At 36.7% G+C, this 71,125-nt stretch overlaps 7 protein-coding genes across 8 annotated transcripts in view; 6 read left to right on the forward strand and 1 right to left on the reverse strand.

The window, feature by feature from the left end:
* Window positions 1-937: 937 nt before the first annotated feature.
* On the reverse strand, window positions 938-5,801 carry LOC137742252 (uncharacterized). The gene is made up of 4 exons (XM_068482070.1): window positions 5,364-5,801; window positions 3,962-4,113; window positions 2,702-3,514; window positions 938-2,440 (listed from the first exon to the last, which is right to left on the reverse strand). The coding sequence occupies exons 1-4, from the start codon at window positions 5,650-5,652 to the stop codon at window positions 1,013-1,015; spliced, it is 2,682 nt and encodes an 893-aa protein (XP_068338171.1). The 5' UTR covers window positions 5,653-5,801; the 3' UTR covers window positions 938-1,012.
* An 11,036-nt stretch (window positions 5,802-16,837) lies between these two features.
* LOC137741625 (stigma-specific STIG1-like protein 1) lies at window positions 16,838-17,326 on the forward strand. Its single transcript, XM_068481320.1, has one exon. It carries the CDS (start codon window positions 16,838-16,840, stop codon window positions 17,324-17,326), a length of 489 nt encoding a protein of 162 aa, XP_068337421.1.
* Window positions 17,327-38,304: 20,978 nt separating this feature from the next.
* On the forward strand, window positions 38,305-40,713 carry LOC137742902 (cytochrome b561 and DOMON domain-containing protein At4g12980-like). The gene is made up of 3 exons (XM_068482842.1): window positions 38,305-38,946; window positions 39,502-39,756; window positions 40,256-40,713. Exons 1-3 carry the CDS (start codon window positions 38,305-38,307, stop codon window positions 40,601-40,603), a joined length of 1,245 nt encoding a protein of 414 aa, XP_068338943.1. The 3' UTR covers window positions 40,604-40,713.
* Window positions 40,714-45,115: 4,402 nt separating this feature from the next.
* On the forward strand, window positions 45,116-54,015 carry LOC137742091 (1,4-alpha-glucan-branching enzyme 3, chloroplastic/amyloplastic). Of its 2 annotated transcripts, XM_068481837.1 has the most exons (21): window positions 45,116-45,525; window positions 45,720-45,791; window positions 46,120-46,184; window positions 46,351-47,028; window positions 47,482-47,654; window positions 47,748-47,837; window positions 48,039-48,114; window positions 48,883-48,990; window positions 49,597-49,687; window positions 49,884-49,985; window positions 50,553-50,655; window positions 50,972-51,109; window positions 51,236-51,307; window positions 51,430-51,534; window positions 51,809-51,886; window positions 51,964-52,074; window positions 52,377-52,457; window positions 52,542-52,646; window positions 52,934-53,019; window positions 53,163-53,217; window positions 53,413-54,015. In XM_068481837.1, exons 1-21 carry the CDS (start codon window positions 45,116-45,118, stop codon window positions 53,443-53,445), a joined length of 2,832 nt encoding a protein of 943 aa, XP_068337938.1. In that variant the 3' UTR covers window positions 53,446-54,015. The 2 variants fall into 2 exon arrangements, with proteins under 2 accessions (XP_068337938.1, XP_068337939.1); XM_068481838.1 differs by lacking the exon at window positions 46,120-46,184 and having other exon boundaries at window positions 45,385-45,525.
* Window positions 54,016-55,217: 1,202 nt separating this feature from the next.
* Window positions 55,218-60,297, forward strand: LOC137742438 (uncharacterized). Its single transcript, XM_068482303.1, has 9 exons — window positions 55,218-55,552; window positions 56,932-57,003; window positions 57,272-57,361; window positions 57,523-57,565; window positions 57,719-57,825; window positions 59,021-59,116; window positions 59,260-59,450; window positions 59,543-59,612; window positions 59,864-60,297. Exons 1-9 carry the CDS (start codon window positions 55,400-55,402, stop codon window positions 59,972-59,974), a joined length of 933 nt encoding a protein of 310 aa, XP_068338404.1. The 5' UTR covers window positions 55,218-55,399; the 3' UTR covers window positions 59,975-60,297.
* A 1,159-nt stretch (window positions 60,298-61,456) lies between these two features.
* Window positions 61,457-63,648, forward strand: LOC137743671 (ribonuclease 3-like protein 2). The gene is made up of 4 exons (XM_068483604.1): window positions 61,457-61,917; window positions 62,384-62,539; window positions 62,634-63,010; window positions 63,133-63,648. The coding sequence occupies exons 1-4, from the start codon at window positions 61,564-61,566 to the stop codon at window positions 63,305-63,307; spliced, it is 1,062 nt and encodes a 353-aa protein (XP_068339705.1). The 5' UTR covers window positions 61,457-61,563; the 3' UTR covers window positions 63,308-63,648.
* Window positions 63,649-64,616: 968 nt separating this feature from the next.
* The window catches only part of LOC137742510 (ribonuclease 3-like protein 2), an 8,848-nt gene continuing 2,339 nt past the window's right edge, over window positions 64,617-71,125 (forward strand). The window contains exons 1-2 of the mRNA XM_068482395.1: window positions 64,617-65,126; window positions 66,106-66,270. Coding sequence (XP_068338496.1) covers window positions 64,758-65,126; window positions 66,106-66,270 — 534 coding nt within the window. The 5' untranslated portion in view covers window positions 64,617-64,757. The remainder of the gene's footprint in view (window positions 65,127-66,105; window positions 66,271-71,125) is intronic.

The following is a 71,125-nucleotide window of genomic DNA, read 5'->3' on the forward strand; positions in this document are numbered from 1 at the left end:
TGGAACTTCGCTTTGAATTTACACTTGACAACATACGTACGTGCTTCAACTTCAATAGGACACAATTAATCAACTTTGGTTAGTGTTTAATCATATGGAATGACTAATTGAATTTCAATTATTTTAACACTAATCTTTTAACCTAGGGAATTGTTATTAGCACTCCAAGAATCTCATTCTACATTCCAATCTTTCTATATTTGGAAAGAAAAATACACTTGTGAGGAGTGTAGAATAAGATTTTTGGAATGCTAATAACACTTCCCTTAACCTATTGTGTTTCTAATATAAGTGAAAGAAAAAAGAGATAGAATCTACATTAATCAAGTTAAAGTCGACTAAGATTCCACACAAGGACAAAACAATACGAAGCAAAACACCCTTGATTCTGAATGTTTTTATAAGAAAGTAAATTGGGTTGTTATGGGCCATGGCAGTGTGCCCCCTGTGTTCCAAAGTTTGAATTCTCGTTTCTATAATTTAGATTAAATTTTAGAAATACAACTTCAAAGACAAAATGTTAGGAATGTTAGGAGTGTTCCTGCAATGAACTTGGTTAAAACCATGTGATGGAATACAAATTCCATCTATTTGCCTCACCACCGTGTCTACAGAAACGGCCTAACGACATGTCACCCACTTCATTTTTATGAGAAAGATCTCATATTCGAGGCCCAAACCGTTTTCTAGCATACGAAGTGATTTTTCTTCAACAGTTCAGGACTACTAACTAGTTAAGAAAATAAATGATAGAGATTGATTCTTATAAAATAAACTGTTATACCCTAGAAATCGAACAACGAAGAATGTTTAAAAAGTCAAAGTACTTGGTAGACTAGATTGATTCTTATAAAATAAATGATAAAGATTGATTCTTATAAAATAAACTGTTCGTCTTCTGCAGTTGGAACTTGGAAATAATTAACTGATACTAGCATTAAAGATAGAGATACAATCGTGACAAACTCGTAACTGTTCTTACAACAAAAGAAAAACTAGAACGGTGCCCCTTCTACAAAGTTGACATCAACATAGCACGGATTTTAGCTCTAAGTTCATCGGAAACCTCTGTTGGTTGCGAAGTCTGCGATGAAGCTCTTCCGTTTTGATTTGATTCCAAAATATCAACGGAAGCTTCCCTACTAGCATGAGCACCCTCGCTAGCTCTTGATTGATCTGACTTTGTATAGATCTCGCCTTCTTCTAACTCTGCTCCTTTTTCAGACACAGGTTTCCTGTGCTTTACAGATCTGCTGCGGTGGTGATGTTCATCTTCAGAAGAGTTGCTGTGCTTGTGCCGGCGCCTATAAAGCTGGTGCTCATCCTCAGAAGAGTCACTATGCCTATCCCTACGTCGAGAATTCCGATGCTCATTATCAGAGCGATCGTGATTGCGCCTTTTTTGAGGCTGAAGTTCATCATCAGAGCTATTTCTCTTATGCCTACGCCGTGAGTGCCGATGCTTCTCGTCATCAGAACTGTCATACTTATGACGTCTTTTATGCTTATGCCTGTCCCTACTGTGTTCTGAAGAATGATGAGACCGATGCTTCTTCCTAGAGTTCTTGTGACCCCTTTTATCTTCTTCCTCTTTCTCTTGTTGCAAATCATTGTCAAGTTCATCTTCTCCTTCATACCTTTTGGAACGGTAGCTCCTCTTTGAACGCCGCTCATTACATTCATCGGCAAAAAATTTCTTCTGCAACTCCTCAACCTTATCTGAAATATCAGCTTCTAATGGAACTGAACTGCCTTCTCTTTCTTTGACTGAAAGATTTACATTACCTGATGAGGAAAGCCCTGATTCTGGTGGTTCAACCGATAAGCCACGCAATGATTCATTTTTCAACGGTGCAGATCCACTTTTTATCATAGCTGCAAACATCTTTGCTCGTTTCAATCTCTCCGCTTTCAACTTCTGCTCTCTGGTCAAGGATGCTTCTGAGGAGTCTGCCTCATTTGCAGCTGCAAGAGCAGCCGTCTCAGCAATGGCCTTGGCAACAGGGACGGGAACGTGAGGCTCCCCAGAATAATTTGCCTTTTGAACAGAAGTGTGAAGTTGAGATGTATGTAGACTCCCGGAGCTCAAATTTTGCCCACCCTCACTGCTAGGAGGTTGACCTATACCACCTGATGACTTTGGGAACATCTCTAAACCTGGATTCTTATTGCCTCTTGTGGCTGCCTGGAGAATAGCTGCAACCGCATCCAGGCTGACGCCAGACTGACCCTCGTTAGCTTTGGGAGGTGGACCATTTCCATCCTTCTTTGAGCTGCCGATTACCATCTTAAATTTCTCTTTCCTGTCATAATCAAATGGCAAATCATGACCAGCAGATTCTGAAGAGACATTATCACCTTCTGCAGCAGCTTTACTGTCCACTACATGCCCCACGGACTCATGCTTCTCAGGAACCAAGCCCTTGCCAGATACCTTGGACTGCAGAGAAAGGGCCAGTCATAAATATCAGTAATGTGAAACATTGGACCATCATTCAGCCAGAGTCCATAAAACAAAGGACACAAAATTTCACAACGTAGATATAACCTTTATATGCATTTAAAAATATTAAAAAAAAAAGCATCATAAGGCAATATAAGAACAGGTAGAAAAAGGCACTCAAAACTCTTATATTCTTAACAAAGATAATCAAATAGCACAAAATCTTTAAAGAAATTACTAGTTTCTGCAGATACACACCTCCTGGGCTTTTTGAAGAACTTTTAAATAGTAAGGATGATACTGGTTAGATGGCTGAAGGAACAGAAACCTTCCCTGTTTACAGTTCTGCTCAATCAAAATAGCTTCAAATTCCCTACCATTTTTTAGTATGAACTCAACTATTTTATCAACCACTCTCTTTTGATCAGCTGGTGGCTCCAAAATGGGTAGTTCAACCTTGGATGTGCTAGGCATAGCAGGAGCTTGTGAGTCATTGGCAGCAGTAGATAGTGATCCCGTGGCACCATCTTCTTTCTTCATACCACTAATAGCTCCACCTTTAACTGTGGTAATGCTGCGATTATGTTTTATGACATTAACTTTCTCTTTCTTGGGAATACATGGACTCGTAGAAACAACATCAGTTTTCCCAGCTACATTTCCAGAAGATTCTAGGTGTTCTGATACACCAGGAACAGATGCACTGGCAGAATTAATAGCTTCATCAGACTTGAGTTTTCTCAATTCAGGTGCATCCTCAATTATACCATCGTCATCCTCTCCAGAACCATATACAGAACCAAGCAAAGATAACGCACCACCTGTTTGATCAAGTCCACTGTCAGCTCTCTTCTCTTCAAGTAGAGGCTTTCCATCAGAGTCACACTCCAATAGTTCTTGGTGATTGACGAGAAACCTAAAGTACGCATGAAGGTAATGGTCAGGCATCAAGAATCCGAACGTAGGATTGTCTCCCTGTTTCACCCTCAAAATAATTTCTGACTGCCCACCATGCTTGGCAACGAATAAAGCAGTTCTTGCAATGATCTGATGTACCTTTTCTGTTGGAGGCTGAGGGGAAAAACAGAAGGAAAGAAAAAAAATCAACACACAGCAATATTCCACAAATGTAGATATCACCTCAAGAGCAAAAAAGAAGTAAGTAGCATAGTAATAAACCCAAGATAAACCCTCAGAAACTCATATATACCAGATAACCATAAGGATCAAGAAACATAACTCGAACAAGATATATTTCTTCCAGTTTGTCAGTTTGTGAGAAGCAGTAAAGATTCAATACATTTCTACAATCCTAATCCCACCTGCACAGCCCCTTGTGTCACAAGAACTGCATGCCTTCTCCGAGTATCTGAAACTTAGACATGGTAAGCCTTAGAAGAACACATGCACCCTAGCAATTATCATCTGGCCACATTTGTTAACTATCAAACAAACAATAATATCCAGGTCATGTGAAATTGTACACTGACAAATAAGAAACACGAGAGGTATACTTACAAGGTTTTGACTTAAGATATCTGGCACTGGAAAGGCTGGGTGGAAAACAGGCTCAGGATCATTATTCTTCTGCACAGTGAATTCATCTAGGTTTCCATATGAGAATCCAACAGAATGATAGCGACCAGCCTCTGCCTGCTCTGGTTCTTTACCTATATCAAGACATAAAGATTTAATAATCAAAATCATTCTTACACACATCAATTTTACCCAAAGCTGACATTAATATACCACGCCGGGAAAATATAAATAAATGAGAGACTACAGTTAGAGAGGAATATTCTTACTTGTGTCTCTGATAAATGCAACTGTTGCAAACTATGTCCCATCCTACAAACTGAAAAAATAATGCAAAAAACAAAACATTGATAGAAGGAAGAGACCAAACATGTCTCTCGATAATAGTCTTAAACTATTGCTCCCTCCTTTCCCCCTCCCCCCAACCCAAGCAAACAAGGAATGAGATGAACACCCTCAGGGATCTGACCCAATTCCAACTTCCATAAAAAAACAAGAGTTCCATCGCATCGAGACCTTAAGGTCCAAGTGGATCATATTCCCAATTCTGGGGGGTTTATGCATTCCACAGTTTTCCATTAAAGAACCAACCCTCTCCATTTTCAGTACAAATGAAGAGGTCCTCTTTGTTCTACTCAAACAGATCATTTCAATAAATATCATCGATCTAACAAACATACAGTGCAGTACTCTAATGGTTACACAACCGACCACAAACTAACCTCCAAACCATTGAATGATAGCCAACCCAAAAGACGCCACTACCAAAATCTACATTTCCTTTAATCCTAAGTTTTGTAAATTTCATAACTCCATTTACTCTGCACTCATTTTCAAACACTGATACTTCTTCCTAATACAAAGTCCACACTTATTCAATCACCATTCATTGTTCCACCGTTTAGTAATTGTTTGCAAAATAATGAAATGTTTAACACTCATAACCTACACCACTTAACAACCCTTTCTTTGCTCTTCTTAGGCAGATCAATCTGCATGTATTCATGTCCCAAACAAGTACTTTGTAGGTATTCCTGAATTCGAGTTAAAACCAGATTACCAGGACACACATAAAAGCCTACTCCATTCAATCTTTTAATAAAAACCTTGTGAAACACAAATCAGGGCGACAATATGGAACCTTAATCTACTAAAGCCTACAACTAACGCAACAATTTCACTTCAGCTAATTTGACATCCCCTTGAAACAAAAGGTCATTATTTAATTCTTTTTCTTTCATTTTCCCATAAACCAAATAACAAATATATATATATATAGTAACAAATCCAGAAAACCAAATCTATTGATTTGCGAATCTATCAGAAATCATACTATATTCAATACAAAGTTTAACAAATTTTAACTGAGGGATTAACAATTTACCTTGTTCTTGTTCCTGTTCTTCGGACGGCAACGGCAAATCGAGGTAGCGCTCCTGATCGAGCTCCGACTCGAGCGAGGCATCGTGGTAAGGCGGCGGCGAAGAGGATGAGCGCGTGAGATGTCGCCGGCGCGTGCGAGGGGGCATAGGGTTGGGGAGGAGGTGGCGAACATCGTAGCGGTCGATGAAGAGCGAGTTCCACTCGACGAGGGCGTCGGGTGAGTTGACGAACGAGGCGTTGTTGTCGTCGTCGAAGAGAAGCGCGTGGCGGCCCACCACCTCCATGTCCATCTCGCTACGACCGTCCAATTTGAACGGAATTGTCACTAAAACAGAGAGAGAGAGAGCGGAGATGCGGATTAAGGATTTAGCAAACTGCGAGAAACCCTAATTGTGATTTTTTTCAAGGGCTGCGATTCGACAAAGAGAAAGCATAGAATGTCAGCAACCCGACCGGACTAGAATTGGGTTGCGGTTCAGTTTTATCGGGTATGAACCCAACCAACCCGACCGGACTCGAATTGGGTTCAAGATTGTTAATTTTTTTTTTTTGGGTGAGTTTTAAAGAAAATGGCTTCACAGTTCACACAATGAATCAAAAGTCACCTAATGAAACTTTATGAATAAGGACAAAAATAAGGGAGTAGTATTATAATTAAGTTAAAATTTGATGGTAGTGACAATTGTTTCCTCATAAAATTTAGCTATGAAAAAATAGTTGCTTGTTTTATGAAGAAATAGTTGTCGTTGTTACCAAACTTAATTACGATAGTGTCACTACCTCTTATCTTTATGATTAAATAATTTTATTAGTTGTTTAGGTTAAAAAAATTCTGAAGCCTTTTGATTAGATATCTAGCTAAAGAAAACAAGACTACCATAAATGTCCTCGATCTCATGCTTTTACTAGTTTGATCAAACCTCCACCTAATAAAATGGCTTCAACCCTTGTTTTCTTTTAACCAGATTTGGAAAATGATTTCAACAAACATGTTTTGCTCTCCATGTGACTCCATAAATTTAATTGTCGATTGTAGATATATGTGGTTAGTGCTCATACACGACTTCCTCGTCTCTATTAGATTGGAGCAAATTGATGATATTTCCCGACTTAGCTGCCAAATAGAGCAGACAAAGCAATTAAGATAATCAGTGGAGAAAATGAATCTTGTATATGATTTTATGTCCAAGAAACAAAAGACCTAGAGGGCAAACAGATGTTTAGCCCACTAGAGTTTCGTGTGCGGTCTGCTCATGACATTAAAAGGTAAATCTGTCATATTGAGTTAATAATTCATTGTCTTTCTCATATTCGATGTGGTTAATTTATATCCCCACATGACCCACCCAAACAATTCCAAAGCAGGTGGATTGGGTGGGTTCCACAGGATGGGATTAACAATCCAAAATTTATGTTATATTAGGCTCAAGTGAAGTGAACGTAGTATTGTAGAGTCACTACTTGTTTCTTAAATTTTATTATACTTAAGTATAAATAAACAAGTGTGTTTAATAATTATTAAATTTTATGTATAATTGTGACATCCCACATCGTCCAGGGGAGTGATCCTTATATGTATATTCCTATCCATACCTAGCACGAGGCCTTTTGGGAGCTCACTGGCTTCGGGTTCCACGGGAACTCCGAAGTTAAGCAAGTAGCGCGCGAGAGCATTCCCAGAATGGGTGACCCATCGGGAAGTTCTCGTGTGAGTTCCCAAAAACAAAACCGTGAGGGCGTGGTTGGAGCCCAAAGCAGACAATATCGTGGTATGGTAGAGTCAGGCCCGGGAAGTGGTTCCCCCCGGGCCGGGATGTGACAATTTGGTATCAGAGCCTAACCCTGGTCCTATGTGTGCCGACGAGGACGTCGGGCCCCTAAAAGGGGTGGATTGTGACATCCCACATCACCCAGGGAAGTGATCCTTATATGTATATTCCCATCCCTACCTAGCATGAGGCCTTTTGGGAGCTTACTGGCTTCGGGTTCCTTTGGAACTCCGAAGTTAAACGAGTAGTGCACGAAAGCAATCCCATGATGGGTGACCCACAGGAAAGTTGTTCGTGAGTTCCTAAAAACAAAACCGTGAGGGAATGGTAAGCTCAAAGCGGACAATATCGTGATACAGTGGTGGAGCGGGCACAAAAGCAATCCCATGATGGGTGACCCACTGGGAAGTTGCTTGTGAGTTCCCAAAAACAAAACCGTGAAGGAATGGTAAGCCCAAAGCGGACAATATCATGCTACGGTGGTGGAGCGGGCCCAGGAAGTGATCCACCCCGGGCCGGGATGTGACAATTGGTATCAGAGCCTAACCCTGGTTGCGTGTATGCCGACGAGGACGTCGGGCCCCTAAGGGAGGTGGATTGTGACATCCCACATCGCCCAGGGGAGTGGTCCTTATATGTATATTCTCATCCCTACCTAGCACAAGGCCTTTTGGAAGTCACTGGCTTTGGATTCCGTTGGAACTCCGAAGTTAAGCGAGTAATGCACAGAGCAATCCTATGATGGGTGACCCACTGGGAAGTTGCTCGTGAGTTCCCAAAAACAAAACCGTGAGGGAATGGTAAGCCCAAAGCGGACAATATCGTGCTACGATGGTAGAGCGGGCCTAGGAAGTGATCCGTCCCGGGCCGGGATGTGACAATAATTCTATGTAACATATATGCATGTTTAAGAATGATTGACATTCGGGTTGGTCAGTTTTAATCGGACTAATAATACTTCAATCCAATCCAATCGAATACAACTCACCTAGTAAGCGATTGGTCGGGTTTTTACCCGCAACTACATCTTCGAAGTTTACAACTCAACCCAAACCAACCAAATGTTTTCATGGTCTTTTTTATTGTGATGCATCATCACATGTGTACAAAGAAAACGAATGTGTGTGATTCATGTTGAATAATGTAATATATGTTGACACAAAAAAAAAAAAAAAAGTAATATTTGTGTGTGCGTGATTCGTATGGTTTTGGGATTTTAGCTTCTATACCGGGCAGCTTAATTCGTTGAGAAATTGAAGAAACATGTTTTCCGTACTTTAAAAGCCTGGGCCATGTACATAGCCAAATATGCAGCACAAGTATATGGGATTAATCAAGATTATATTTTGTGACTTCGAAGGTGATTAATCAAGATTTTAGGCCTCTAGAAGGAGATGGATCTTGACCTTCAAATCGTTGGAACCGATAAAAGTGGTACAATGTGCAAAACGATTTGAATATTCCTTGTATGGAGAACTGAGTCATATAAATTATTGCCTTTCAAATATGGCATTTCACACACACACGCAGATAGATGAATATTTTATGCTATGTTGCCTTACAATACAAGTACATGTTGGTCAAAAGCTAATGCAAGTAACCATAACCATCAGAAAGTCTAGTCGCAAGTGAAATTTGCGGGTTAATTAACATGGTTTGAAATTTGGAAGATTATAAATGCTCACAAATTATTATAATTTATTCTCTTTTCTTATGACTAGTACGAGTATGGTCTTTTCGTAATATTAATTTTATATCAACTTGCGTGACACGAACATGACACTATTAATAGATAACACGAACACAAATGCGACTCGATTCTGCCCCAAGTTAATATATATACACTCATACGTATAGGGACGGATTCACATAGGGACCCAAGTGGTCCCAAGACCCTTCAAATGCCGAGAGAAGTACTTGTGATTGACCATTGGGGACTCTCCGATGGGTTGGGTGGTGGTGATAGAGGTCCTTATCTCCATGGTCTCCATGGATATCCAGGTAGTAGGTTATAAACGAAGAAGAAGAGGTTTTAATTCTAGGGTGCGTTTATTGCATTGACTATCTCAGATGGTACGATTTTCAAGGACAATATAAGTTGGATTGGCTTAGAATACTAAGCTAACGTTTAGTACTGTATCGGACTAATAATTAAGATAATGAAAATCAATGAAAATTGGACTGTATTTGAACAATCACAACAACGAAATTACATTCAACAACATCATAAACTAACCAACCCACAATCAGATCCTAAATTGCAAAATAGCCATAAGGGGAAATTGCAAATTAACTACATAATCCACTCCATATTCCAAATTTTAATCCAAAAATCCACATTTTAATTCAAACATTAATGAAATTTAATCCAAATTAGCAAAATTTAATCAAACCCTATTAATACAAACCTGATTAACAAGCTGGTAGAGCTAGAAGAGGGATTGGTGAAGGACATAGCGTGGAGTTGGACTTGTGGAGTAGGGCATTGCTACCCTTTTTGGAGCTGGAAATTCCTCTATCAAACTTTTGAAATCCAATCGTAAACTCGGTTGAAGAAGCTTAAGCAATCAACAATAGAGGTCCTTCTCTGAGCAATCTAGTTTTTGCAAGTTCGAAAGCTTTGGAGAAGGAGGAGGACGAGGTAGTTGCTAAATCGGTTGATTACAAGCTGATGAAGAAGAAAAGCTTGGTGCTTCAATGGCGGCGAGTTGGGAGGCTCGACGAAGCGAAAACAAAGGCGAAGTGAAGACAAAGCAGACAAAGTGAAGCAGGTTTTGGCGAAGCGGTGGTCTTAGCAATCCTTTGCTTTATGAGGGGTCTAGTTAAGACCATCTAAAGAGGGAATTAGTCGAGACGAGTCCCTCACAATCTTATTAAAGATACTCCCTATAGGTAGCAAATATGAGACTATACTAACCCTTAGTCCAATTCTATCTAAAGAAGCCTAGTGAAGGAAAACAAACACACCCCTATTTCTTTTTAAATGACATGACCAAAAGGATGTCATTTTGAGTCAAGGCAATTAAAAAAGATTTTAAAAAACTTCTCTTTATCTTATACGCTACAAGCCCGAGAACCTCTTTTGCCTTTCCTAATGTTTAACTCCCAATTTAATTTAATTTACAAACCCAGTTGAGCATTGTTGATTTTGGCACATGTGAGCTTATTCTTTATTTATTCATATGAACTAAATTTGATAGAAAATAGAGATGTGAAGCTTTGGTGGATAAGGCTAAAACTCGTCTTTTAGGTTGGAAGGGTAAACTTCTCTCAATGGCTAATGATTCCAATTGGTGCAATCTGTTTATCAAAATTTGTTTCTCCATAGCTTCTCAATTTATAAATGGCCTATTTGCCTTTTAAAGCATCTTTCTGCTTGCACAAAATTTTATATGGCCAGGGGACTTGGCTTCACGAAAACTAGTAACTGTTGATTGGAGTATGGTGTGTGGACCTAAGCATGAAGGTGGCCTTGGTCTTTGGGATTTAACTGCTTTGATTAGTTTTGGCTGGGATGCTTTACAATCTTCTTTTGTGTGGGGTTTATTTGCTCATCAACGTTTCCTTCTTGCACCTTATAAAAAAACAAGATATCTATTTTCGGTCTTTTGTGTGGCATGAGTTGAAGCACGTTTTGCCTATTCTGAATAATAATAGTTGTTGGGTTATTTGGGATGGGAAGTCAGTTTCCTTTTGGTTTGACAAGTGGTTGGATAACCTGATTATTGGCTCTTTACTATCTTCAATCATTACACCTACAGTTCTTCCTAGGGTTTCAAATGTTATTGAAGCTCAAAGTTGGTATTTGCCAGATTATTTTGTAAATTATTTCCTTCAGTAGTGCAGCAAATTCTACATTTACCTTTGCCTTTAAATGTAGAGGATGACAAATTGATCTAGGAGCCTTAACTGGGAAATTTTCCTTTTCTTCTGGCTATCATCTTATTCGACGAAAGCATAGTGATTGTGCTTGGGCTAAGGTTATTTGGCAACATTTTATCCCACCTCAACTGTCTATTTTGGTTTGGTGGCTTCTTCATGACAAACTTCCTACTGAAGGTGCACTTCAGCGACGGGGTATTTCTTTGGCATCTATTTGTTGTTTATGTCATAATTATAAGGAATCTACTGTTCATCTTTTCTTCGGTTTTTGGATATCTATGTAGCTTTGGAGGTGGCTAGCATGTCAATTTGGTACCTCTTTGTCTTTTTTCAGATTCTCTGGTTGTTTTTTGGGATGCCTACGTACGTAAGCCATTTTCCGAACAGTTGCACAATATCTGGATTTTTGTGGGTCTTTCTACTCTTTCAGCTATTTGGAAAGCTTGAAATAAGTTCATTTTTAGGGTCGCCCAATCTATTTTCGTCGTCTTTGCATGTCTATCAATTCTGGGATCTTTCATGATGGGAAGTTTATTCCTGGTTATTCTCAAGGTTTTGACACTTGTATCATTTCTTCTTTGGGGATCCAGCTTATCCTTCGCAAGGTGCCAACTATTCTTCCTATGCTTTGGTCTTCTCCTTGGCTTCCTTGGATTAAACTTAATACAGATGGTTTATCCAAAGGAAACCCGGTCATGCAGCTTGTGGAGGAGTTTTCATGGATAGTTATGGTCAATTTCTTGGTGGCTTCTACCAAGGGATTGGTCATCACAACTCTTTCTTTGCATAATTATCAACAATTATTATTGATGTAAAGTTTGCATATCAGCAGGGATGGCATTGCCTTTGGCTGGAAAGTGACTCTTCTAGTGTTATTTCTGCTCTCCAATCGACTGATTTTGATTCTCTTTGGCCTCTTAGTACGCAATGGTCTATTTGTTTGGATCACATTCGGAAGATGACTTTCTACGCCTCTCACATATATAGCGAATGAAATGTTGTTGCGGACAATTTTGCTAATATGGGCTTGTCTTCTCTAATTTTAGTATGGCATGATTCCCCTCCTTTGGCAACTCATGCTGCTTTGTTTTTAGACTGTGCTGACTTTCCTGGCTACCGTTTCTCAAATTAATCTATATATCAGCATACATGTTTGACTCACTTTCTTGTTCTGTTTTTTCTTAACCTTGTGATGTTGCTTAATCTGTTTTGCAGGTTTAGAATTTTACATTTGGTTTTAGAGGGGTTAGGTTTAATCTCCCCCCTATTTTTCTTGTATATTTATTGTTTGCATTTCTAGAAGGGTAAGGTTTACGTCCCTCCTTCTTTTTCATGTACTTTTTATCCATTTTTCTTGTATTATGAGGGGTTAGGTTTATGTCCCCCTGTAACTAGGTGTAACTTTTTTTTCGTTATCAATAAAATTCCCCTCGTACCGTCGAGCTTTCATCAAACAAAAAAAAAAAAAAAAAAAAAAAAAAACTAATTATGTTTAGAAAGATGGTCAATGTTGGAACTTTTAGAACTTCAACATTCGGATCACCTGGCATTGGAATTCTTGATCTACCAATGCATATGTACTTCAAAATAATTAATTAGAATACCTAGACACACACACACACACACACACACAAACACACATAATATATAATGTCGGCTATTTTTAGCTATAACGTATGTAGTATTTACCAAGTCTTACTTTACCTACTACACTATATTGTCTCATTTTACCATCTATGCTCTTCCTCCGTATCCCACTTTACCAATGCACTATATATTGTCTCACTTTACCACATGCGGTCTTCCTCCATGTCCCACTTAACCCTTACACTTTATATTGTCTCCCTTTAACACCTACATTCATCATCGATGTCCCACTTTACTCTACTCCATCAAATAAGCTAAAAGGTCTGTTGATTGTGCTAATGTGGCATAGACAATTTAGTTCTCTCAACTACGTTGGTTGTGTGACATGTGACATGACATGTTAGTGGAACCCAAATTACAACAAAATTAGCCTTTTATGGTACACATAAAACATTTGCGACACACAGTAGGCGAGCCATAAAAACTCATGCTGCAAAAGGCCTATTTCATTTAGGCATGCATTTGCACGCAATTAATTATATAAATTTGCAATCACGACACTAAATAGTGCATCATAAAAGGCAGTATGCTACCTATTTAAGGCATTAAATGCACACCATATTTTCTATTTAATTTTTTTAATATTAGTTAATTCTCTGCTTACTAACTTTATATAAATATATGTTAAACCATCTGTCACATCCCGGCCTGGGGTCCACCACATCCCGGGCTCGACCCCACCACCGTAGCACGATATTTTCTGCTTTGGGCCCCTACCACACCCTCATGGTTTTGTTTCTGGGAACTCACACGAGAACTTCCCAGTGGGTCACCTATTATGGGATTGTTCTTGCGTGCTACTCACTTAACTTTGGAGTTCCGATGGAACCCGAAGCCAGTGAGCTCCCAAAAAGCCTCGTGCTAGGTAGGGATGAGAATATACATATAAGGATCACTCCCCTAGGTGATGTGGGATCTTACAATCCACCCCCCCTTAGGGGCCCGACGTCCTCGTCGACACACCACGGCCAGGGTTAAGCTTTGGTACCAAATTATCACATCCCCGCCCAGGCCCTCAACACATCCCAGGCTCGACTCCACCACCGTAGCACGATATTGTCCACTTTGGGCCCCTACTACACCCTCACGGTTTTGTTTATGGGAACTCACACGAGAACTTCCCGGTGGGTCACCCATCATGGGATTGCTCTCGTGCGCTACTCGCTTGACTTCGGAGTTCCGATGGAACCCGAAGCCAGTGAGCTCCCAAAAGACCTCGTGCTAGGTAGGGATAGGAATATACATATAAGGATCACTCCCCTGGACAATGTGGGATCTTACACCATCTCCAAAAGAAATATCAAATTATAAGAGTCAAATAACAATTGATGACTGATGTGGCAATCTGAAGTTATTTGTCAAATTTTATATTTCTTCAACCGAATTATAAAATGTTATTTTCTTATTTAAATAGAGCTTTAAATGATTGTAATTATAAAAAAATGTTGATACAAAAATTTTATTGGTTGAAATGTTATTGGAATAAGGAGCCCATCATTAAAATGAATTAAAAATAAATTAGACATTGATGTCAAATTTGATTCCTTATTACAAAGCCTTCAAATCTAGTCAATAAATAACATTTCGATTGGATAGATTCTTGATGTCAAATATGCACAGTGGTATTCTATGTAATATTTTAATATCTTCTTTGAAGATACTCTTACACATTTTGTTTTAATAATAGAACAATTGCAATTATAAATTAACAAATCTCAAGTACAAACTTATATTAGGCAGCCTAGAAAGCCAGCAACTTGGCATCATCCACCAGAGGTCGAACGCTAAAAAATCTTCACTGTACTCCGCTGCAAGTACTGTACCTGAATTGCTTTCCACGGAAAGGGATCCTCTCCGGATCCCTTCTATCAAGTCCTCATGGCCCACCAATCCGAACTCTTGAAATTTGATCAAACGGTTAAATTTATTATAATTTTTAATAAGACCCCCTGTTTTTAACCGTTAGATCAAATTTCAAATGATTGAATTGGTGGATCGTGAGGATTTGATGGAAGGGATCTGGAGAGGATCCATTTCCTCTTTCCACAACCACACAGGTCAAGCCTATATCAGATACAAACTGTAGCCTAAACACAATGCTATTCTAGATACAAAAAATAAAAAACATAATAATCAATTGTAAAATCAATTCTTGTTGAAACTTGAAACTATAACTCTATTTCAAATTCAAAATCTCTATTTGAAATTTCAAAATATAGAAGTTTATAAGAATGTAACTGTAACCTAACTAAAATAATTTAAATTCATATTGTCAATATTGAAGGGAATGTCATCAAACTTCTCATTTGAATATTTTTGTTTCAGCTTCTCAGCTTACTTCTCATCATGTAATGTTGCACGATAATTCAAACTATTTGTTTTTTAAGTCACCCTTTGAATAGTTTTTTTTTTTTTTTGGTTGAACAAAGGATATTATCTACACTAAGGGGTGAAGGGGTGGAGGATTTGGCTAAGCCTCACAATGGGCTAGCAATAATGTGGTTCGAATTTGCCTTTAGCAAGAATTAAACCTAAGACCTCCTACTTACAAGTAAAAAAAAAATATCATTGGACCGTAATACTAAGCGACAGTCACCCTTTAAATAGTTGAGTTTCTATGAATATATGTAAGCTCAATACAAACATAGTTTCTCTTTTTGGTGGCAAGACAAAACATATTTTAACATGGCAAAAATCTACAAAAAGGGAGAAATAAAAAGTAAAAGAATCGATCACATACAATTTGGGACTTGCGTTTCAAAAAAAAAAAAAAAATTAAGGCTTGAAGATATCAAAGAATTTGATTGGACTAATTAAGTAGCTAACTTGTCTTTACTACAAGAAACGTGAGGCTTCCATAGGTTTAATGTTTTGGATTTAGGAAATTGTATTGGAGCTTGCATGTTCCTTGAAAAGGACTTACATGCGTATATGGAACGAATTCATCGTCATTATAACATCTTGATCTAATAATTCAATATCGTATATAAGTTTTTACTTACATAATATTGTATTAATAAATCAAGTTATCACTAAACCTATACTCCCTAGCTGATCGCTTTGCAAGCCAGCTATCTAGCTAGCTACTATAGGTATCTTCCACAATTCTTCGTTGTAAACCAGAAGATTCATGAATAACGAAACAACCTTGATGATGAACTCGTAGACAATAATCAAAACACATGATTTTAAAAACAGGAAATAATAAATTATGTGAAAATTTTCCGTCAACTGCTGTTATAATTTCATTATAATGACGGAATAAACGCGGGTAGAAATATTAAACCTTGAGAGCTAGTTAACTTGTATAATTGCAGTAACACAAGTTTAATTTTTTGATAAATAATAATAATCAGCTGTATATGTACGCAGACGTTCTTAAAGCTAAAGTTAAAGTCCAAAAGGACACGTCACAACATAACATTTAGACGATCTGTGTTGCTTCGTTGTGTTATATCATTTCATTAATGGCCAATCCCCTTTGCTTCCCCTCCCAGCATGCCTACATTTGTTCAGGTCGGCTCACTTGTTGCAGCACATTACCGCCGGGGCACCACCACGGTCAAAGGGGATCAAGGGTAGTGAATTGTCATGACTGCCCTTTGACTTTTATGGTTGTGGCATTTGCAGAATGAGATCACTTGGATGTGAAGAAGAATGCTAGAGAGCATAGGTTGATCTTAATTTTGAACCACACTAGCTTGGACAAGAAATTTTTGTATGTACATGTAACACAGTTGCATGTAGGTAACCAATTTAATTATACTTTAAGATATGCATTATATGACAAATAAATTCAATAATTACACTAGTTTAATTCTGAATAAACATCGATCATTTGTCACATTAATAAGTATGGTTCAAAATATGCAAGTACATTGCCTTATTCAAAATGAAGAGTGCCCTTGGAATGTGTAGGGTTTGAGTGCCCAAATCAATGAAGTTTCTTTAAGAAGTAATACTAGTATATGCCCTAGGGCCTAGAATTCGACCGCACTCTTTGCATCACATAACCAAGCTTTTACCACCTTTCCCGCGTCAACCCCTCTCTTGCTAGCTATTATAAACCCTAAGTATTCCACCCCACCATCTCACCCCCCCCTCTCTCTCTCTCTCTCTCTCTCTCTCTCTCACCCACACAACCGCAAACACACAAACACAAAGAAGAGACAAAGCCATGGAGGTCATCAAGATTATATTGATCATAGCAACAACCATGGCTTTGTCTATCACTCTCATGACCGTGAAAAGGGTCGGTCATGGAATAGAAGAAGGAAAAACCCCTTTCATCGACTCGTGGAAAGAGCAACAGGAGGTCGATGAAAACACCTTGCTACTGCCTTCGAAGAGGGTGAGTCGTTTCCTAGCTGAAAAGGATCTGGTTGACAGAAACCCTAGAGCAGCTGACCATTGCCACAAAGACAATGAGGTATGTGCCTACACACCACCGGGCTACAAGAACTCGACGTGTTGCAACAACAAGTGCCTGGACTTGTCCGAGGACAAGCACAACTGTGGTGCATGCAAGAAGATGTGCAAGTACACTGAATCGTGTTGTAGGGGGGGTTGCGTGGACACAAATTATGACAAGAGGCATTGTGGCCAATGCAACAGTCCCTGCAAGTTGGGGCAGTTCTGTGTATATGGTCTTTGCAATTATGCGTGATTAAGGTGATCCATAATTTGATTTGATTATGCAATAAAAACCACAATAAAAAAAAAAAAATTGGTAGTTCTCAATTCATTATATATAATTATACAGTCTTTGAGTGCTTTCTCTGAATGTAATGTTCAATGTTATAACTTTATTTAAGAATTTTAAAATGTGATGAGCTTGGAATTAATCAATAGCATTTATATTATATACTTCCACATTTTTTGTTAGAGAGCTGATGTATTGCTAATTATAGTCTACACATGGAGACACTGTAAAGTTTGCTTCTTGAAGATAATATGGGATTCCTTTGGTGTCCATGGTTTTGTTAATTCCTTTCTATACAACATTTTCCTTTGTTAATTAATAGGTGACTTAATTTTATTTTTTACATATACAATTTCAAAACTATTAATTTTATTTTTTACATATATAATTTCAAAACTAATTTACCCCGCCTCCATCCCTAGCCAATGTCTTAAAACTGAGGCACCTTTCATTTGAATCTCCTAGTTTCTCTATTAGCTTATGAGGTTTTCGTGTTCTGTGTTCATTTTTCATTGTCTTAATGCCGCTTATATTAAGAAAAAAAAATTCAACTAAGAAGGGAGACCCAAATAGGGAGCAAATCTTTTTAACCCCATCAATCCCAAAATAATTGTGCTCTTCCCAAAATACTTATGCTCCTAAATCCCAAAATTTAAGTTTTTAGAATTGGTGGTTTAAATTGAGAAACTAGTGTCAAAACTACATCCATTTTTTATAACAGCAACTTACTTAACCAATCTTTGGAGTGGCAAAGACTCTATTATCTTTGAAACAATCAACATTTTTTAAATATTTATGTAAGGACATCACGGTAAGCAGCATATATATACAAAAGATGCATGAATTTGGATCAGAAGCAAGAATTTAGAAAGTGCCGCCCAGTCAAAAGTCTCCCTCTATACATGCGCTAATCTTTATCAGGCCATTTGTTTGGTAAGTGATAACTTGATAAGCAAACAAAACAAGCAAGATCCAGCTTTAATATCAGGTGGTGTGCATATATAGTACGTACGTACAGTCATTGGATCAAAGGGCCATAACATTTTCCCAGAAACGTCGCTTATAAGGCACATGGCTTTTTTTACTCCAAAAATGGTGCTCGTGCCAAACTGGACAAGTATAGTTCACGTCTGAAGAATTTCTCAGATTTGAAATTTGGGAATATTGAAATATATATACGCGGGAATACTGAATTTTAGGGTTGAAATTCAATTTTAGTTTTCAAACTCTTGAGAAATTTATCCGAAAATTAATCACATATAATTATATCTTCTCCGCGACAAGAAAAAAGATATATATTTTCTGTACAAGACTGGGATATCCAGCTAATGGAGGATTGGAAGCATAATGTGTATCCGAATGGTTATTTAATATCCTAGCATTTCAAATTGATTATGAATTTACCTATATGATAAGGGGAAAAAACAATATGGATACGATGTGAGTTCAATGTGTTGAAAATTGGGCACAAGCAGCATACAGTAACTGAATAACATGACACATCAATGGATGGATACAAACACAAAAAATGCTCATGAACTAGGCATTCCCATCCAAACAAACGACTCAATTATAACTATCCAATGTTTGAATGACGAAAATAAACTTGGAATTTCAAATCAGAGTTGGCATGCTAGCTAGAAACAGTAATTAAACATACATGTTTCTTTCTTATTAGAGGAATAGAATATTCAACCAAGTATTAAACGAGTTCAACTATCTGCTGCACTTATATTGTGAATGGTCACCGTGTCCTCTTTCATTGTTTAATACGTGTTAATAAATTTAACACTCCTTAACTTTGTTGTCATATAAACTTAACATGTATCATCAATGATAAAGGCTACAAAAAAGTCACACACAAAATAAATACAAAAGATTTGATCTCGTATTAAACAAACCCAAAAAGTATGAACTTTTTCAGCTATATATATATATATATATATATATAGCTAGGGACCTCGTTCCTAATTCAAATAGATAACAAATTGGAATGGGACATGAAAGTAGTGAGAAAATACATATTTTATAAGTGAGGTGCGAACTGTGGTCGAAGCACATATATGTGTGTTCATCATCTATAGGTCCTTTACAAATGCTCCAGATGTGTAGCACTCATCAATTGTTAACTAAAATTATAAAGAATGTGTGGGATGCTCGAGCAACAAAAGGCACTCAAATACAATATTTGATAAGAGGGGGTACGTGTCTGTTTGAAAGTACAAGAAATAGCTACACTCTGGCCATGTGAATAAAATCCCTATTTTCCTCCAATATTATAGGACGCACTTATATATGGTGCATCTTACTCCATGATATTCCTGATCACCAAAACTTCATGGCGTGCACTTCATATGCCAAAAGTCCCCTCTAATACTTTTATAATAAGGTTCTAATTAATCATCACGTACGACTTTCAGCGGGATATTTAGACCCTTAAAGTTTCAACAACGTAAAACTAAGAAGGGTCAGTCTTGAGCTGCTAAGCCGATATATAGGAATGACAATTTAAAGGACATCGAACTCTATAATCGAATTCGTTTGAGCTGCAAAGCTAAGATAAACAGATGTTTATATTTGTCTGCTATATATGAGGTTGATGTAGCGATATTTGCCATCTATGGATTGTCTTGAACACGAAGGTAACTAGGGTGTGTATTATATATGGAGTTTGATAAATTTTTACAGAGTTATGAAGACATGAATTTTAAGAGAGTTAACTTGACTTCAATAGAATTCACGTGGATTTGATTGAACAATTGTAACTAACTTTTCAATTTTCGATATTTGATTTATGATCATTTCGGTTCTTTACAGAAATTATTTTTCAAAAGTTCTCGTCCGTTTACAAAACTCACTGTTCAATAATTCTCGTCCTTGTACAAGTAAGGAAATATGTTTTGGTTTTGTTATAGGGAATTTTATTAGTACTCTTAAAATCTCATTTGGCACTTCAAACTTTCTATAATTAGATAGAAACCTGAACGCAGACGCGTTTATTAGGAACATTTTGATTTTTTAAAGTAAGCCGAATTTTGTCTAAATAATTGCAAGTCCATTTTTTGGGTTTATATCAAATTATTTATATAAATTGTTGTAGGATGTGTTTAAATTTTTAGAATTGTGTAATAAGAAATTAAATCACATTATCTTACTACAATATACTAATTATAATAAGTTGGTATCAAACTCATCATTTACAAGAGCCAAACATGAAATCTCATACTTACAAATACTTACGAGTGAAGAAAAATATTTCTAAATTGTAGAACTAAATGAAAAAAAAAATTCAATGAATATTTAGTTGAATTGGCCTGTTATCGTGCATGGATCTATAGTATTGCATTGGTTGGTGCCAGTGGAACCTATGAGTCTACATGCCACCAGCATTATTTTGGAGGATTCTTGTATTAGGCATCCCGTAAGAGGTCATTGCTTTGCCGTTAAGAACATGTATTGTATCCAACACAACTAAAAATTTCTATGAAAAAAAAAAATTACTTCAAATTAACCTCCTGCTTTTTGCTTGGAATTGCATACAATTTTAAGAATTTGAATTAAACTGACATACAAGAAAAGTAAAAATTCAAACATAGCATGCGTAGTTGCATAGGCCAAATGCACAAAACCCTCCATCTTTGCACCTATTGTTGCAGCCACCACAATGCCTTCTATGGAAAGATGGGTTCACACATTTCCCTTTGCAGCATATCTCATTATACTTGCACTTCTTCCCACACCTCCCACAGTTAGCTCGGTCAGTAAACACATTAACACACTTCTTCTTGCAACAATAAGGCCCAGGGCTTCCCTTAGCATGACATATCCTGGGGAACTTGTTACAAGTCAATCGCACCTGGTGTTTTTGCAAGAGAAAGCAGGCGTTTCCATGTAACATACTCGAAGGTTGTGATTCAGTTTTGTTTACCAGAGAGTTCGAAAACTCGTCATTGGTTGCAACTTCGTAGTATTGTTGGGATTGTACTTCATTGGATTCAACGCTTAGAACATGGGACAAGAGGAGGATAGATATGAAGAAACAATGTATATACAACTTCATGGTGAAAGAAATAATGTGAGAGGCTTGCTAGAGAGAGGTTTAATATGTTGGAAACTAGAGAGGGAATGTTGGCTTAGATGAGAGGGAATGCTTGATTAAGGGTGACAATGGAGGTGGGTTTTTATAGTAAACCTAACATGCAGACTTTTCCTCTTGATTCTTGACCTTAGTGGAGTGGTCTACATATAACAAGAAACAACTAAATGTGGAGCTAAACTTAGGTCGTCATTCATCCGAATGTCAAACAATTGGAAGGAAGAACGCAGCGGAGAGAAGCTGACCTTCATGGGGTGGAAAAAAATGCAACTAAAATATATATAGAAGATAGGGTATCCATTCTTGTGTTAGAGCCTTTGATTTTGAATCTCGCATCTCTGACTATTTGTTTGTACTATAGAAAAAATTATATGGGAACTCAAACATTACCAAACACCCTTAACTGTTAGAGATAAAACGAATTCAAACATAATTAACATCGTATTTGTATAAATAAATGAAACACTATCACATCATCTGAATTTAAAATATGCACTAAAAGTTTTCTTTTAGTACATGGGATTCACATGAACTGTGAAGCTCCTTATTAAGTTGAGATAACACTTTTTCGTACAAACAATTTCTGGTCATAATTCTTCAAAAATATAATAGCCACTACACGTTCTACCTCCAGAATTGTACACAACTGTAGACAATCTGCATTTTCCGCGCCCAATGACACTTTGCATATCTTTTCTCTAAATTCGTCAAGATTTATTTTATATTTTGAGTAGCCGAATCGGAATCCCTTCTGCTTAATCTGCCCCCACCAACTCATCCACTATATATGCGGGCTACTCTCATGTCATGAAAAGTTGATTTGGTTTCATGGAAATAATGCCACATGCTACATCCTTAACACAAACATACAAAGAGTAGAGACCCACAAAAGTGCGCTACCTAGTTATTGCATCAAATTCTCTCGTACATGCGCAATGAATCTCGAGTTTGGCAATTAGCCCTCTAGGGTATATATATAATGATAATACACGTTCAATGAAATTTTTTTTTTTTTCTTTTCTGAACATACTATTTTATCTACATGAAAGGGATAGAAGAGTGGACTAAGTCTCACAATGAGTTAAAAATAACGTCCAATGATTTGTGTAAAAAAAAAAAGTAATTAAACAATAAAGAAGATAAAAAAAAATACTAGATAATTCCCCTAAGAAAAGCTGAAGAGAATCTTCAACATGTTTTTTATTGAGTATAGACATAATGTTAATAGGTTAAACAGTTGATTTGTTACAAGATAAGGTAATCAATGAAAATTGAACCCGCATAGAGTGTAAAAGCATAACTGTTTGATAATGCACTATCTTCAATCTTCCACATTTAGTTGTACAGCTAGGGCGAAGATAATATCTTTTATTGCTGTTGGTGTCAAAACTTTAACAAAGCCTAGATTCAGTTCACGTATTTATCTCGAGTGTTTTTTGGGTCTCAACACCACAAAATTGCTCAAGAGAAGGAGAGAGAATAGGCATGTCACTGTTGGAGGTTGCCAACATAATTATTGAGTTTTGAGTGTTTGTGAAAGTTGCGCCTAAATCTAAATTTTTAATCAAATTATTGTGTACCGAATAGGACGTTAGTTCGGTTAAGTTTTTTTTTTTTTTTCTTTTTTCTATGCCTAGAGTGAACGCCGACTTAAAATTCGATGTAACTTTGTGTGTTTTTGCCTAAAACATAAATAAAAGAGAAATGGAAACCAAAGTGAGAAACATGATGTAATCATTCATGATGAAATCAAGATTACAAACGTTTCCAAAAGTAAAATCGAAGCCTGAGCTACATAACTTGAAATGTAAGTTAAGTACTGGAAATGAAAAGAAAGCAGTAAAACTCTAGCAAGATTAGTCCATGAAGGGCGAGATAATGCTAGAGGAGTCCACTAAGATCACTGGTATTGGGCCGTACTTAGTACAAAGCAGAAGCCTCATTAAGGAAATGAGGATGGTTGGAGTTACACATCAACCGAATCATACCATTGGGTGACAACACTAACAAAGCCAATAAGGGCATTGGCATCCCTTGACCCCAATAACTTTGTAAACTTATCCTTTTGAATTTTTTTTTACCTCTATAGCAGCATTGCAGGAGTAGCCAACCGCAGATGAAATATAAGAAATTAATAATTTTTAAATTTTAATTGAATATATATATACGTCATTTTTCTTTTTCAATTTAAAAATGAAACATTAGAAATGCTGCTTTTCTTTGTCAAACACGCCCTTCTCTTTTTCAAACACGCACAACGGCAAATGCACAAGGTTTTTTGGTTTTCTCTGCTCGCGGCTCCTCCACCATGCTCAGACGCCATATCCTCAATCTAAATTCCAAGGTTCTCTATTGTTCAAGTTCAATCAAGGACCTCCACCACAATAGATCATATTATCTGGAAATCTCAAATTTCCAATCATCGGTAATTTTTGTTGTCTTTAATTTATTGTGGTTTTTAGGTTTTTCATTCAATTCCAATTTTGAACAAAGGAAAATAAGGAATCGGATGGAGGAAAAGAAACAAAACTTAGAATTAGGTCTGAGAATGGCATGTGTTGTCATAGGCTTTGAAAAAGAACGATCTAGATATAGTGAGTGGATGCTATGGCTTTAGTCAAAACATGTAAGCAACAACTACAAGTGATGAGGGATAGTGGATGAGATGCTTGGCTTGATAAAGTTTATTCTTTTTGTGACAAGCATGATTGATATGAATGATATATTTGTAGCTCAAGTGAGATCACGACATGGAGTTGAAAATTTGACAATCCTTCGTCACTATAGTGTTGATCTCTTTATTGATGTTATTGATAAACAACTTCAAGAGTTGAGCAGTCATTTTAATGAGGCAAGTACAAAGTTGCTTCTTTGTGTTGCATGCTTAAGCCTAGATGATTCATTCTCAACTTTTGGCATTGAAAAGTTAGTTCGTCTTACTCAATTCTATTCAAAAGATTTTTCTGATATGTAGTTCACACTTCTTGAAGAATTATACTTTTGAGATGCGTTTGCATAACGAATTTTCTGTGTTGAAGGAAATTAATAGTCTTGCATAAGAGTTGGTGGAGACAAAGAAGGATAGACAGTATCGCTTAGTGTACTTGCTAGTGAAATTAGCATTAATTTTACATGTTGGGACTTCTTCACTTAAAAGAGCTTTTTCAATGATGAAATTGTGAAGAATCCACATCGTAATACGATGGGTGATCAATGGTTGAATGATAGTTACATTGTATACATTAAGAAAGATGTATTTGATTCTATTGATAATGATGTTGTCATACGACGTTTCCAAATTATGAGAACACGTCGTGGACAATTATAAATGAAGGTATGATCGATTTTTTAAAGCTATTTTTTTACCCTATCGTCTTATATTTTTGGCCCTGCCATTGGGTGGCAGAGGTGTTAAAGATTTAATCTCAGTGATCGTAGGCAGTGTTTGCTTCGAATGAAGGTTTTGAGATTGTAGCTGAAGAGCTAGAATTTTTGTTGAAGCAATTAGGTTTGTGTTACAAAGTAGTTGGGTATATTGAAGAATCAGTTAAGTTTTTGTGTAATCGTACAAATTGAATTTGATGAAGGTCCTAAGCTTGAAGGTCCCTGGTTTTATTTATAGGTAGTGGAGAAGAAGCAACCTCAATCTTATCGTTAAGCTGGAGTAGGGGTAGGTCGATCTACGACTACCATTCCTAGTGTCTTTTTAGCTAAAATGGTCTTGAGATTGTCATAATTGCTCACTTTGGTTCCTGAGATTTAAAATCGATATAAGTTATCCATGAGGTTGTCCACTGTTAATCATTTAGGTACTTCTGTGAAAACTCTCTACTAAATTGAAGAAACCACCAGTTCAAAATGAGGGTTGATTTGATAAAAATAGCCTCAATTTAATGGAAATTTCTTACAAAATGACCATAATGATTGATGGTGAAATTGCAACCGCACCCTTCTTCTATTGCAGCAGCCCTCAATCTTTATTTGCTTTATTTTCACTCCAAAAACACTTAAGTAAACCCAACCAGAATAAGTAAATATCTTTTGAGCCCACATGGTCAGCACACGTGTAATATATTTTAATAGCATCAACTCGTAACTCAAAAGCATTCTCATCATACAAATCAATCACGCCTTATACCATATTATCAGCCCAAACCTGCATAATATCTCTAACTGAGCAGCAGTCACCAAAAATTCAATAATCTCTTCTTAGACCTCGGAATCACAAACTGTAAAATTCTCCTTAAACTAGATATCCAGAGTTTTCCATCCATCCATATATGGCTCACCACTTGGTTCATTCTGAACTGTTCTCCACAAATTTTTCTAGTTGACGTATCTACGTAGCCATATTCTAGTACTTGACCAAAATTGCATTCAATTTCTTCAAAAATTCTTCCTTTATCTCCTTTTGTACCAATTAACCTACAAAATATAAAAATAATGTAAATGACTCAAAAACAAAAGAAACCAAGCAATTAGGAAAAACTTGTAAAAATAATGGCCAATTAAGAAGCATTTATCAAATTTCCCCAAACTTAGATTTTGCTAGTCCTCAAGCAAAACAACACAAAGAAAACAAGAAAGACATTAAACCTTCCATATAGTAGCCTCAAAGCAAATTGAGAAGAGTCACATACTCAAGAGATTTAAGTATCTTGTAAAAAAGAATTAACCAAACTTTACACAACATTCTCAAGTGTAATGAGTGAAATAACCAGTATCAATACAACTTACTCAACCCGGACATGTATATGTAAAACAAAGCTTCCACTTCAAATCCTCCACCACGAACATTAATCACAACGAAATTACAATGAGAGGATAAAGTGTTTCACTCAAAACATGATATGCACTATAAAACTCCATAAGCTTGCTCTTCAAATCATCTCTTCGCTAATGTAAATCACTGCAACACCAAAGATTAATGGTCTTTACAAGGATTGTAAGTTAGGCAAAGTTATCGGTTATGAAAGAAAGGATAAGGAGAACTAGAACTTTAGAAATGCCAAGATATCTTCATTATGTAAATTGGTCGGCCCTCTTTTGAAACTTGATCTTTGATTCTTGGCATCCAAGACTCATGATAAATAATGGAACGCATTCAAACTTTTTATTTTCTTAATCTCTTTGATACTTTTTATTTTTATTTTTATACAATGACTGAAAAAAAAAAATACAATAAAAGATATAACAAGACACATGGTATCCCATACATGCCACTTCTTTGCTATAGAACTTAACCTTTATCTCAATCGTCGTCATCTTGCATCTCTCAAGCTATAGGGTAAGGCTAATATAGGTTAAATGGGTCACGATGAATGTGGGCGATGAACAAAAAGGCTAGGTGTTTGGCTTCAAAATGGTAACTAGGGAATATAATGAACATGTTGGTTAGAAATGCTCAAATGACACAATGATGGTTAAAATCATTTCCTTGTTGTTGCATAACTTAGGATTCCGCCTCAAGAGTGAAGCAAATTCTAGTGAATGATAATGCAATCACAAAACTCTCAAGAAAGATTATGCGTGCATTTAGCTCAAAATCTCACAAGGGTTTAATAAGTTTTCACTTAAAATCCACATATAATTCTCAAAGTTAAGTGTAAATCATACTAACATTGGATATGTGCATAAACTAAACCTGAGAATGATCATGCAAGAAGTATGAATAAAGGATAGAATCACCACCAATTCAAATAAGCGTGTGACTCTAAAAGAAAAGAAAGTATTATCATAAACTTATGGAAGGTTTAACTAAAAATGACTCAACAAAAATATATATTTTTTTTATTTTATGAAATTAGGACTCATCAAAAACATTTAAAAATAGAAAAGTGAATAACAAAAAGAAATTAAAAAAAAATGAAACACACCGATTCTTGCAATACAATTCAATTTGGACACTGCTTCGGACCTATGCTCGAGTTTCCTTCTCTATCTTAAAAAATACATGGTGGAATTCCAAAGTTTTTACATATTTAGAAACTAGACGAAAAGACGAAGAAAACTACCATATGAAACTTTGAACAACAGGTATGCAAAATTTTAACAGTGGACCAAAGAAACAGAATATATGCAATGATGCTAACAATTTCCACCTTCCGTTAGATATTCAGTCACAACTTTTGAACCATTTATCCAAATTCAGCATTCTTTATATGGTTAGAAAGATAACGAAATTCTAAAAAAGATAGTGTAGGCTAAATTGTCAAATTCCTTACCAATCAAAATAGTTTTTAGCAAATATAAGCAACATGGATAAAAATCGACAACAAAAACAAGAAAAACGAAACTATCAAAAAGTCTAAATATCCCCCAAACTTGATCAAACATTGTCCTCAATGTTAAAATAACTCAAGTCTGCAATGTACAAGTAAGCATTAAGATTGCAAAACAAAAAGATAAATCGAAGAAATAAAATTAAATTAAAAATAAGAAAAGTTAGAAACAGATGATAAAAACTTCCCTGGGGTGTAGAGATGTTTCCCCATGTTGGGTTGTCTCCTAGTAGTGCTAGGTTTTGGAGGCCTTTAGCCGAACCTCACAAACATTTAAGCTTGAGTTGGCAAAGGAATCGTGAGATTAAAACCCTCCACAAATCTATCAAAGCGAGACTCCAGATTTCGATTGCACCATTAGGAAACACTTGCTTGACCACAAAAAGACCATACCAACTCGTTCTGAGCTTACTTGGAAAAAGTTCAAGATGGAAGTTAAACAAAAGCACTTTTATACCTGGTTCAAACTCTTCTGAATGATAGGACGATCATGGAGCACCTTGGTCTTTTTCGTGTATATGCACTTTTATAACCCTCATTTCGAAGCTCCTTAAACTTGAAAGAAGAGTCTTCAAGGGATTAACTTAAGAGTTTAAACTCCTTATGTGGAACATTCAAACATGCCTCAAGAAGATCTTTATAATTGATAGTCACAAACTCATAATTCACTGAATGATCAACCCGGAAACTCTCATAAGCATCAGAATGACTTTTAGTAGCTTCAAAATTTTTTAATTCCACAGTTATGAACTAAACAATCATAGTGAGCAATCACTTCTTCACGTCAATAATTGTGCATGTTGTAGCCATAAAAGGACGCCCTATGATTAATAGAAGGTCATGGCCTGGTGTAGGAGCATTCTCCATATAAAGAATGATGAAATCTACTGAAAAAACAAATTGATCAACCTGAACTAATACATTTGCAATAATTCCCATGGATATTTAATTGATCTGTCAGCAAGTTGCAAAGTCACTGAAGTAGGCTTAAACTTGCTTATACCAAGTTGCTCAAACACAGCATAAGGCATAAGGTTCATTGAGGTACCAAGATCAATTAATGCATTTTCAAAATTTTGTTTCCCAATGGTGCATGCAATAGTAAAGCTTCCAAGATCTCTCAACTTTGGAGGCAGTTTCCACTGAATCACTGCACTAATCTTTTCAGAAAGTATGACATTCCCATGTTCTTTAAATTTCCACTTGTTCGTATAAAGGTCCTTCAAGAACTTAGCATTGAGCAAAGGAATATTAATCTCTACCTTTTTGAAATGTTCAATGATATCATTAGAATGCTTGTTAGCCTTCAAGCGTTATGGATATGGAATAGGAGGCATATATGCCTCCACAAATGAGCTAGGAGAGCCATGAGAAATTGTTGCCCATGTTTGTCCAGCAACCTTAGGAGTTGTATTTGTGTCCCATTTCATTGATTTTGACATGTTTTCATCTTCAATAACTTTACTCTCATCAACATGGACTACATCATTAACCTTGTCACCAATAACTCTACTATTTTGCAATGTCATAACAGACTTGAGTTCTTAAGTACCCTTTGGGTTCAACACAATCTAACTTGAAAATTGACAAATTTTCCTTCTATTAAAAGCGTTAGCAAGTTGATCTACTTGAGTTTCAAACTTTTTAATAAAAGATTGAATATTCTGTATAGAGGTCTGAGTTAGTTGTTGGAAAGAGAATTGGTTTTGCATAAGAGCAGATAATTGATCTTTGAAGGACATTTTCTTGGGCTTAGAAAACCTTGGAGGAACTTGAGTTGTACTAACTTGCTGAGTAGAATTTGAACCAAAACCTTTAAGTCGTACATTACCACCATGTGTAGGATTCAATATGTTATGCGAGTTCCCATAACTGAAGTTAGGATGAAGCCTCCATGATGGATTGTACGTGTTTGAATATGCATTATTCTTGGAAGATAGCCTCCTTGTCCAACATAATTCGCATGCTCTTGATTTGTAAAAGAAATCAAAAAGACATAAATCAGTATTATAATCATGATATGAACATATCATATACCTCGGGTGTATGGACTTGTTGAGTGCTTTGAGGAGTCAAGTTCTTAACTAGCATTGCAATATTTCAATTCATAGATGTCATCTTTGCTTGCAAGCCATCATTTGATTTGATCTTATAAATTCCTCTTCTGCCATCAGTCTTGTTCCTTATTGAGAATTGTTGTGAGTTCTCACTGAAAGATTGAACAACTAGAATGCTTTTTCTCCACTTTTCTCCATCAAAACACCTCCAACAACAAAATCTACAATGCCCTTCTTAGTATCATTTAAACCTTCATAAAAAGATTCTACCAGTTCACCCCTTGTGTGATTATGCTTAGGACACTTAGGAATGAGACTCTTAAAGTCTTTCCAAGCTTCGAAGAACAAATCACGATCCTTTTGTTGGATGTATTGGATTTCCCTTTCTAGTTTTTTTATCTTTTGAGCTGGGAAAAATTCCTTCAAAAACTTCGTAGCAAGTTGCTTCCATGAATGTATAAAACCTAAACCAAAGAGTTCAACCACAACTTAGCATTAGATTTTAATGAAAAAGGAAATAAAATCAACTTGATTTGTTCATGAGTAAAGCCCTTGAATGGTTTACGTCTTGCAAATGTCAAAAAAGTCTTTTATATGAAGATGTGGATTTTCATTCGAGTCCCCGCTGAAGTGAGGCAACGTGTTCAATAAACAAGGTGACAAGTTCATGTTCCCATTGATATTTGGCTGAAAACTAATGCATGATGACTTATTTAAGTGTTGAGGTTCATATGTATCCTTAATAGGCATTCTGACAAGTGCAAATTCTCGATCACCCATCTTTGATTCCTTTGGAAAAGTTTGATGACTCTTTTGTCTCTTTAGATTGTGTAGAATGCACTCAAGTTCTTAATCAACGGGAACAAGTGCTAGTTTAAGCGATCGTCTCCCTTGCATATACCTTAAGAAAACTTGAGAAATTGATATATCTACAAAACAAGGAAAACAACTTTAGTAACAAAGCAAAAAAATTTAGAACTAAATTAAATAGAATTAGAAATACTAAAGAGAAGGGAAAAAACAAATCCCAAATAGTTTTGACCACAGCACACTGTTTTGACGATATCTGCCTGCTCGAAAATCAGAATGTCAATCCATTTTTTGGGTCGGAAAGTAAATGTCCATAATTTTCCAGTGATATGTGATAAGCCTAGTAAAATGTCCAAAATTGGCATTTCAAAATAGCTCCAAATGCTGCGCGAAAATAAAAATTGTTAGTAAAGACAAAAATTGATACTCATAAGTTAACTTATAATTAAAATACTTAAACACAACCACCGTCCCCGACAACGACGCCAAAAACTTGTTGTGATAATTAGACCGTTAACAAATAACAAATCTAGACACAAATTTAAACCTCACAAGTTGACGAATTGAATAAGATAGTATAATGACAAGAAAGGGTCGATCCCACAGAGACGAGATTAATTTAAGCAAAAATAATAATTATCAACTCAAAAGTACAAACAATGATTCTTTTTATTTTATTTTCGCATTATGACTCAACTAAACAATAAAGCATTAAACTAAAAATCACAATCTGGTTGATTGATAAGCAAATAAGAAAACCAATTAAACAAGATGATAAAAGAAAGAAATAAAACACAACAATGAATGAATGATCGTAATGAATTAGGATTGTGATCTATAGATGGTGAGCCTAAGGTTTCGAAATCCACACTCAAGCATATTCTTCTCAAATAAATGCTCTATTCATACAATTCCAAATTTAATTCTTGAAGTTTACCTACAAAAAGGTCTTGGTCCAACTCAATTTGCTATGATTTCTCCCAATGGTCATGGCAAGAGTCAAATATTTTCGTATGCAACTAGCCTATAGTCAGTCTAATTTAACATACAACAATCCATTAAGCTCTTTGGAAACGATAAACATACACACACCATACAAGTCTAGGTCAAGCTCATATGCATATACAATCTCTAAATCGTTGTGCTTATATGTAAGGCAAGATGATCACTCAACACAAACAAACACGATTATATCTATGGAATAATGGTAGCTAAGCATCAAACCATAAATAATCAATGATGCATTACGTTTAGAGATTCAAGAACACAAATATGAAAATTGCATCAAGTTCACATTAAAATTAAGAAACTAAATCAAATGTTTCGTCCTAACCTTAGGATGATAGGTTTAGCTAGACATGGAATCAAATGCATAACAAAATTGTTGGAAAGAATTTGAAATTATTACCGGGCGGAATATCCTGCAAATAAAAATTTAACTTTGCACAGTAGACTAGTCAACTAGTTATAAGTTTGTTAGTGATAGAAAGTGCAGTTGCAAGAACAAATCCTAATTAACTAGTACGTCCAACTAGTTATAATCTTCCCTTATCAGTTTTACAACAAGACTTCCCGAACCAGAACACATTCACATATCAATTCATTATGCAAATAGCATTAACAAAGCAATTATGAATTGAAATATACTGGATTGACTAGTCAAAATCACCAGCCAACTAAGTACATATTCATCAGTTAACTAAATGCAAATCTATGAATCAAACTTAATTTACTACAAGTTATCCTAGCCAACAACAATTTATTTAATTACTCATAATATGCGGTGTAAACTTAGTCACAAACACTTATCAAATAACAACTCATAGGATGCATGAAATATATGTTAGTCAATAAGATATGTCAATAGGTTTAAGAAACAAAAAATGCAAGAAGTTTTTTGCCAGTAAAACCTTTCTCTGGGTTAAAAAACCTAGGATTCTCCGTTAAGTCCAATCTACTAATGCAAATTAGGTTTTTACAGAGTACCACGCAAAGTTTAATTCCTATACCTAGTCTATCAAGCAGCTTTACCTTTGTGCAACCTTACTTTGCACGAGTTAAGGATTTCTTCGGTCTTCACGAGGTGGCAACTTCTCTTGAACTCTTCATCTTGTACCGAAATAGAGTCATCTCCAGTCTTCACAAGATAACAGCTCTTCCTGAACTCTTCACCTTGTGGCACCAATACCAACACCAACAAATACACATGATATCATAATGATGAAAATGTAATCTAGATTCAATGATTAGTCAATTTCTTCAATCAAACAGTTGAAGGAAAAAATTGACATGAATCCTGAAATGGAGTCAGTTTAAAGATTTGAAACTTGAAGAACTTAACAATCAAATTATAAAGTAAAACCTTTAAGACAATGCTATCCTAATATGTAATGATTAGGTGCTTGATACATGAATATGGTTTTGCAATTAGGATTTCAATGAAGAATACAAAAGGTAGCTCAAACCGAAACCAACACCAATGAACACACATGATATGATAGTGTGCAATCTGGATTCAATTATTAGTCAGTTTCTTTAGTCAAACAGTTGAAGGAAAAAACTAACGTGAATTCGAAAATAGGGTCAGTTTAAAGATTTTGAAGAACTTAACCACCAAATTAAAACAAAACCGTGAAGACAATGCTACCATAATATGCAATGATTATGTGCTCAATACATGAATATAGTTTTGTAGTTAGGATTTCAATGAAGAACATAAGAGGTAGCTCAAAGCTAAAAACACTCTTTGAAAAATGTAAATTTCCTAGCCAAAACAAATGAGCATAAAAAGATTTAAGCAAACATTTTCAAAGATAAATTTATATATTCAAAGAAGAATATTATCCATAAAAAGGCTTGATGCTCTTACGGGATCTGAGATGAAGATGAAAAACAATGACTCTTTCTAAAATTAATCTCTCAACCCCAAAAACCAAATGAGAGCAATTAGGGATTTAAGCAAAATAGGATGTTTAGTTTCAGCAACAAGGACAAGGGACACTTGTCAACACAGAGGACAACATGTGCAAATCAATGGTTGAAAAATCAATCTTGGATAAAAACTGTCAGTCAGCCCATATGGGCTGTCTTAAATTGTGTGCCCAGCCAACTAGACAACAACAAGTAATTTTGACTAGACAACATCACCAGACAAAAGGCAGTATGGAGTTAAGCATGAAAATGCATATGCATGAATAAACCTTCGAAGTGATGGCTCAAATCTTTGGGTGAATATTTCCAATAATAGCAGCCCTTTTTGCAGAGTATGTCCTAAAACTAATTTGAGCATAAGTGGTACATATTTCATTATTGAAAAGGAAAGCCAAACACAAAAGTCTAGACTTCACAACATTGATATAAACGTTAAAGGTGCAAATGGAAGAGAATGGAAATCATGTCAATTGTTGGAATGACGATGATGATGATTATGGAATGTTCTTCTGCAAGTCACGCAATTGTCTTTTTTTCACACTCAAAAATTGCACCCGCACCCTCCTTTTATTGCAGCAATCCACAATTAAGGTTAAATCCCTCTCTTTCTTGCTTTATTTTCACTCCAAAAACACTTAAGTAAACCCAACTAGAATAAGTAAATATCTTTTGAGCCCACATGGTCAGCACACATGTAATATATTTTAATAGCATCGACTCGTAACTCGAAAGCATTCTCGTCGTACAAATATGTCACGTCTTATACCATATTATCAGCACAAACCCGCTTAAAATCTCTGACTGAGCAGCGGCCACCAAAAATTCAATAATCTCTTCTTTAGACCTCGGAATCAAAAACCATAAAATTCTCCTTAAACTAGACATCTAGAGCTTTCACGGCTCACCACCTAGTTCTTTCCGAGCTGTTCTCCACAAATTTTTCTAGTTGACGTATCTACATAGCCATATTCTAGCACTTGACCAAAATTGCATTCAATTTCTTCAAAAATTCTTCCTTTATCTCCTTTTGTACCAATTGACCTAGAAAATAAAAAACTAATGTAAATGACTCAAAAACAAAAGAAACCAAGCAACAAAGATTAGGAAAAACTTGTAAAAATAATGACCAATTAAGCACTTTAGCATATGCTAATCTCAAGGACCATTTTGGATAAAAAATAAAAAAAAATAAAAAAATTCCTAGTAGGTGGCCCCTTAGTTGTGTCCTATGGCATTTCGCATGATTGGCATGGTGACATTAGTGTGACAGATGACGCGTGCATAAGTATTTAAGGAGGTAAGATATTCTCAGGTTTGGTCGCCTGCATGACAGACATGCATGCTTTAAGGAAAACCATATCCGAGCCCTCAGATAGGTTGGAGTACATTATGTGAAGAGGTCGTCTGAGTCCTAGGATAAGATCCTAGATTGGGCTTCAAAATTGATGAGTAAGAGTCGTGCGACTTTGCATAAATAAAAATACATTGACCAACAACAAGCCTTATTTTTCTGAGTAAATTACACAAAACTACCTCAATTATAGGTCGAACAACACTTTCATACCTCATCTTTTAAAATTGACAATGGCATACCTCATCTTACTAATTTGTGCCAATGTCAGACCTTCATCAGTTTTTCTGTTAATTTCTCTGTTAAATGCTGACGTGGCCAAAGACAAGATCCACTCACTAATCCAATTGGATTAAAAAATAATTAAATATTAAAAAATTAAAAATCAAATCAAATTTTTGTATAAATTTGTGGGATCCACCCTTTCTCTCCTCTTTCTCTCGCATATCTCTCTTCTTTCTCTCTCTGGACACCTGCATCCCCAAAACCCTTACCACTCTTCCCACCCGTCCCCCCTCAACCTTCATCCCCCTCACCCTTTCTTCCCCCCTCCCCCGCTCCCGTCTTCTATGCGCAACCTCTCCCTCTAGACGCTGCCATCTATCCTCTCCATCCAGAAACTCTCCCCTCTAGACCCCCTCAATCTCTCCATCTCCCACCTATGCTTCGCCACTCTCCCGCCGCACCGCCCCTCCCTCTCAATCACCTACCTCGTCATCAACCACAACCTCCTCTACACCGCATCGAGCCACGAGAAATGCCTCTGGATCCAACATGACGACGTTGTCATTAGCATCACCGTCAACAACGGCTTGATTTACTCAGGCTTCTGGGACAAGAACCTGAAGATTTGGCGGGACTCAGATCTCTGCTGCGTCGAACGAGGACGCCATGAACACGTTGGCGGTGTCAAACGACAGGACTGTATATACCGAGTCGACAGATTGTCGGATCTAGGTGTGGTCCAAATCGTTCGAGGAAGACAGAGAAGACGAGAGCGAGGTGGGATCTGGGTTAAGTGGTTTTGGTTTTGAGTTTGGGGAAGACTGGGAGCGGGGGGGAAGAAAGGGTAAGGGGGAGGAAGGTTGGGGATGGAGGACGGGTGGGAAGGGTTTTGGGGATGCAAGTGTCTAAAAAGAGATAGAGAAGAGAGAGAAGCGAGAGAGAAAGGGTAGATGTTGCGTCGAGTAGGTCAAGGTGCACGAGGACACTGTGAACGCGTTGGCGATGTCGAACGACGGGACAGTGTACATCGGGTCGACGGATTGTCAGATCTGGGTGTCGTCTAAACTGTTCGAGGAAGACGGAGAAGACAGGAGCGGGGTGAGATCTGGGTTGGGTGGTTATAGTTTTGAGTTTGGGGAAGACGGGGACCAGCGGGAAGAAAGGGTGAGGGGGAGGAAGGTTGGGGAGGGGGGACAAGTGGGAAAGGTTTTGGGGATGCAGGTGTCCAAAGAGAGAGGCGAGAGAAAGAGAGGAAAGAGAGGGTGGATCCCATAATTTTATATAAAAAAATAATCTTATTTTAATATTTTAATATTTAATCATTAAAAATATATTTAATTATTTTTTAATCCAATTGGATTAGTGAGTAGGTCCTGTCTCTGGCCACGTCAGCAATTAACAGAGAAATTAATAGAAAAACTGACGGAGGTCTGACATTAACACAAATTTGTAAGATGAGGTATGACATTATCAATTTTAAAAAATGAGGTATGAAAGTGTCGTGACATCAATAATTGAGGTAGTTTTTTTATCATTTACCCTATTTTTATTTATGGCTCAAACAAATTTGTTTGGGTTGAATACATCGAGACAACATGAAACACGATCTTTTCGTTTTTGTTGGTCTGAAAATACGAGCTCCTTTCTTTATATTTTGTCATGAATACGCATAATGTTGACATATATGTTTGCACGGTAAAAGTGCAGACATCACCTTAATGGTCCCTTGCTTGACACGTTCGACTGGTGGTTTGAACACTAAGGGGTCGCTAGTACTTTACACAACATCTTCATTAGCTTTCCCTTTTTTGAATCTTCAATTTTGCTTCATCTCAGAGGCAGCTAAAGTACGATGGGAACAAGTTTTCATCGACACATTGGTTTTCTAGTTTTAATTTCTGGGTAAGGCCAACATGTACATGGCATGATTAAAGCTACCTCATAATTAGTAATTTAGTAGAAGAACTTTCTTTCCTCCATTGTGGGAACCAGTAAAACTTAATCGTACCAGTCTTTTTTGCTCATATGGCAAGTCGTCATCAACAATTAGCATCAGATTTCCAAAAGAAAAACTGATGTTGTTTACTATCATGAGTATAACTGGGAGTGTTGGAACATTAACAATTTGATGTTTTCTATGTTAGGGTATCTTTATTACTTAATTTATGTTATGATTTGTTAGTTGGATAAGAATTATGATTAATGTTCTTTTTTTTAGGGCATATTGCTTTCTTGTTTCTTAAGAATTATGTGTATATAAATACACCCTTTAACTCGGTGGAATGATTCTTGGCAAATATGTTGTTCTTTTAATTAATAGAATTAAAATCGTAGTTTGTAATAGGTTTGCTCTTTTTTTCTTCTGATTCTTTTATTTCTTAACAGTATCATTTTTTTTTTTGTCAAACGATATATTCTGTTAGATTAGTTAACGACGGAGTTCGAACTCGCACCGTCATGCAAGGACTTAACTTTTTTTCACCACTGTAGAAAAAGCCACTTGCCTTAACAGTATCATTAACTCTAGTTGTTTTAAAATGTGAATATAATGGTCAATATATTTTTTTTATTTAAGAAACCTCGACGGTTTTTGAAAAAAAAACAATATTGAATCAAACAAAATTAGTCACGCTTAGTCAATATATACTATTGATGTTGTCGATATTTTATATATATACTTAACCGAAGTATCTACAAGGGCATAAGCAGAACTATACTTAGACTTGACCTTTATACGTACCAGCTAGCTGGTTACACAAGAACAAGATCAACAAACAAATTTAAATTGTTAAGTTTAAAGATGAACAAAATTAACTTCACCCCTCAAGAACTCGAAAGTAGGTATGAACATTTGTTGAAGCATTAGACAAGCAACAACAATTACATATTTTTAAGTTTTGTCGATGAATAAAGAATCAAATTCTGACAGCTAAACAGAAAAATGGCTGGGTTGCTCAGGAAGAAAGCAATTTCTCACTTACAAAGCACCTGCGATGTGACGTTAACAAGCTGTAAAAACTAAAAAGAGAGTAAAGTTGTAAACTATATATTCTTAACTTCTTCCTTAGTCTTACCCGAATTATACAAATAAATTAAAAAATAAAAAAGTGAAAAGTGTTCTCATCATAAGTACATAGCACATATATATGTGTGTGTATAGTGAAACTTTAAACTCAGCAAACTAGTCAAACATGGCCACTACCAAATCTGTAATTCTTATCATATTAACAGTTTCCTCCTCACTTCTTTTCCCAATTTCTGAGCAATTTTCCAATTGTAGCCCCATCAATCCCATGAACATTACAAACTGCAAGAAACTAATCACTCTAGGAGCAGAATTCGGGTGGAACATTCACAGTAACACCGAAATTGACATCTTGCTCACCATTAGAATGCCTATTAAATGGATAGCCTGGGGTGTAAACCCAGGTCCCCAAAGACCGCAGATGGTCGGGACCAGGGCTATTATAGGCATTCAACAGCCCAATGCAACGTTGGCAGTTAGAAAATACAACATCACCAGTGACACCAAGCTGGGCTGTAGGCTTCAGCCTTCACAAGATTTTGATGATGTTGTCGTCAAGAACATGAGAGGTGAAGTAAACCCTGGGTACATGTCGATATCCGCAACGTTAATTTTGCCCCGGGCTCCTGCTGTCTACGATATTTCGAAGCTGAATCATGTTTGGCAAGTAGGGTTTGAGGCTGATGATGTTCTTATGGAGCCTAAGATGCATTCCACTTTTCTCCAGAATGTGGATAGCACAGAGAGCATAAACATGACCAGCGGACACGGTCTTAGCGTAGGACATCGCCGGCATCACCTCAGAACGGTACGTAAGATCGATGCCAAGCCAACTAACATGTAATCTCTTGGTTACTATTGACTATGAAAATGTCATGTGTCAACTGTTAGATCAATGTTATTTACGATTGATGTTATAACTTAGAGTTTGTTTAATTTGTTTGTAATTTTAATTTTTGTGCTAAAGAAAACAAGGAAGTATATGAAATAAATAAAGAATGAAGATGGATGGAGGAAGGAGGGGCTAGTAAAAAATATTATATGAAAATAAAAACTTGAAACTGAAGGCAATTTTTTATTTTTTTTTTCCTTCATTTTCTGTACAATTTCATACACATTCCTTTCCTATTTTTTTCGCCATCTCCTTTCTTGGATTCATCCTTCATTTCTTTTTTCTCTCACATTTTTTTTTCTTTATAGCACAACTAAAAATATTAAAAATTTGATGAATATAAAACATCCCTTTAATTAAATATTTATTCAAAACCATGAAATGGTGACAAAATGAGATAGTATCTGACATGTGGCACATTGCTTAAATTTGTAAATAGTATTCTTTCTTTTTTTTGTCTTTTGCTAATAGGTACATGGCATTCTTAATATTGTGGGGTGGGGAACAATGTTGCCATTGGGAGTGATCATAGCAAGGTACTTCAGAAAATGCCCTATTCCCTGTGAAAAGTGGTATATGGTTCATGTCTCCTGCCAGATTGTTGGTTACATTCTTGGCACGGCTGGTTGGGCGATCGGACTCTGGCTCGGCCATGCTTCCAGACACTACAGCTTCTCCACTCATCGAATTCTCGCCATTTGCATATTTGCCTTCACCACATTACAAGTAAATAACATTCATCTCTCTCCCTATCTTCCATTTATATGATGAGTCTCATGTAATTGTTTCAAGTCTGGACATATCATATCCGATGTATTAAAAAAAAACATGTGTAAAAATGTTCAAAAGTGACAAAACATCTCAAATATAACATGTGTTCGAAGTTTAGATGTCGTTCCACCAGAGATGAACATTGCAATAAGACAAGAACATTTCCCTTACGAATATTTTGCTTTTAGTCTAACATTTTATATCAAAAGTATCAAAACAAATAATATGTAAGCCTATTCGGATCACGTGATAATGCTGAGTGACATAACAGTTCAGTTAAAAGATGACATATGTCCGAAATTAGTGACAAAATTTCTTAATTTTTTTACTCATGTCATCTTTTTACGTTGTTCCATCCCACACGACAAGAAAAGTTCCTTTACAAATAATTTCGGCATACCCTGCAATTTAGTGGTGCTCTTGTAGACGAGTGACTTTGTTTTATGCATTGCAGATGCTTGCCCTGCGTTTAAGGCCATCGGCAACTGATGACTACCGGAAATATTGGGACATGTACCATCATTTTCTAGGGTATGCACTGCTGGCTGTGATCTCAGTGAACATATTCCATGGCATTGCGATTTTGAAGCCGAATAAAACCTGGCTGTGGGTTTACATCGGAGTCCTTGGAATGTTTGCTTTGGTTGCGATTGGTTTGGAGATTTTTACTTGGAGTAAGTTCCTGCATGCAAAGTCTAAAGGGGAACAACAATATGCAGGGCAAACAGGTCAATCTGGTTCAGGACCTCAAGGCTCCTCGGGCACAGAACCAGGTACAGACCCATTACCGGGATCCCAATGAATAGAACAATTCAAAGCCTATTTTTGCAAAACTCATGAACATGCCTTGTTAACTAATTATGTTTCTCCTCTTAATTCCATTTTCCACTCTGGTTGGACTTTGCAGTTCATCCACATGCCTTGATTGTTGTGTGCTCGCTGAGCAACTCTTCTGTTTTTATTTTAGGTTTTCGGGTGTTTGAGGTGATATGTTAGAAGAAAATTGATGTTGACAATGGAGTCGATATCGCTCACCTTATAAATCTTTATGATTATATATCATTGCCTCTTAATATGCAAAAGCAACATCGTTTGATACATCTTCCTTCTTGCGATTGGGCTACCATCTAGGTGGCCTTCAGCCCACACCGCCGGTGTCTTTCACTAGAATACGGTGAAATCAACCTCCCTCGATGACCTACACTCGTCCCGTGGCTAAATCTGACGATTGGAAGTCGTCCCCCGAGCCCACATCATTGTCCCCGACGAGAAACCCTTGAGATTTCTCACTCCTCAAAAGTTTGGAACACCTTCGCAGGGAAACCCCTATCAATTTTGATCGGAAATCACCGCCGCCAGTAGTGCCGTGCATTGGTTCCCTCGACGGCAACATACCCAACAATGCTAGGGTATCCTTAACCAGACCCGTGGCCCTTTCAGCCTCCCTTGTGCTCAGCCCACTATCTCTAGGGCTTGAGACCTCTTTCTAGTTTGGGCCTTTTTTTTTCTGGGCCAGGTCCGATACAGAAAAATACAAAAAAAACAAAAGAAGCCTAGTTTCGGCTTCCCATCACGTTTTGGGCTTCGCCAGCCCACTTGTTTTCTCTTAATGCACCTACAGTCCAACCTACGTGTGAGAATGTCATGTCCCAGACCCGGAGTCCGTGAAAAATCCCGAATCCAAAACAGAGCTAAAATTTTATAAATAAATAAAACCTAAAAATATAAAATTCCAAAACTGGGCTTCTTTTTTCAGCCTCAATTCGCCTAACCTTTTTGATTGAGTAGTTCGTAAACATGCAAAACTTAGTTAATGTAAGCTTAAAAAGCTAAGTAGGAACCTATACCTTAATATCAAAGAAGTAATTAAATACACATATGAAATTATATGCGTAAATGCAATGCAAAATGTCTTCTCCATTCTTGTTAATTCGTATCATTAAACAACTAGACCTGCATGGCAAATACCATGCATTTTACCACTATGCAATGATGTGGAAGCTCAACTATACTACCTCTTCCCAAAACCCCTCTTTTGTTAGTCGTTTTGCCTGACTCTTTGTTGCCAGTCTTGAGTTACCCGATAAATATCATATGCACTTTGGGCTAACCTGAGATTTGATACCTACCAAGAGTCGGGCTCAACTGCACAAAAGATCCTAACCACTACTATAATCTCCATACTTCTTTCTTAATAATCCAACCATTTCCAACATGTAAGTAATTCACATGAATTTCCATTCCATTCCTTACATAACAAACAAGCATAATCAATTAATCATTCAGAAAACAACCCTAAGATCTAAGCTAGTTCGCATTCAGAACCAACATTCATATCCCAATAATATATCAAACAATATGCAAATGCAGTATTAATACTGATAATAAGAAGTAGGTTTCCCAAAACCCCCTACCGCAATTCCAAAGCATAGCTCCACGCGACACAGTAACCAAACTGCCAATTCAGCTTGCAAAGTCCTATTTACAAATGCCACCGGTTACCAAACTAAGTACATATACTTGATAATACTTTATGTAGTAGATGTACATATAGATGCTCTGGTTTGGTTTTGGAGTAACTAGATAAATAAACTCACACTTATTTTCTTAAGCTAAGAATAAAATTATTGTAAGGATTAACGAAGTTTTTAACTCGAAACCCTTTTGTTTATAATATTCATATGCAAAAGCGACCAGACTATGAGTGCACCGTGTGTGTATGAGTGTGTACATATACAATTTTATGGTAAAACAATCTTGGTACCTATAACAATCTTGTTATAGGTTTTGCTGAAAGAGATTTTGAATTGTTGTTATGAATTATTTAATGGTCCGGGTTTGGCCTCATGTCCTCCTTGACATATTGTATTTTTCTTGTTTATCAATAAATTATCCTCAAAATCACTTCATGTGATAACAATGTTGGAGTGGGATGGATTTTGCGGCCAAATTATTAAAAAAAAAAAAAAAAACGTAGTAAACTACACAAATACAAATTCTGACATGTCAATTAGTAGGTACATACACTAACATAAAAGAACTAGAGACCGTAGGCATATCTGCTGATTGGTAAGTTTACTCATAAGCTTTTGTCAGACTAGCTTAAGCAAGGGAAAATAGTTAAAAAGATATCAGACTTAGCCGATAAATTTCAAAATCTGTAGGTGCATACATACAGAATACATAATTATATTCATCTTAAAGAAAAACTTAATCAATCCTCTTATCAGTTTAGCTAAATGTAGCCCCCTCTTAGACGACCTCCAACTAGGCCGACCAAAAGGCCATAAGCCAAATGATAGCCCGTCTCATCTACAATAGAGATCTAGGCCAAAAAACCTGGGGACCTAACGGCCCAAAATCCAGCCATACGACCAACAGGCTGGCCAAGCATAGCTAGCCAGCTAGCTCGTTTAGTTGGGCCCAACTGTGTAGCTAGTTGACATTATGTAGCCTTTTTTCCCTCTAAATACCTAAGTCATTTCTACACCATTTTTCACATCTTATATACATATCCGAATAATTATTAAGATTATATCAAGATAAGAAATCTTGAGCCTTATTCATTTAGCGATTAATGTCACTCAAAATATGTCTGAAAACCTTCTTTTAATATGGTAGTTTAATTCAATTAACCAATAAAATTAAAGAACAAACTTAAAATAATTAATTATTGACGGGGCTAAAAAATAGCCCCCTTCGGTTGGAGATGGCCTTACCCCTATTTTTGGAGCCCAACTCCTCAGTTGCAATGGTTGATTCAAATTCTACAACTATATTTGAAAACATCCAAAGGTAGTTTAATTAAGTTAACCAATAAATTTAAGGGAACTTTAACGAAAAGCTCTCGGTACTGTTCACTTTAATGAAAAAAAATCATATTTTTACACTAAAAAGTCAATTATGGTATTATTCACTTTTCCCTTTATTTTGTCCTTATCACTAAAACTCAAAGTTTTCAAGCCTTTTTCATTAGTTTTTCTTAAATTTAAAGTATAAACTTAAAACTAATAAATTATTGAGGGGGCTATGTTTAGCTTCTTCGGTTAGAGATGGGATATGAGTATGGTCTGATACTGTTCATTTTAAAATATTTTTTGCAGGCCTATAATTCTTGGTTAGCCATTTCAGTTGGAAATGGCCTAAGAATATGGAGATTGAATCTTTTTTCCTCCAGGTTCTCTCTCTCCCTCTCCCTCTCAAATTCTGTCTCAATCTTGATTGAGCTCGTTCTTTCCATTTTCTTTTATTACTTGCTAGAAGTTTCCTAACTCACATCACTCATGTTGAGACCTAAAGTTCTTCATGATTAATCCGTTTAAACCAAACCATGTCTTAGAAACTGAATGTTCTAACTTTATACGAGTCTCATATAACACCAATCACAATCTTGCTCCTTGCTCATGAGTCTCCTATAGCACCAATCAAAATCTTGCTCCCTCCATTTGCGAATTGTCAAACTGTAACAAGTTTAGTTTCACTGAGTTTCAAACAAAAACTACTTTATATGAGTACAAGTTGTAAATCTCTACTTGACTACAAAAAATGTGAAACCAATGAAGTTACTAATAGTAAGGATAGAGCTAAATAAACCTCCATCATGATCTTTATTCAAAGGCTTATGCCTGAAGCATTACAAATGGAAGTACTTTTCTATGAGGATTCTATGGCTCTTTGACTCGCTCCTGTGAACTGTTCTACTCATGAAAAGATGATCTCTCGTGCTGAAGTATGACATCATTCAAACTTTTACGTCCATGAATCGATATAATTCTGAAGTTTAAAGAATCCAATCGATTTTTTTTCTCGCCCTTCTATGCCTGTAACTTGCTCCTGAAGTAACTATGCAGAAAGCTAAAGCTTATTAAATTCTCGAATCTGATTATTACTATACCGGTGAGAGAAACGTACACTCGAGCTCTACACGTGGATATCTCTTGCTCGCAAGCGTCGTCCGAAAATATGAACAATTATTTTATGGGTTGTGATTTTCACACACCCTTAACTACTTTTCCCACACCCTTTCTTATTTTTTAATACTTAATTAGTATCTTACTATTTAATCTTCCATATATACCCTTCCTACTTTTTGATGGTAATTAATGAAAAATTAAATAGGAAGGGGTATATATAAAAGATTAAATAGTAGGATACAAATTAAGTATTGAAAAATATGAAGGGATGTGAAAAAAGTAGTTAAGGGTTGTGTGAAAATCACAACCCTTATTTTATATGGCCCGGCTCATTTAAATTAATGGAGATGGTCTTACTGTGAGAAATGATTGTATATGAGCCGGCTCATCTAGCCCGGCCCATGAACTCAAAATTTTCAAATACTTCCTCGAGTTCTTTCTTCGTAGCACTCCTCTGTCTTCTCGCACGACAAATCACGGTACCCGCCTTCTTATCCCAAAACCCAAAACCCCTCTCTCTCCGTGCAGCAGCAGCACTCCTCTCCATGACTTCCCTATTGCTTTCAACCAAGTTTTCTCTCTACCCAAACGGCACATTTCTCCAATTTAAGTTCCCAAACAGACCTCAAAGAATCACCTTCCCCACGAAAACACCGATAGCGTGCTCAGCCACAGAGCCGCCGAAGCGACGACAAAAACCGCCGAAGAAGAAAAAAAGCGTCGCTGACGGTGAGAAAGGGGTCGACCCAGTTGGCTTCCTTACCAAACATGGCATTTCCCATAAGCAATTTGCTCAGTTCCTCCGTGAAAGGTATGTTCATATCAGTTGATTGGCCAAAACAATGGGGAAAGTAGAAAAAATTTGAACTTTGAAGTGTAGAGATGTTAACTTGTTAATAACCTGTGCTTGGTTTAACTTTGGAAGAACTGCAGTAAGCTAAAATTAGAATTTTTAATTCCATTAGGTTTTTAAATAATTACTTGTAATTTGGTTTTAATTTGCAGACACAAATCCGTGAAGGACCTCACTGATGAAATTTTCAATCGTCACGCCAATCTCCGGGATTTGGCTTCTGGGTTTGTTCCAAACTTAACTTCCATTCAATTCAGTTCAATTTTACTTGTTTTTCAATGCCTGCATTGATTAAGTTAAACTTCATCCTCTTAATTTAGTGGTCTGATTTTTTTAATGGAAACCTCATTCTTTTAACTAAAGAGGATTTGCATTCAAATGCGCTTAGATGGTTAATTCAGGTATGTTTGAGTTTTACAGTTGAGGATGCTATAACTTATAACCTCATTTTATCATGTATGGAATTTGAAACCAAAAATGAGATTCATTTGGTTGACCCTTCGGTGGTTGAGGTTTATGGTTCAGGGTGTAATTGCCATTTTCTTCCTCTAGGTTTGAGATATTGGGTATGCATCGACACCCGGAACACAGAGAGGACTATATGGAGTGGGCTCCAGGTTCAATAAAAGCCTAAACCCTCTTTCTTTTGTAAATTATAATTGATGACTAATCACCAATTGTTCGGGACCATATTAAAAACTTGCTTCTGTGGCCTGAACTATAATGTTGTCTGGACTTTCCATCTGCCAGATGATATGTGTATGATAAGCTTGTCAAATACAGGTGCTCGCTACTGTGCACTGGTTGGTGATTTCAACAGGTGGTCCCCTACTGAGAACTGTGCAAGAGAGGGTCATTTTGGCCACGATGACTATGGATACTGGTTCATCATTCTTGAAGATAAGTTGAGGGATGAAGAAAAACCAGATGAGCTCTATTTTCAACAGTATAACTACATCGATGACTATGATAAAGGTGACAGTGGTGTTACCATTGAGGAACTCTTTAAGAAAGCAAATGATGAGTATTGGGAACCTGGAGAAGACCGGTTTATAAAGAACCGTTTTGAAATGCCAGCAAAGTTATATGAGCAGATTTTTGGGCCTAATGGTCCTCAAACATTAGAGGAACTTGAAGAAATACCAGATGCAGAAACTAGATATAAATCTTGGAAAGAACAGCATAAAGATGATATACCTAGTAACGCACCTTGTTATGATGTGATTGACAATGGAAAAGAGTACGACATTTTCAATGTCGTGCTTGATCCTGTGTCACAAGAAAAATTTCGAGGAAAGAAGCCTCCCTTGGCATATTGGTTTGAGACACGCAAAGGAAGGAAGGCATGGTTGAAAAAGTACAGTCCATGCATTCCTCATGGGAGCAAGTACAGGGTCTATTTTAACACTCCTAGTGGGCCATTGGAACGAGTGCCTGCTTGGGCTACTTATGTGCAACCAGGTAAATTATCTTTTCTTTTGCTAAGCGTAATTTGTTCATCCAACACTATGCTTTTGTTGAAGATCCTTATGTAGAATCAGTGGCTATTTGACTTTCACAAGAGGTTTGATTTCAGATTACAGTTGGCATCAGGTTAATAGATTTTCCACTTACCGCCATGTTTTGCGCAATCGGGGCTTATGTAGATTATTCTTCCTGCTTGTAACTGGATAAATTTCATGTGTGTCTGTCTCTCATTGTCTCCCTCTCTAGCATCCTCTTGGTTTCTTTAGGAGTTTCTTATAGGCAATGACAGGTTATTATATTTTTGGTGATATCTTATAAACCTTTTTTTATTATGTGCATTGTTTCGTAATTTGTACTGGCATATTATTTATTTTAAGAGATATAGGAATGTTATGTTTCCTGTACTTTATTGATTTCTTATCAAAGCGCTCTTTTGATTACCTTCAGAGGCAGAAGGAGAGCAAGCTTTTGCAATACACTGGGAACCACCGCCAGAGTATGCATACAAATGGAAAAATTCATGCCCAAAAGTGCCAAAGTCTTTGCGCATTTATGAATGCCATGTTGGCATAAGTGGATCAGAGCCAAAAATGACTTCTTTCAATGATTTCACAGAGAAGGTAACTCCTGCATTTTTCATTTTCAATTTGAATATGCTATATCTTTTATGGGCAGTCAAATTCCTCATTTTTCACTCATTATGTTTATTGCAGGTCCTTCCTCATGTAAAGGAGGCCGGGTATAATACGATCCAACTGATGGGAGTTATTGAGCACAAAGATTATTTTACTGTTGGCTATAGAGTGAGTCAGCCATCCTTTCTTATTATGTTCTCGGATTAGAGATTGATTACTTCTGACTTGTAATGGGTTGGTTACATTGGTTACATCCATATCATTATGATGTCAACGAAAAGAGGCATTTGTTAAAAAAATTCCTTTGATCTTGATCCTTGATTTACATGGCTGTTCAACAAACTGATCAAACACTTTTATGGATTTCAGGTCACGAATTTATATGCTGTTAGCAGCCGATATGGAACTCCTGATGATTTCAAGCGGTTGGTTGATGAAGCACATGGTTATCACTATCATTCATCTAATTCCATTCATTTCATTAACCTGTAACCTTCAAGATTTATGTATGCTTTACTAGTTGTCATTCCTGCTTGGCTTGTTTAGCTTATGCAAAAGCTATTTTAATTGCTTAAACATTACTATTATTATATTATTATTATTATTATTTTGTTATCATGTGACATATTGAGCTTGGCTTCTAAAATTTCGGATTACAAAATGTAAAGGTAACAGCTTAGGTTTGTATGGTGATTGCATCTTGTTTGTAAATTCCAAAGGATTTATATCAATGACGTGTGTAGCATAGAGTTGTCTATCAGCACTTTTATTGTTGAACTTTTTAGGAAAGGAAAATCATTGGTAGAACAAAATGACACTATAGGCTGTCAATGGCATTAGCCTTTGTAGATAACAAGTATTTTCATTGCATGCTTCTTACTGATAATGTTCATGAAAAGGAATTCTATTTCTTGACTATTTTGGTGTCAATAACATGTTTTTCCACCATATTTTTTATTTAACAATTAACGCTTACAAACTGTAACCTACCTTCTTTATTTACAGGACTAGGACTGCTGGTATTTTTGGACAGAGTAGGAATAGATAACAAGTATTTTCATTGCATGCTTCTTACTGATAATGTTCCTGAAAAGGAATGCTATTTCTTGACTATTTTGGCATCAATAAAATGTCTCTTCAACATGTTTTTCCACCATATTTTTTATTTAACAATTAACGCTTACAAACTGTAACCTACCTTCTTTATTTACAGGACTAGGACTGCTGGTTTTTTTAGACATAGTACATTCCTACTCAGCTGCAGATGAGATGGTTGGATTGTCACTATTTGACGGAACAAATGACTGCTACTTCCACACAGGTATGTGTGTGTTTATATTACTTGTGCTTGTAATTGACAGTATGATAGGTCTCACTAGGAGTAAGCGTGTCATATCCGGTGCCCAATTTACATTGAACCGGAGATATATTATGATTACTAACTGGGACTACTTGAAATGAGAAAAAACTGAGCCAGTCCAACATAATACTGATTGGGTTGGTTTTGACTGTTATGGGAGAAGAGAACCTAAATGCTTGAAGGACCAATGGACATTTGTCTTGTGACCATACCTGAGATGTGGGATGGATTCATACATTTTTTTAAAGTAATAACTTATGGAGCTGGTTGTCAAACCTAAAAGACTGATTGGCCAAGAAGTGTTAGAATAGGCAGATAACCCTCCTGCTTTGATTATGAGGCCGAAAAGAAAACCTTGAATGAAGCGGGTTCCAAATGCTCTAACAGCCAATAGGAGTTAGATTTGCGGTGATATATGAGGTATGGAGAGAAACCAGCCAAAACCGGGCTATGTAATTGTTTAAGTACTAAAGAATATCCCACCCAAAAGCTTATTCTCTTTGACAGCATTGGCCCTTGTTCTCATTTCATATATCTTGTTCCATGATACACTATTTTCTTTTACAGGTAAACGGGGACAACACAAGTACTGGGGTACCAGAATGTTTAAATATGGCGATCTGGATGTCCTGCATTTTCTTCTCTCAAATTTGAACTGGTAAATGTGAAGCTCATAGAATGGTTTGAAGTTTTAAAACATTAGTAGAGTTGCTTCTTTGGACCAATCATCATTTTACCACCTAGTTCCGTGTTATAATACCACATTATCCCCTATTCTTTTTGTTTTGGGAAGTTTTTTTTCTGTTTTTCTTTGGGTTTGAGCATGGTATCTCAATAATTGCAATTTTCTACAGGTGGGCCACAGAGTACCAAATTGATGGTTTTAATTTCCATTCACTCTCATCGATGATGTACACACACAATGGTTTTGCTTCTTTTACCGGTGACTTGGAGGAGTAAGGCATTTATTGAACCGTCTACAATTTATTACTGTGTTATTATTTACACTGATACAAGAACTGTCAAATTTTCTGGGCCTTAAACAAAGGCATCTTAACATTCCAAAATGTGGCTTATATCCTTATGCTGTTGCTAGTGAATTTCAACAATATTTACATGACTAAAGTATAACCAGCTGGATTTGGCTTGCAGTATTGTATTATCATAATTGTATATATAAGTGTACGTGTGTGTGTGTGTGTGAGTGTGTGTGCGTGTGCACGGTTTATGGGATTTGGCGTGCAGTATTGTATTATCATAATTGTATATATATGTGTATATGTGTGTGTGTGTATCTATGCTTTATGGTTTATATAAGAAGAGATTTCAACTGCTTCTGTTAATATATGGGTGGTTGAATTACATTCACTAAGCAGAATAAATGAAGTTTTACAAAACATAACTAGTAAATATAAATTCTTGTGTTATGTGAGCATAATATGCTATTTCATACTCAACTTCCTACTATTCTTATGATTGAATGCTAGCTATGAACTTGAAACTCAATCTTCATACTTTGGCAGGTACTGTAATCAATATGTAGACAAGGACGCATTGCTATACCTCATTTTGGCAAATGAGATACTTCATGTTCTCCATCCGAATATAATAACAATTGCCGAAGATGTAAGAAATTGATATTGAAATTGTTGTTTACACTTTACAGTATGAGAACTCCTTCAAGAGAAACTCACATAGCATTTTTCTCATAGAACGCTCTTGAAAATTAGCATATAGTTGCTGCTAGTGGGCTCAAGAGTTCAGATCATATTGGGTTGTTAGCTCCACTGATTCTGTTCTAACTTTGTTTTCAAGTAGAAGATCAGATTTATTAACATCATTGAAAATGGTGGCAAAAAACATAATATTCTCGTCGAATTTATTCAGTGATATGCACTGTATTTTGTGGCTTCTAAAGAGTGATAGTTTATTTATTTTCCAGGCAACCTTCTATCCTGGGCTATGTGAACCCATCTCTCAAGGCGGGTTGGGATTTGATTATTGTGTCAATCTCTCTGTATCAGAGACGTGGTCAAATTTCCTTGAGAATGTTCCGGACCATGATTGGAGCATGAGTAAGGTTGAACCATTTAACTGTGACACATTGTCTTAGAATCGAGTGGGATCATGATGTTTTCTTGTTAATTCACTGATTGTTTTTCCATCCCACAAAGTGAAAACTAAATGACGTTAACCGACACTGTAGATTGTCAGCACATTAATGGGCAACAGAAACTATGCTGATAAAATGCTTGTGTATGCTGAAAATCACAACCAGGTATTAATCTCTTGCTCGTCAAAAACTCTATTGACATACCTTACTCATAAATTCCGTATCTTGTTCTAATTTATTTGTGTTTGATTTTTGCTAAATCATATTATAACAATCTTGCATATCAGTCAATATCTGGAGGGCGGTCATTTGCGGAGATATTGTTTGGTGAAATCAAGGATGGTTCTCAAGACACGGATAAATTACTGCTCAGAGGTTGTTCCTTGCACAAGGTATGCTATGTACCAGCTAGTGTAAATACATCTTAGTCATAATCAAAGTCTTAAGTACAGAGTTTTATGTACTGCTTTATATACATACATGATCCCACACATGCATTGCTTCTGATATATGCATAATGTGTATCTGCATGTAATTGCAGTTGCAGTTTAGCGAAACACTTGCAATGACTGCAACATGTAATGTGTTGCTTCTGTAAGCTGTTATTTTCATTTCATGTTTCTGTTTGGTCTGTTTATTTATACTTACATTTCGGTCTTGAGCCAGATGATCAGGTTAATTACTTTGACAATCAGTGGCCGTGCTTATCTCAACTTCATGGGCAATGAATTTGGGCATCCAGAGGTGACGTTACTGGCTTCTGCAAGTACAAGAAGTTTATTTCATGTGAGACGTGACTAATGATCTTTCTCATGTTTCAGTGTGTTGAGTTCCCCATGTCAAGCAACAATTTCTCATTTGCTCTTGCCAACCGTAGGTGGGATCTTCTTGCCAAGGAAGGATTGCATCGGAACTTGTTTATCTTTGATAAGGTATCAACTATTAACTTTTTGTTGCCATCTTGTTGCCCTGACATGCTTACATGTTGTGATCTTGTGGCTCTCTCTGTTATATCTACTGTTGTTAATAGTGCTGAAAGCTGTTTAGTATAGATTTCTAATAACTTAAAAAGTCCCCCATAAATGCAGTTTCTCTAATTTCGCTCTTCGCCTTACCATTAACATTTTCAACTTGAAGTTGCGAAGTATTAAATGGTCGTTGTTCTTGAGAGATTAAAACATCCCTTGAGATGATCATGGTAGCAAAGTAATTTTTATCTTTCCTTCTTTCCTAGGACTTGATGAAGTTGGATGAAACTGAAAGAGTACTTGCGAGAGTTTTACCGAGCATTCACCATGTGAATGACAATACCATGGTACGGGTGAAACTAAACTCAATAATGCATTTGGAAAGAATTTTATGCCTTCTACTGATTATGATATTTCTTTGCTATTTACAGGTAATAGCTTACCTCAGAGGCACCCTTCTATTTGTATTCAACTTTCACCCAACAGATTCTTATGAAGGATACGGAATAGGCGTAGAAGAGGCTGGAGAGTATCAAGTAAGTTTTATCAAACAGCTTTGAGTAGTTTAAGTCAGAGATATGGTTTCTAACTCGTAATTTGCATTGTGTTCTTTTATTATATGTGTGCTGGCATGAATACGTGGATTCAGGGTCATAAACTGAAGAACTAAGTAGTCTAGTTTATATTGGAGATTTTATATGTATATATCTTTTATATATGTTTCTGTGTATGTCAAGCAGTTATTGTATTTGTCAAGCAATTATATGTATTTGTCTAACTGTAGAGCTTCAAGTTAATGAACCTGTTACTTTTCTGACCACAGCTCGTGCTAAATACGGATGAAATAAAGTATGGAGGTCAGGGACTTATAAAGGATGATCAATATTCTAGGAAAACTATTAGCAAAAGGTAAGTACTGACTACCTTTTCAATATTTCTTGTCTTCTCTATTTTACCCGTTTGTGCGTGCGCGTTTTTAAGTTCAGTTTTGGTTACTTTCTTTGATTCAATGATTGATGTTGTTTTGTCACCACTGTGCTTGGTCCTTGCAGAGTCGATGGCCTCCGAAACTGCTTAGAAGTGCCTCTGCCTAGTAGGACTGCCCAGGTTGGTCAATTTTTCTGCACGTTGTTTTTGTTAGTATTTTATTTTGTGGCTGTTAGTTTTCCGTGCTTTGGATGGCTAGGGGTTGGCGCTACTATTCTTAAGAACCCCTTTTTCAATTTGTGATGTATCAAGTAGTTGTTAAACTAGATTACATTTCGACGTTCATTTTTATTTGGATAAATTTCTTGTGTGCAGGTTTACAAACTAAGCCGGATCTTGAGAATATAAAGAGTATTGGACTCAGAAAGCAAATTGCAAGCTGACTTTGAAGAACGAAAGCTAGCACCTACTACCTACCGGCCATCAAGTTAAAGTATGTATGGCTGTTCACCACCTTCACGAGTGACATTGATGGGGAGATCTCACAGTTTAACAAGAAGTTTAAGCATTCAAGAAGAAAGGCTTTGCATTGGTATATCCTCCACGTTATCGTGGTTCTTTCTTTTGGAGATTCGAAGCTGCTGATCTTATTTCTCCCAAAACTAAACTCAAGGAAGCGATGCATTGTGTCCAGCAAAGAGGGTTCAAGCTGAACTTCTGGATGACGGGAATTATGATATTCAGCGAAGAGGGTTCAAGCTGAACTTTTTCTCACCCTACCTCCACAAGGGGGAGAGTACCTTTTGTGTGAGGTAAAATTTGAAGAGTATGCAACATATATAAATTAGGCTGGACGTCAATTCTAGATGAGGAAATGCCGACGAGCGGCCGTTTTGTGTTGTGGGGGGAGGGTGTGTGTTGAAATTTGGTAGTTAAGACTTGAGAGAAGCATATTCCTTCATAATCTGAGTATTTCTTTCAGAACAAGAATTTCAGGAGTACATAACAATTAACAGGTTAACATTTAAGAACATGGCGGTGCTATTCATACAATAATTTTCAACCGTCGGATTGAATGAATTTGTTAGGATGTCAGATGACATCATCTTGTGGTGACAGATTTACAATGATATTAATAGTAATACTTAGTTAATAGTGGTTAGAATTGAAGGATGGTATCTTGTAAAAGAAGGGCAGTTAATGAAATAGTGTTTGGTATTTTGGTTTTCCTGAATATCCTTTGATGTCGACGAAATATTTTGCCGGTGACAATAAATCTGGGAAATTCTTGTCAACATCGACGAACTAGTTCACTGTCAGCACATGACGACATGTGAGTCCCTTTCAAACACTATTAACTCCTGAAACGAGCAAACAGAGGGAATATTTGAGTATTTTTCCTTAGTTATTTGAGTTGACTAGTTTAATGATTGACATAGTGGAAGTACTTTGGTGGAGTTGAGGATTACTGACATTTGCTAACATCGACTTTTGATAATGTAGTAAGTTATTCTTCCTTGTTTTGTATAAATATCCTTCTATCCTGGATGAGAATGTTCTTTAAATATGCTGTAGTTTTATCCATTCTTCCGACACTGCATGCATTTTAATAAGGTTTATGTCCACACTTAGCACTCTCAGTTTAATTTAATTTTAAATTTTAGTTTTAATTTATTTGTACCTTTTACATATCATTTTCATATAACGACTTTGTCACCCTTTAGGTATCCGTGTTGGGTTCTCTCAATGTCAAATTTAATCGTTCCCTATTATAACCAGTTAGCGAGTCGTACATGAGTCATTCAATTAAAGGTGAATTCAAATTCGTTAAGTAATTCTAATCGTGCTTTATCGTAACAAGCTAGCAGATGGTTTTGTATACAAGCTCCCACAATCAAATGTAAATCCAAATTTGTTATCACATGGAATTCGAGTTGTTTTATCAAATATTATTTCATTATATATATAAAAGTTACTGAATTAATAGTGAATCCAAATTTATTAAAAAGTTGTATCGAATTTAATTCGTTCGGATAAGTTGCTCGGAAGCATTTAAAACCGCATCCATGCGACAGAGTGGCGCGTAGACACACTTTCCCTTTCAACCGTACTACTATATCAGTTCAATCCAAAGTGAGGTGTCAACATCAGGGGCGATTCCCACGCGCAAGTCCAGTACGTGTCTTCAAAAATAAAACCAACTCCTCCTCCAGAAATTGTACTTGTCTTCTTCACACACACACTCTCTCTCTCCTCTCTCTATACAGAAAGCTGAGAGCGAACTGTGAGAAAGCAATGGCAAAAGCTGAGAGTTTTGACAACTTCCTGCTGTGAAATGGCGAGTCTCTGCTAGTTTGTGGAGATGAGCGCACCGTTTGGAGGCCCGATCGGTTCTAACCCCAGTGCTGCCGGAGCCCAGCCGAACAGGGACCCGAACATGGCGTCGGCGGAGCAGTTGGTGCTCGAACTCAGCAACCCCCAACTTCGTGAAAACGCGCTCCTTGAACTCTCCAAGGTCTAATCTTTTTGCTCTCATTATTTCTGAATAATTTAGTTCCGCTGTGTTTGATTAATCCCTTTTAGCATGTTGGGTTTCTGTTTAATTTTTGTTATAGGGTTTATGGGGTTGAAGATTTTATGATAAAGTTTGAAGTTTGGGTTTAGGGTTTGTGATTTGGGTTCTATTGAGTTTTGTTTTGTTTTAGCATCATTTCGTTGTCCTGTGATTCTGTTTGTTTGCTGAGAAAATCAAGGCAATTGGGGTAATGAGATGATTATTTTTGCATGATATGTGTTTCGTGAGAAGCGGGGTTGCTTGTTCTTTTTTTCTTGTCAGAGTTGAGACTTCAAATTAGCATCTTTGTAGTCACAGCATGCATGTGGTAGCCACCTTACTATAGTTGTTCCTAGGGTAGGATCAAAATTGGATCTTGATGCATTTGTTTATGTTTCCGTATGTCTTTATCGATTATGTGTAATCAATTTTTGTTTTAGATGGAGTTTTGAACCTTTTCAGTTATTGGTTATGGAGAAGGTGAGTAGCTCAATCTGTTTTATGTGTCTGGGTTTAGAATGGTGTAGTCGTTGTTTAGAGTATAAATCTTTACGTCGGGACTGCAAAGCCATGCACATAATTTTACATCACGTATCCAAGCACACAATCTATGTGTCAAGCCCCTACGGCTACACGTGCCTCATGTCATCCCATGTATGTGTTGTCCACGCGCTTAGCTCCATGTGTTTAGCTCAAGTTACTCTACACTACACATGATGGTAGCGTTGAGTGTGTTTACACAATTGGAATGTGAAGTCTCACATAGGAATATATTTACGATCTTGTGCTTCTCCACTCATTGTCAATTGGTCCTTGGTTGGGTGCTCTAACTTTATCGGTGGTATGGGAATGAAAGTGATATAAATGTCATTGTATCATACTAAATAGGCTGCATAATTTCTTAATTTGCTTTATTAGTTTGAAGTTTTCATTGACTACATTAGTAACAGTTGCATATCAGATCTGGAAAGAAGTTGGTTCTATCCATAAGAGCCTGATGGTGTTTTCAAGCACTTACCAAATACTATTTTGACCTAATTTTCTCTTTTATTTTCAAAGGTATAAGAAAAGAAAAAATGGGTATGACTATAACTGCGATACAACGATAAATTTGCCACCCCTGTGTGAGCTATGCTCATGTATTCTTCACTGAGAAAATAAGTTCTTAGTTCTTACTGCTAAAATTTTTGTGCTGAAAGTGTACTTGGTTTGCCTTTCGTGGTTTTTATTTTCATTAATAAGATTTGTCTTTTTAATGTTGAATCCCTTTGGTACCATATATGTACATATACGCATACTCCTAGTTAACCCCCTGTTTCCTTTCCTGTTCCCCTTTTCAGAAGAGAGAATTATTTCAAGATTTGGCTCCATTGTTGTGGAATTCTTTCGGTACTATAGCTGCTCTGTTACAGGTATGTAATTTTTTGGTTTTATATTCATGTCATTCTTATTGCACTTCCTTTTTTTTGCGGTTTTTGTTCGCTTGTTTTGTAAATTCGTTCATCGACAAGGGTAGCAAGTTTCTTTCTGTATGTAGGAGTAGGACTTGTGTTATACATGTCCGTGCATCGTTGACGTACCATCATTTGACTTCTTGTTTGATAAATCAACATTACCAGACACTCTCTTTTGTCGTAATCCCTGATGATGGATTCTCACTCTACTCTATCCTTTGTGCAGGAGATAGTTTCAATATACCCTGTTCTGTCCCCACCAAATTTAACTCCTGCCCAATCAAATCGAGTTTGCAATGCTCTAGCGCTTCTTCAGGTCCATTCTTGTCGCCTTTTAAATTATATATGTAATCTTTATAGATGCACGTTATTTTTGTTCTAAACTACAGTTATCTTCCATATACAAGATGCTTGGCCTATATTTTACGCATCTCATTATTATTGTATGCTTCATATTCCTTTTGTATCTTCTTGTAGTGTGTGGCATCACACCCAGACACAAGGATGTTGTTCCTTAATGGTAATAAATTTTATCTTGTTTACAGTTAAAGCTTGAAATGTTCTTTCTAGCGTGCTTGTACACAGAAGCATAATTTTTTTTCATGCAGCTTCTGTTAGATGTTTACGTATAAAATTTAACCAACGATTTTTTCATTTCTCCTGTGGTTGGCAGCTCATATACCTTTATATTTGTACCCTTTCCTTAATACAACAAGCAAGTCAAGGCCTTTCGAGTACTTGAGACTCACTAGCTTAGGAGTCATTGGTGCCTTAGTGAAGGTATGTTATTCTTATTTGGCAAACTGATAGGTATATTTGTCTTTTTATTTGTTTGTGTGATAAAATGAACAAAAGTAAATAACCAGTTGATATACAAGTATAACTAGATAGGTACATGGCCACATGCTTTGAGAAATGATATGTAAAAGAGTTTAAATATGAAAACTTGATGCATGCCTTGACTAAAACCGCTCTTTCCAATCTTGCTTGTGTAGCTGATTTGAGAAATAAAAGGACTAGCAGAATCTAACGCAATGTTTTAAAAGGCTCGCCTTAGGGCGCGCCTAGGCGCCCTGTGAGGCTGGGCTTGAGGGTTGATGCCTCTGTTTTGAGGGAGTGGGCGGAAGGCGCCAGAAGGCGTCCCCGGAGCCGCCTAGGCGCGCCTCAGGGGATTTTTTATTTTTTTATTTTTTAAATACTCCCAAACCCAAATTTTGGGTAGAGTTTTAACTACCTCATACCTCTTCCTTGCACTATCATCTCTCTAACTTGTTTTCTGATTTTTATTTTTTATATAAAGGATGTGTGTGCCGTCTACGTGCATTGTTATATGTGTGCTCATTGTGCTTTTCATCATCTATTTTATATATATATATATATATATATGTATATAATATGTATATATATGTGTGTGCTCAGGGTGATTATTGATTAATAATCTTCTTTTTTTTAAATATAATATATGTGTATGCTCAGTGTATATATTAAAAAATTTAGGTTTGGGAGGCTTCGCCTCACGCCTCATGCCTAGGCTGGGCTATCCCTCAAACACCTCGCCCACGCCTCACGCTTTTAATACATTGATCTAACGTGAGATAAATGAGGGGATAAAAAGAACGCTTAGTTTTTATTTATTTATTTATTTTATAACATTGATTGAGTTAGGTGGCGTTACTACATCCATTATTTAGTGAAAGATTTAACTGGACCCTTTCCAGTCCTGTAGCGTGAACTCCGACGAGAAAATAGTTTATCTGTAACATTACTTTATTTGCATGGGTATTCAATCCCACTTGTAATATTATCCTGCACATGCACCTTTATTTGCAACTCTTCTTCTCACTCTCTCACATGTGAACACATGAAACCTGAAGAGGAGAATAATGTTGCTGTGATAAACCCTATATAGCACTTTTATGCCAGACAAATATATTTGGAAATTGGAATATTAATTCCTTTTACTTCTTTTTACCAGGTCGATGATACAGAAGTGATTAGTTTTCTTCTATCAACTGAAATAATCCCGTTGTGCTTGCGAACTATGGAAATGGGTAGTGAACTGTCAAAAACAGTTGAGTGTCCGTTTCTTTTTTTCTTCCCATCTTTATATGTTTCAGTAGATCTCAGTATAGCATCTCTGCAAAACCTTTCTTTTACTGCCCGAGTTTGAATGCAAGGTATATGGTTGCCTGACAGAAGTTGTTGTCATCACAGGTGGCGACATTTATTGTTCAAAAGATTTTGTTGGATGACGTAGGCTTGGATTATATCTGTACTACAGCTGAGCGTTTTTTCGCAGTGGGTCGAGTCTTGGGAACCATGGTTGCATCACTTGCTGACCAGCCTTCATCTCGCTTGCTAAAACATATTATCCGATGTTATCTACGACTGTCAGAAAACCCAAGGTTGGTTGAATGAAGTAGATTTATTATTATTACTTTTGTTTCTTCAATATCTCGTCATTTGATTGGATCTGTTCTTTGTTTTTTATCATCAGGGCTTGTGATGCTTTGAGGAGCTGTCTTCCCGATATGTTGAGAGATGCTACCTTCAGTGTTTCCCTCCGTGTAAGTACTTTTCTGGATGCATGTGCTGTGTAATTCATAATTGATCTTAACGACTAGTCTGGAAATAAAGCAAAAACTAACCTGTTTCGTCTTCGAGGGTACATATAGTTGCCAGACATAGTTTGTGAGATATTTGAAAAAATATACGTTTGAGTCTGATTTACTGTTTCTTTTCGGTATCCCCTACTCTTTTATTTGGACGCAGTTGTCTGGTCTACTTTCAAAGTTAATTATATTCGTCACAATTTCAGGAAGATCCAACGACAAGGAGATGGCTGCAGCAGTTGCTTCACAACGTTGGTGTTAGTCGGGTTCCTGCGCTTCAGGGTGGAGGAGGATTTGATCAGATGATGATGAACTAATGCAAATAATTCGGTGTTGTCTTTGGGCTGCCGTCTGTTGCATAATGCATCAGAGAGGGCTGGATGCTTTTTAATTTATCTGTCTCAATGCTAATTGGCAAACTCTTTTATCTTTCTCTGTAATTTACAAAATGTTTCTTCTGTAACTTGGCCTGAGGAGGCCAAGTTTAAGCTATTGACTTCGCTTGAAGTGGATTGTTCCCGGAAGAAATAAATGGTCTTCTTAGTTGGTTCATCTCTGATGTTGAATTGTGGCAAAATTATGAATAAAGCGAACCTTTTTTGTGTAAACATATTTTGTTTGAATTGTGATAAGCCATTGATTAGAATCGAACTGAAGTGTTTGTTGACGCGGACAAAGTCGTGGAGAACCTCTGATTCCATCGGAGGCAAACGCCTACGAAAAGATAGCTTAAGCAGGAGAACCTCAGAGAAGTGCCGCGGGCGGGGAGCGGACATATTCCATCATCAGTATAATGACATGTGATGTACTATTTCGTGTTCCAATCACATTGAAAAATCTCTCGGAATTGAGAGCTAAAGATGAGTTAAGGCACGCCGGACAGGATAAAATGTCCTAGGCTTTGTTCGGCCGAAACAAAAAAGCAATGACTTGAAGCTAAAGTAGCTGGCTGGCAACAGACTTGCTCCACTCCCTCTACCGTGAGATAGGGTTTGCTGATATTCTGTTGCTTTTCTTTGTCTCTGATTCTGATGATGATACTCTGCTTCATCTGTCGGGAGTGCTCAATGTTTGGGCACCAGAATGAAGGAAATTGTCCCTCAAACAGACCTAATTTTCACCCTAAAACTCAAAATCTCCAACGCTTGACTAATGGAGGTTTTAGCAAAAACTGTTTATTGTTCATCATTTTTCTATGACATTGTTGTTGGGTTTCTATTGTTGTTAAGAAATTGGAGGTGGAAAAGAAGTAAATTTTTGTAACATTTATTTTCAAACTCTCTTTATCTCTCAATTTCTATTTTAAGAGTATATTACCACTTTCATATTAACATTTGGTTATAATTATCATAAATTTAAAAGGGTGGCTGTAATTCCATTTTGGGTCTAAATTCTGGTTATTTTTCTAAATTTTCCGATTGGATTTCAACTTATATTATTGGATTCAAAGTTGTTCAATCCGTCAATCATATTTTTCCATCGCATCATTTTACCCATAATAATTTGTCCATTTTGTTAAAATTTCTATGTTTCTAAACCCCTGATATTTGTTATATAACCGGAATTTGGCACTATGATGAGAGTGTTTTTTTCTTTTCATGTCACTACTTCACAATACTTAAATTATTTATTAGACGAATAACGTATTTTTTAAACACGTAACAAATATTTATTAAACAACAACGCAACTGAGATAAAATCCAAATTGTAATTGGATAATAACCCCCTTTTCCCCACTTCCGTTGGTTTGGCATTGTTTAAAGCTGGTCACTTTAAAGAAGTACTACCCATCACGAACCAGGTGCTTTAAACTCAAAACTTGTCAGACTAGTCTCCAACTTCCAAGTGCCAACCTCATAAAACCCATAAATATTAAAATTAAATTACAAAAAAACATCCGCAAATCATGATTTGCATCGTGGATCGTAGGGTCCAGCCGTCGCCGGAAATGCAGCAGTCCGTGGCAGCCGTGGAGCAAATCGTGGGCTACGATTTCAGGAACAAGAAGCTTCTAGAAGAAGCCCTGACCCACTCCTCCTACTCCGAATCCCCGTCGTACCAGCGCCTCGAATTCATCGGCGACGCAGCTCTCAGCCTCGCCCTCAGCAACTACTTCTTCCTTGCTTATCCTGGGCTCGACCCCGGCACTCTCTCTCTGCTGCGCTCCGCCAATGTCAGCACCGAGAAGCTCGCACGTGTGGCTGTCCGGCACGGCCTTTACCGCCACCTCCGCCACAATGCGCCTGCTCTCCGCGATAAGGTTCATTATAATTAATTAATTAATTATTCTCTTTGTTCTCAATCGATTTCATTTTTTGTGACTCTCTGGATTATGTGTGAAAAGAAAGAAAGAAAGAAAGAACAAAAAGAGGAACATTTACTTGGGTTTTGTTCTTGTTTGTGTTTTCTTGTTGTCTGGATTTTTGTGTTGGAAAAGCTCAACTGTTTCGTAGGTTTTAACTTTGTTTTCTTTTAAGATTTTTCCCATTGTTTTTCCGGGTTAATTTTCTTAAAGGATTGTTGTTGTCAATTAATGGTTTAATTTTAGGATTTGTGTGCAATTTGCTATGAATTTTAGGTTAAGGGGTTCAATGAATCTGTCAAGATAATTTCTTTTGTTTTATTAAGGATTTGGGTTGTTGATTCTTCTTTTTGGTCAGAGATTTGGGTTGTTAATTGAATGGTTTTAATTTGGGGCTTTCTGTGCAATTTGTTCTAAATTTTAGGTTAGGGAGTTTACTGAAGCTGTCACTAGAGAAGACGAGACGCCGCTTGTATATCGTGGTTCTGTGAGAGCTCCTAAGGTTCTTGCGGATATGGTGGAGTCTGTGGCAGCAGCTATGTATGTTGACTTGAACTTTGATCTGGAAAAATTGTGGATGGTGTGTATTTGATTAGCTTTTGTTAAGTTTCCAAGCGTTTAAAATTGGGTGTAACCTGTTAATTTTTGTTGTTGTTGCTGATGTACATTTATAGAAATTTAGGCGCCTTTTGGAGCCTATTGTTACTCTTGAAGAAGTGAAAAGTCAACCGCAACCCGTTACAGTGTTGTTTGAGCTTTGCCAGAAGCACGGGAAACATGTTGATATCAAGCATTGGAGAGATGAGACCAAAAGTATTGCTAGTGTCTATGTTGATGGCGTGTTTGTTGCCTCGGGTTCTTCTGAGCAGAAGGAGATTGCCAAACTCAATGCTGCTAAGATAGCTCTTTTTAAGTTGTCGAAATCGTTAGGTGTAAGTGGCAGATCGATGGAGTTTATTGCCGGAAATGATGGTAAGTTTCAAATTGAAGAAGCAAAACAAAAGTTGCATGAGCTTTGTGACAAGAAGAAGTGGCCTAAACCAATTTACACGTATGAATCTCTTTACCCTTATCATGATCTCTAAACGTATTTGACGTAAAATGTTCTCTATTATTGGAATTAATTTGTCTATTCTGTAGTTATGCATATTTGTATTTGTTTTTCAATTGCAGCATTGAGAAAGATGAAGGTCCTTCACATGAGAGGAGATTTTTATCGTCGGTCAAAATTGCAACTGCGGATGGTGTGCTATGCATGGTGGGAGATGAAAGGTTGAGAATAAAAGATGCGGACAACTCTGCAGCTTCGTCTATGATCTGTGCTTTACAAGAATCTGGTTATATATGATGCAACTCTAATTCTTTTTATGTTCTGAGATATGTGCGTGGTAGGCTCTTGTGCTTCCTGCTGCATTTGAAATATGAATGCATAGGTTAGAGGACAATTCCGTATGCAACTTAAGAGGTTGCAGTTATGCAAGAACAACCATGGATTATAGGAAAATGTTGTGTCTCATGCCTCTAGATTTAGGTTAGGATTTGAGCCTGTAACATTTATTTGTGCTCGTCGTAGTTTTCAGACTGTCTATTCCCCGCTTCAAGCGATTGTTTGATTGGATGGAGTTTACGGGTTGTTTAGGTTCCACAAAGCACTGAAATGAAACAAATGAAAGTTTGTCCTTGTTTTAATTGGATTGGAGCGAGATCTCAATTAGGCATAGCAGTACACTTTGAAAGTTGAAATCAGCAATTAGGTGGTTTCACTGCCAACACTGTTACAGGTGAGATATGGTTCTTCTTAGTCAGCGCAAGGATCTTACCTAGAGATTTGAGGATTGTAGTGTTCAGAATTATGCTACTGAACTTTTTTGCCTCGGTTAGGGCATGATCGAGATCTCGGTCTTCATTAAGTTTTTGATCCTCCGAGTGGTTTAGTTAGAATCTCAGAACATCACAACATTACAAACTCTCTCAAATTCTGGACAGATCGATCAATACAGCCACTCATCAACCTCGCCACCGATACCATTTCCCTCCACTTTGCATGATAGTTCTTCACCATAATACCCACCTCACTCTCCTTAAATCCATATTTTTTTAAGTATTGCAAGAAAATTGTCTTAGAATTGTTGGAGTAATAATAGGAAATATAAAAATAATAAAAGAATTCCAACGTTAATAATCATAAAGAAGATCACAACATCAGTTATGTACAAGATTAATACAAACAACTAGAACTTTGGCAAACCTTATATATCCATACTCTCAAGAAACAGCTCAAATTTGAGGATAAATTTTATCGCCGACAAGCAATGGCTATGAATGCATATAGAACTCGAAGCCTTGTTTCATGAAGAGATGCAACTCTATATCTGAATAACAAAAAAATATAGAATTTTAACATTGTAATGAATTTCATAAGTTTTATAAAAAAATGAATTTATAAACTGATGTATAACATTATTCTAAAAATGAAGTATAAGTTTTACGTAATTTGAAATTAACCTAATAAAATGTAATTTCCCATTTGGTTAGATGTGGTCATTGTGATTTGGTTTATGTGGTCCTGCCACACCACTGATTCACTGAAACTGGACGCAAATGGTAATAGATTACCATGATTCAATATTCATCAACCAATCCCCACATTACAACCTCGGCCGCACTGTTAGCACTTTTTCTCTTTTTCTTTCTCTTTAGCATTTCTTTGGTCTTACTTTTAAGTCTTCCTTTTACTGTTAGGGTTGCTTAACTTAATTGCTTCAACACTATCAACCGCGATCTTCCAATTCAGCAACATGAAACTCTTCACTACCTCAGCGTCCCTCGATCGTGCGCTTCAGCCATCGCCGGAAATGAAAGATGAAGTGATGGCCATGGAGAAAATCGTAGGCCACAACTTCAAGAACAAGAGGCTTCTAGAGGAAGCTCTCACACACTCCTCCATCACTTACCTTCCCTCGTATAAGCGTCTCGCGGTGCTCGGCGACGCCGCCCTTGGCCTCGCTATGAGTAAGCACCTCTTTCTTGCGTACCCCAATATGGATCAAGGCAACTTCTCTAAGCTCCGCTCCGCCAATGTTAGTAGGGTGAAGTTCGCATGCGCCGCTGTAAAACATGGTTTTTATGGCTACCTTCGCCACAGATCACGTGCTCTCGACAATGAGGTCATTGTTTGTGCTCTCTCTGATTTCTTTTAATTGTTACATATTATTTTTGGGAATTGTTGTTATTAGTACTTTAAAAATCTAATTCTATTTTCTTACATCTGTATTTTTCATTTTAATTATAAAAAGTTTAAAATTCAAAATAAGATTTATGAAATATCAATAATAAATTTTTTATTTTTATTTTTAAAATTGAAAAGTCGAATTTGTAATTTGTAGAGGTTTTTAATTTTCAGATGAGCTATTGTTGGCAATTTGGCATACTAAAAGAACAAATTATCATACACTGAAATATAAGAAAAAAAAATGTAATAAAACCGGTGTCAAATGATTTTTTTTTTTTTTTTTTTTGTTTTTGGATGCTTTAAATGCCAATAACATCTCTCTTTCTTTCTCCTCTTTTCTTTTTTTTTTTTTTTTTTTTTTTTTGGGTTTTAAGTGGACCAACAAGGGTTTCACTACGGTAATCCATTCTTTTTGAAGTTGGGACTCACAAAAGCATTCCAAACCCATTTCTTTTGAGAAAAACACTGCTATATCATAACATGAAAAAAAGAGAAAACGGAGACAAAAGAAAGGGAGCAATTATTTGCATTCCAAAAATTTTATTTTATACTTTTTATATACGTATTTTTTTTCTAAACATAGAAAGTTTGGAGTCTAAAATGAGAATTTTAGAATGACAATAACAACTCACTTCAAAAAATGTGTACATATAATTAGTCACTAACATATTACCTGAGCTTTTGATTACCAACTAACTAATGTTAACATTAGTTTCTTATTTCTATGAAGAAGTTTGTAAATGAAACAGTTTCACACATAAGTTGGTATTTTAAAAGCAGGTGCCTCTTTACCCCCTTTTTATGTAAGTTTTTAATGTGTTTTATTGTTGAAATTTGTCTAAAAGATTTGTGGCAGCGTTAAGTAATGGTATTTTTGACTTTTGCTTTTATGAGCAATTTGGTTTAAATTTTAGGTTAGGGAGTTTGCCAAAGAGGTATCGATATGGGATGGAAAAAATGAGGCGACGCGTGTATATGATGGGGCTATACAACCCAGTCGTGTTCTTGCAGAAATTGTGGAGTCAGTGGCAGCTGCTATATACATTGACTTGAACTTTGATCTGGACAAACTATGGATGGTGCGTATTTCATTTGCTTGTTTCATTTTATATTACACTTATGGAAACCTTCATTGAGTTTTTAACAAGGGTTTGGAAATTGGTTTGAACTCTAACTTGTGGGTTTTGTTAGTGTTTGTCTTGGTTTGTGTATTGTTTTGGTAAGTTTTGCAATAGAAATGAATGAGAAATTGATGAACACAAGAAGCTGGAATTGCAAAGAAAATGAAGAAAGAAAAGTGGAGTATGTTGCTCCTCTTGGATTCGATTTGATTCAGTTGCAGATCACAAACACCGAAGAGGAAGGAATATAGTCCTTGCTTCCTTCACACTTGCAGCATGACTCGATCATGTGCAAAACGCATTGATCACTTAAACACGCACAACTAATATAACTACTGGCATACATCCGACAGTCTATTACAAAACATGAACAACATGAGCTTAAACCCAAAAAATGAAAAACAATCTGTTGAATAAAATCTGCACCAATGCTTGTACTTCAACCCTCCTTTCTAAACTTGATACGTATTTGACTCCAAGTAATCCTCTAAGCATGTAGAATCTGTCCTTTTGCAAAGCTTTAGTAAAGACATATGCCAATTGCTCTTCAGACTTGCAATAAATCAGATTGATAACGTTGGAATATTGCAAAGTTTCCCTGATGTGGTAATACCTCCTGCCAATGTGTTTTCATCTTTGGTGAAACACAGGATTCCTTGTTCTTCACCAAAATCCACCAACACAAACTTGAACCACACTGCCCGAACTGTTGCTTCTGCAGCTCTCACACTCAGCCTTTGCAGATGATAAAGCTACACGGTGCTCCTTGACTGAAGCCCAAGAAAAAATCCCACTACCAAATGAAAAAGCATAGGCCAAAGTGCTCTTCATATCAGATTCATCACCTCTTCAATCACTATCACAATATCCAATCAACGGTGATGATTTCCCTTTTTCATATTCAATTCCATTATCCAACAGTACCTTGAATGTACCTTAGGACCTTTTTGGAAGTTCCAAGATGTTTCTTGGTAGGATTGTGCAGAAACCTTTATAACAAACTTGTAAACATTATATCAGGCTTTGCTGTACAAAGCTTCATCTACAAGATCACTTCCATCATCATTTTCAATTTTTCATTCACAGCTAGTGGAGTACTAACTGGTTTACAATCCTTCAATCCAAATTTTCCTAAAAAAGTCCATGCATGTTTTCTTTGGTTTATGAAAATCCCATGCTCAGATTGAACAATTTCCGACAATAAACCAAAATATGCCATCTCATCTCGCTTCGTCATGTTTGCTTTGAACTCATTTATCAACTCAAGACTGCTTCTAGTATAGATAATATCATCCACATAGATTGACACAATAATGGATTCAGATTCACCCCTTGTCTTGATATAGAGTGTAGTTTCACTTGGACTCCTTGTGAAACTACACTTATGCAGATTTGATTCAATTTCTTCGTACCAGGCCCTTGGTGCCTGTTTCAAACCATAAAGTGCTTTCTTGAATCTATAAACCTTGTCTTCAGCTCATGCTACTACAAATCCCTCTGGTTGATCAACATGGACTTCTTCTTGCAAAACACCATTGAGAAATGCAAACTTGACATCATGTTGGTAAAATTTCTAACTTCTCTGAGATGCTAAAGCAATCAACGTTCTTATAGTCCTCGCAGCTGATGCAATAGTTGAAGTTAATACCAAACTTTTAGATTAACTTTTGGCTACAAACCTTACCTTGTGCTTCCGTATAGTGCCATCTAGGTTCAATGTGGTCATGAAAACCCACTTGAATCCAACAATTGGCTTATCCTCAACCAAATCCCATGTGGTCATGAAAACCCACTTGAATCCAACAATTGGCTTATCCTCAACCAAATCCCATGTTTTGTTCTTCTCTATCATTTCAGTCTCTAAATTCATTGCTTTCTTCCAAGCACTATTAGATGCAACTTTCTTCTCATCTCTCATGTTCAATAATACTGACATTACATTTTCTTAGATATCACTGACTTTCTTCAATTTTACTGGAGTATCACGTGAATTACTTGATTCTCCAAAAGTCAATATGTGAATCAACAAATATACGTTGCTGAGAATTTCTCCCTTTTAGCTGAACTTATCTCTCAGTGTTAACCTAAGTCATTTCAATCTCCTTGTGCTTCTCATTCAAATTTAAGTTCACAGGAAATGACATTGAAACATCTTCTTCAGTTTTCCAGTCCAAGTTCCATTTTCATCAAATATCACACTTCTTGAAAGAAAATCTTCTTGACAATCAGATTGTAAATCCTGTAACCCTTATCAATTTTTTCATATCCAACAAAGATTCATTTTTCAAAAACTTCATCCAATTTCTGCCTCAATTACCCTAGAACGTGACAGTAGCAAATGCAGTCAAACACCTTGAGATGCTTAAATCTTGGCCTTCTACCACTGAATGCCTCAAATGGTGTTTTATCTTTCACTGCTTTTGTTGGACATTTGCTGAGAATATACACTGTAGTATTGACTGCTACTCCCCAAAAAGAGAAAGGTAATTTCTTATCATGCAACATGATCTTGGCCATATCAACAATGGTCATTTTCTTACTCTTGCAACACCATTTTGTTGTGGAGAATATGCCATTGCAAGTTACCTCTCAAGTCCCAAATCTTCACAAAAACTTTTAAACTCCATAGAAGTATATTCACCACCTCTATCACTCCTCAATTTCTTGATTTGATATCTACTTTGAAGCTCAGCCATTGCTTTGAATCTCTTGAAAATCTCTGTTAGGGGACTTTTAGGTCGAGGTAGACTTGGACTTTGAGAACGTCCTCTTATCTCCCTTGGTTCGGTTTCGTACCAAGTCCCAAAATATCTCTAAAGAATTAGCACGCCTTAGGAAATATTTCGGTTGGATCAATGACTCGAAGATAGCATGATTTAGGCATGACTTGATCAAGAGAAGCATGATGTGGAAACTAGAAGTTCATCAGTTTAACATGTTGAGAGAGAGAGAGAGAGAGAGAGTTGGCATGGTTGCATGGTGTTCTCTGTTGGATAATTTGGGTTTCCTAGGGTGGCAGCTAGGCTTACGATGGATGGGATACTTATAAGAAGGACATGCAAAATACTAAGGTTGCAAGGTGGTGTTTTTTAGCTATTCTGGTTCTCTGCGTGAAAACTGGGAAATTGGGGATCCTCTCTCTAAGGTTCTCCACATATATTTGTAGCTGAATGATCCATTCCCAAGTTTTCTCTATTTTGGACTTGTTTCTCTCCCCCTTTTCTCCCCAGTTCTCTTGCTACCCCCTATTTTGGTGTAAGGAGGCTAGACTCTAGGACCTACAACGTGTCTTCTTCCCGAGGCGCAGCTTTCCCGGGTTAGCTTTCCGCAGGTGCTACTTTTAGTAGCGTGCTCCATGGATTTCGCTCGTTGAACTTCTGCATAAGCTGGGAAGGAAAGTCAGCATGAAAAGCCTATTTTGAAGGGCTTTCACGTGAACTTAGGGCTTGAATCTAGTTTATTCCTAACCGAACTAGTTAGCTCGTTAGGGAAAGAGGTAAACTAGGTTGATTCTCTCTTAGTACCTGCCTATGTGGACTTCAAAGGTTATGGGCTAGGATCTTTAGGCCCCCAAGTAGCCCAAAGTCTTCTGTAACCTTGAGTCCACATAGGCCCCGATGAATTTTCGTAACCATCCACACCACAATTCACTTGACAAGCCCCAAGTTTGTGAATTGGGCTTATTTTGGCATGACAAATAGGCATGGTGTGATTTATGAATATTCGGTCTAATTACTGGAGCATGACACGTTTGTAAATATGTTTCTTCCTCGATCTCACTCCTTTGCATGTATTTGGGCCTATATATAGGCTTGCATGACAATTGGGCTTCGAGGCTTGGTTGGGCTTGCTTATGATATTTTTGGGCCTCAACAATCTCAAACACTTCTGACTTGTGCTTCAAGAAATACGACCAACACATTCTTGTGCAGTCATCAATGAATGTCAAGAAATATCTATTTCAACCAAGTATTGTCACCTGCATAGGACCACACACATTTGAGTTTATCAACTCTAGTGGATGACTTGCTCTTCAAGTACTTATCTGCTGAAAGCTTCTCTGTGTTGTTTCCCAGCTACATATCCTTCATAGACTCCATCTGATTCTCTCAACTTTGGCAAACCATATACCATTTCTTTGTCTGCCAAGTTGCCAACATTTGCAAACTTTGGAAATTTAGATGACCAAGCTTTTTGTGCCATTCCCAAGCATCTTCTTCAACAGTAGCTTTCAATGCAGCTGGATTCATATCCTCCATAATAAGAGGAAAACACATATTACCAGTCATTTGTACAGTAGCCACATGATGCTCAAGTTTTCTATCTTTAAAGATTGCAACCTTGTCATCTCCAAATACCAGAAAATAACCATGTTTTATCATTTTCCCCACACTCAACAGATTCTCATCCAATCCTGGAACTAGCATCGTTTCTTTGATGTTTCTAGTTCCATACTTGGTCTCAATAACTAATGTACCATTTGCAATGGCTTGTACATCCCATTTTGATTCTTATAGTTACATCTCTGTCAACATTGATAAGCAATGATTCATGTGAGATCATATAGTTACTGTAACCACTATCAATGTACCACACATGTTCATCCTTAACAATTGGTGCGGAATTGCAGGCAAAAAAGCATTGCAGTTTCTTCTCCAGCTTCCTTGGCATAGTGAACTTGTTGCACTATCTTTGCTTCCGCAATCCTTGGCATTGTGACCAAATTTCTCACACTTAGGGCATTTTGGCTTCTCTTTAAACCAACATTCACCATAATGTAAACTGTCACAAGTCCTGCAAATCTCCTTTGAAT

This window comes from Pyrus communis, chromosome 8 (genome assembly GCF_963583255.1).
Source record: "Pyrus communis chromosome 8, drPyrComm1.1, whole genome shotgun sequence".
In the NCBI taxonomy this organism is placed as follows: Eukaryota; Viridiplantae; Streptophyta; class Magnoliopsida; order Rosales; family Rosaceae; genus Pyrus; species Pyrus communis.

What these genes read in the sequence shown, in the direction of transcription:
- LOC137743671 (XM_068483604.1), top strand. Translation starts at nt 61,564, where the DNA reads ATGATTTGCATCGTGGATCGTAGGGTCCAGCCGTCGCCGGAAATGCAG. An exon ending in CGCCTGCTCTCCGCGATAAG is followed by an intron (nt 61,918 to 62,383) that starts GTTCATTATAAT and finishes TCTAAATTTTAG; the next exon opens with GTTAGGGAGTTTACTGAAGC. An exon ending in ATCTGGAAAAATTGTGGATG is followed by an intron (nt 62,540 to 62,633) that starts GTGTGTATTTGA and finishes GTACATTTATAG; the next exon opens with AAATTTAGGCGCCTTTTGGA.
- LOC137742252 (XM_068482070.1), bottom strand. Translation starts at nt 5,652, where the DNA reads ATGGACATGGAGGTGGTGGGCCGCCACGCGCTTCTCTTCGACGACGAC. An exon ending in AGAACAGGAACAAGAACAAG is followed by an intron (nt 4,114 to 5,363) that starts GTAAATTGTTAA and finishes GTCTTGATATAG; the next exon opens with GTAAAGAACCAGAGCAGGCA. An exon ending in TTCTTCAAAAAGCCCAGGAG is followed by an intron (nt 2,441 to 2,701) that starts GTGTGTATCTGC and finishes CTTTCTCTGCAG; the next exon opens with TCCAAGGTATCTGGCAAGGG.
- LOC137742902 (XM_068482842.1), top strand. Translation starts at nt 38,305, where the DNA reads ATGGCCACTACCAAATCTGTAATTCTTATCATATTAACAGTTTCCTCC. An exon ending in GCCGGCATCACCTCAGAACG is followed by an intron (nt 38,947 to 39,501) that starts GTACGTAAGATC and finishes TTTTGCTAATAG; the next exon opens with GTACATGGCATTCTTAATAT. An exon ending in TTGCCTTCACCACATTACAA is followed by an intron (nt 39,757 to 40,255) that starts GTAAATAACATT and finishes TATGCATTGCAG; the next exon opens with ATGCTTGCCCTGCGTTTAAG.
- LOC137742091 (XM_068481837.1), top strand. Translation starts at nt 45,116, where the DNA reads ATGAACTCAAAATTTTCAAATACTTCCTCGAGTTCTTTCTTCGTAGCA. An exon ending in ATTTTACTGTTGGCTATAGA is followed by an intron (nt 47,838 to 48,038) that starts GTGAGTCAGCCA and finishes TATGGATTTCAG; the next exon opens with GTCACGAATTTATATGCTGT. An exon ending in GTTGGTTGATGAAGCACATG is followed by an intron (nt 48,115 to 48,882) that starts GTTATCACTATC and finishes CTTTATTTACAG; the next exon opens with GACTAGGACTGCTGGTTTTT.
- LOC137742438 (XM_068482303.1), top strand. Translation starts at nt 55,400, where the DNA reads ATGAGCGCACCGTTTGGAGGCCCGATCGGTTCTAACCCCAGTGCTGCC. An exon ending in CGCTCCTTGAACTCTCCAAG is followed by an intron (nt 55,553 to 56,931) that starts GTCTAATCTTTT and finishes TCCCCTTTTCAG; the next exon opens with AAGAGAGAATTATTTCAAGA. An exon ending in CGACTGTCAGAAAACCCAAG is followed by an intron (nt 59,451 to 59,542) that starts GTTGGTTGAATG and finishes TTTTATCATCAG; the next exon opens with GGCTTGTGATGCTTTGAGGA.
- LOC137741625 (XM_068481320.1), top strand. Translation starts at nt 16,838, where the DNA reads ATGGAGGTCATCAAGATTATATTGATCATAGCAACAACCATGGCTTTG.